Source organism: Saccopteryx bilineata, chromosome 1, assembly GCF_036850765.1.
Source record: "Saccopteryx bilineata isolate mSacBil1 chromosome 1, mSacBil1_pri_phased_curated, whole genome shotgun sequence".
Taxonomy (NCBI): Eukaryota; Metazoa; Chordata; class Mammalia; order Chiroptera; family Emballonuridae; genus Saccopteryx; species Saccopteryx bilineata.
The window spans coordinates 142030679-142101423 of NC_089490.1; the positions used below are offsets into that span (position 1 = coordinate 142030679).

Genomic DNA, 70745 nt, shown 5'->3' on the forward strand with positions numbered 1-70745 from the left:
TGACCAGGCGGTGGCGCAGTGGATAGAGCATCGGACTGGGAAGCAGAAGGATCCAGGTTCAAGACCCGGAGGTCACCAGCTTGAGCACAGGCTCAGCTGGCTTGAGCAAGAGGTTACTCGGCCTGCTGAAGGTCCATGGTCAAGGCACATATGAGAAAGCAATCAATGAACAACTAAGGTGTCGCAACGAAAAACTGATGATTGATGCTTCTCATCTCTTTCTGTTCCTGTTTGTCTGTCTCTATCTATCCCTCTCTCTGACTCTCTCTCTCTCTATCCCTGTAAAAACAAAACAAAACAAAAACTATTATGTTAAGTGAAATAAGCCAAGCAGAAAAAGAAAAATATCATATGACCTAACTCATTTGAGGAATCCAATGAACAATGTGAACTGAGGAATGGAATTGAGACAGAGGAGAGATCAAAGGGACCAGAGGAAAAGAGGACAGAGGGAAAGGGAATGATAGGATGGGATAAACCTGAAAGGAAGTGGGGAGGGCGCTATGAGGAGGGGGCAAGGGAGATGTTAAGGGGAATATGGGGGAGGGAGGATGCATTTGGGGCAACACTAGAATCTATGTAAACACAATAAATTAAAATCAATAAAAAAAATTTGAGGCCCCAAAATTAAGGTGCGTCTTATACATGGGGAAATACAGTATATCCCAAAACAATATATTGTTAGGTTTGTATGTTTGGGGCTTTTCTATAAAGGAGAACCACAATGTAGGTATTCTAATGCAGCTCACTTTTTACACTTAAGGTGGTTGAAGATTTGCTCATGCTATCGTGTATTCATTTTCAATGCTGTATGGTATCTTATTGTATGACTATAGAGCAATTTGTTCATCCTCCTGTCAAAGGGCATCATTATTTCTAAAATTTTTTTTTAGAACATTCTGGAGAGATTTGAAGCCAAAGTTGGAGATGGTCAGACTGATGGATTAGAAAAGAGATCCCTCCCCCAGCTATTTGTTAGGTAGTCCTTAGTTATAATGAGAAGCAGTGGATTGTGGCTTAGATAGGAGCACAGATGGGGAAGCTGAGGCTGAGAGTGGTGAAACCAACAGCTACACAATGTTCCTGCGTGAGGAAGGCAGCCTCTAAGATGGCCCGTGGTGATCTCCACCTCCTATTTCCCAAATATTCACACCTCCCATGCTCTGGCCTCCATTTGGAGTACTCTCCAAGACATCTAATCCTCTCTGCTTATTTCAAGTCCCCAACAAATCTCTCTCCTCCAGGAAGCCCTCCTTGACCCTCCACAACTCCTCTGAGTCCTGTGGCACTTCCTTCCCTCTCTCAGGGCACTCCTTGTGAGCAAGGGATAGGACTGTGCATCTCTGTCTCCCTAGAGCATAGCCCAAGAATAGATACAGCAAGCCTAGCAAGTGTTTGTTGAATGAATTCATGTTTACTCTGATGTTATAGACTCAATAATTGTGTTCCCTCAAATTCACATGTTAAAATTCTAACTCCCAATACTCTAGTATTTGGAGGTGGGCCTTTGGGAAGTGTTTGGTGTTAGATTAGATCATGACAGTGAGGCCCTCATTATGGGAGCACTTATAAAATGAGGAGATGATAAAGGATATCTCTCTGCCCTCTGCCATGTGAGGTTACAAGTGTTAGGTTTGGGTTCAGGGCTCCTATAAATCCAAAGCCTCTTTAAACTCAAATTCCCCACACCCAATCTCCCACTAGGGCAACTTCTTCATTAAGCATCTCCCTGGCCCAACCTCCCCCTCCCATTAGGCAACTCCCCCCACTCTGGAAAGGTTCTGGGAAATGTCCTTTGGACAAGACCATTGGGAGGGACCTGAGGGGTTGGGAAAGGGAGACAGTCTGTGATCAAAGGCAACAAACCAAGATATGCTAATGTGCAGGTGCACCCAACCCTATGTGCAGGTGCAGGTGCACCCAACCCTATGCCTGCAAATGCCTGCAGCAACCTCTATATCAGACACCCCCTTCATTCAGCTCTCCACTGATATCACTAGAGTCTCAGCCCGTCTGTCTTACAGATGCATAAATAAACTTCTTATAAAACTCAGCAGGTCTGTGTGTCCCTCCTTCGGCCAACCTAACAACAAAGACAAGACCGTCATCCACTCACCAGGAAGAAAACCCTCACCTGATAATGAATTCTCTGGTGCCTTTTGTAATTCCCAGCCTCCAGAACTATGAGAAATGTCTGGTGTTTAAGCCACCCAATCTATGGTAATAGCCTAGCAACATGAAAGGACTTAGACACCTGACTGATGATGGTCTGTTTTTGTAGAGGAAACATGGACAGTTGAGGGATGTTGAGATGCCTGTTTGTAATGTCACAGAATTGGATACAGCTCTCTTGGCTTTACTTAGTTATTTGGGCTGTTCATTTCTTCTATGAATTATGTATATAGAGTTGGAAAGAGTCCAGGGGTTGGCAAACTTTTTCTACAAAAGCCACAGTCAATAATTTCAGATGTGCAGGCCAGTCTCCAGTTCCATGATTCAGCTCTGCTGCTGTAGGTTGAGAGACCACAGACAATATGTAAACAAATGTGTGGCAGTGTGCCAATAAAACTTTATTTACAAACACAGACAGTGGGCCAGATTTGGCCCTGGGGCCATAGTTTACCTATCATTGACCTAGTCCAGCATTTTCATTGAACAAGCAGGGGCTCACCCAGAGTCACTTGGCAAGTTAGGAGCAGACCCAGAACTCACTCTCAGGCCTGTCAACATCCTGCCTTTCTGCCTTCACTTTGATCTCTCAGTTGGCTTCTAAGGGTTCAACTAGGTGTTAATTTCCTCCACTAATTGAGCTGGGACTTTTTCTAGATGCCTCCAGGCAAGTACCAACCAGAAAGTGCAAGGTAAACACAGTTATAACCACCCACGTCTGATCTGCAGTAACTGTTGGATGATGGCTTTACCTTTGCTGAGCACCTGCTCAGCATCAGAGACTCTGCTAATCTCTTCCCAAATATGTGTCTTATGCTCCCCTAAAGAGACTCAGAGAAGTGAAGTGTAAGGGAAAAAGCACGGGCTTTGGAGTAAGATAGGCCTGGATCTTAATTCCATTCCACTGCACCATGAGCTCTCCAAGTTGCTTTGCCACTGAGCCTAATTATTTTCCCCATAAAATAACCCATCTCAAAGACATATTGTTTGTAAAATACCTTCTTATGTGCTTGACATGTTTCAGGTGCTTAATAGAAATTTCTAGGTTCAGTCATTGTCTGGATTTGCTAATGAGGCATGGTGGGTACCTTCTAAGATAGTCCCCATGAAACCTCACCCTTGGTACCACGCCTCTGTAATCCCTACCTGTGAATGTAGGGGACCTGGGATTTGGTTTTTGTTGTTGTTGTTTTTTAATTTTTTTTATTTATTCATTTTAGAGAGGAGAGGGAGAGGGAGAGAGGGAGAGAGAGAGGAGAGACAGAGAGAGAGAAGGGGGAGGAGCTAGAAGCATCAACTCCCATATGTGCCTTGACCAGGCAAGCCCAGGGTTTTGAACCGGTGACCTCAGCATTTCCAGGTCGACGCTTTATCCACTGCGCCACCACAGGTCAGGCCTGGGATTTGTTTTTAAGGAATAGAATACAAAAGTGATGGGATGTGGGTCCTCAAAAAATTAAAGAATTTCCATATGATCCAGAAGTTTCACTTCTTGGTTTATATCCAACAGAACTGTAAGCAGTCTCAAATACTTGCACACCTGTGCACACAGCAGCACTATTCATAACATCTGGAAGGTGGAAGGAACCCAAATGTCCATTGACAGGCAAATGAAAAAACAAACTGTGTGCATCCAAACAACAGAATATTATTCAGCCTTAAAAAGGAAGGAAATTCTGACACATACCAGGACACAAATGAACGTTGAGGATGTTATGCTGTGTGAAGTCAATCATAAAAAGACAACTACTGCCTGACCAGGCGGTGGCGCAGTGGATAGAGCGTCGGACTGGGACATGGAGGACCGAGGTTCAAGACCCTGAGGTTGCCAGCTTGAGCACGGGCTCATCTGGTTTGAGTAAAAGCTCACCAGCTTGGACCCAAGGTCGCTGGCTCGAGCAAGGGGTTACTCGGTCTGCTGAAGGCCCGCGGACAAGGCACATATGAGAAAGCAATCAATGAACTAAGGTGTTGCAACGAAAAACTGATGATTGATGCTTCTCATCTTTCTCCATTTCTGTCTGTCTGCCCCTATCTATCCCTCTTGCTGATTCTCTCTCTGTATTTGTAAAAAAAAAATTTTAAAAAGACGACTACTGTATAATTCCATTTATATGAGGTCCCTAGAGGAGTCAGGTTCAGAGACAGTAAGTGCAAGGGTAGGTGTCAGGGGCTAGGGGAGGTGGAGGGTGTGTTAGTGTTTAATGTATGGAGTTTCCGTTTTGCAAGAAGAGAGTTCTTGGGCTGGACAGTAGAGAACAATGAGAGTGTACTTACCACCACTGAACTGTGTATACTTGGAAAGGGTTAAGATGATTTTTTTTTTAGGATATCCTCCAGCTATAGTTTCTTATTGTATATGTGTCCACAGATGGTGAATTTTATGTCTAGTTTACAATAATAACAAAAGAATCTTTCTCTCAGCTCCTGACCAAAGAAGCTACTACTGAGCATGACTCCTGCAGCTAAAATTAGGCTGGACTTGAGAGTGGCCTTAGAGTCCTCACACCTGTAAGGGACCGCAGGGTCAGCCTGCCCCACTAACCCTCCCCGAACAGCCTGCCAATGGCCTGCCCACCCTCTTCCCAAAAATAGCCTTGGAGGCTATTTTAGTACAGTCTGTCCTCTCATAAAATGATCTCAGAACATTTGTGCTGGAAAGCAGGGAGCCAGCTTATCATCAACACCCACCAGATGCTAGATGAGCCCAAGCAGAAGTGTTCTAGGTACTCACAGAGTTGGCTATTGTAATCCAATCCAGTCCTCCCTCCTGGGCCAAGGGCTTCCTAGCCACTCCCGCTAATCATCTTAAGACACTGAGGCTTGGAGAAGGGAGTTACCTGCCCAATGCCACACACCTCACAGCTGAAAAGCCCGGAGGATGTGAACAGGTCTGAAAAACTTCAGTGCCTATTCAGTTTTATCCTTATTTTAAAGTAGAATTCTCAGCATACAGTTCTGTGAGTTTTGACAAAGACATAGTTACAGATTCCCCACCACAATCAAGATAGAGAACAGAGGCCCTGGCCGGTTGGCTCAGTAATAGAGCGTTGGCCTGGCGTACAGGAGTCCCGGGTTCGATTCCTGACCAGGGCACACAGGAGAAGCGCCCATCTGCTTCTCCACCCCTCCCCCTCTCCTTCCTCTCTGTCTCTCTCTTCCCCTCCCGCAGCCAAGGCTCCATTGGAGCAAAGTTGGCCCGGGTGCTGAGGATGGCTCTGTGGCCTCTGCCTCAGGCGCTAGAATGGCTCTGGTTGCAACAGAGCGACGCCCCAGATGGGCAGAGCATCGCCCCCTGATGGGCGTGACGGGTGGATCCCAGTCGGGCGCATGCGGGAGTCTGTCTGACTGCCTCCCCGTTTCCAACTTCAGAAAAAATATAAAAAAATAAAATAAAATAAAAGATAGAGAACAGTACCATCCCCCTTCCCAAATTCCCCTGGCCCTTTTCAGACCATCTCTCCTCCCATCCCTAGCTCCTGGCACCCACTGACCTGTTTTCTTTGCCTATATATATTTTTTTTTCTTCTTTTCCAAGAGGAAGGGAGAAAGAAAAACAGACTCCCACATGCGCCCCAACCAGGATCCCCGACCCAGCAACCCCTATCTGAGGCCAATTCTTTGCCCATCTTGGGCCATGCTCGCAACTGGGCTATTTTTAGCACCTGAGGCAGAGGCTCCACAGAGTCATCCTTAATGCCTGGGGACGGATGTACTTGAACCAATAGAGCCACAGTTGCAGGAGGGGAAGAAGGGGGGAGAGGGAGAGAGGGCAGGGGAGGGGTGGGGCAGATGATCACTTCTCCTGTGTGCTCTGACCGGGAATTGAACCTAGGACATCCATACACTGGGCCGACACTCTACCACTGAGCCAACCAGCCAGGGCTAATTTTGCCTTTCCTACAACATCCTATAATTGGAGCCCATGAGATGTAGTGAATCTGGCTTCTTTCACTTAACAAATGAATTTGAGATTCATCCACTTGGCTGTGTGTATCAGAAGTTTGTTCTTTTTAATCACTGAGCATGATGGGATAATTGTGTGATGTCCATCCACCCACCAGCTGATGGACATCTGGGATGCTTCCATTCAGCTTTTGGCAATTACCATAACCAGCTTGCTTTAAACATTTCTTGTGTGAACATGAGTTTGTGTTTCACTTAGAATGGGATTGCTGTGTTATATGGTAAGTAATGTTTAATTTCATAAGAAACTGCCCACCTGTTTTCTTTTGTGTGTGTGTGTGTGTGTGTGTGTGTGTGGCAGAGACAGGGAGAGTCAGAAAGAGGGACAGATAGGGACAGACAGACAGGAAGGGAGAGAGATGAGAAACATCAATTCTTCGTTGTGGTTCCTTAGTTGTTCATTGATTGCTTTCTAATATGTGCCTTGACCAAGGGGCTACAGCAGACCAAGTGACCACTCCTTGCTCGAGCCAGTGACCTTGGGCTCTAGCTGGTGAGCCTGCCCAAACCAGATGAGCCTGCGCTCAAGCTGACGACCTCAGGGTCTCTGGGTCCTCCACATCCCAGTCCAACACTCTATCCACTGCACCACCGCCTGGTCACGCTGCCCACCTGTTTTCTATCAGCACTATGTGAGCGTTCCATTTGCTCCAAATCCTTAGCAGCACCTAGCATTGTTAGTTACTGCATTTTTCTTTTATCCATTCTGAGCAGTATTGTATTAGTTTGCTGAGGATGCCATAACAAAACACTGGGTGGCTTAAACAACAGAAATATATTTTCTTACTGTTCTGGCAGCTACAAGTCTGAGATCTAGGTGTTGACAGGGTTGGTTTCTTCTGCGACCTCTCTCCGTTGCCTGTAGACAACCATCTTCTCCCAGTATTCTTCCCTGGTCTTCCCTCTGCATTTGTGTCCTGATCTCCTCTTCTTATAAGGACACTAATCATATTGAATTAGGGGCCACCCTAAAGACCTCATTTTAAACTAACCACTTCTTTAAAGACTCTTCAAATATGGTTACATTCTGAGGGACTAGCGCTTAGGACTTCAACACATAAATTATGACAGTAACATAATTCACTCATGACAGATATGCAGTGGCATTTCACTGTGGTTTTAATGTGTATTTCCTGTGATTACTTGCCATTCATATATTTTCCTTGATGAATCATCTGTTCAAATCTTTTGCCTGATTTTTTTTTTCTTAGTGAAGATGTTTTTTACAGCTTGATTGAGGTACCATAAACTGTTTATGTTAATAAGTATATAATTTGATAAGTTGTGACATATATAGATCTGTGAAGCCATAACCACAGACAGGATGAAGACATTCATTGCCCAGTTCTCTTGTGCTTTTTTGCCATCCACCCCACTCACCCCTCCTCCTCTCCCCAAACACTCATTAATCAGCTGTTACTAGAGATGTTCTGCTTTCTATTTTTAGAATGTTATATAAAGGGACTCGAACAGTATGTTTTATTTTTGGATGGCTTTTTTTTTTCACCCATCACAATGCCCTTGAGGCTCATTCATGCTGTTGCATTTGGCTCCTTTCCACTGCTGAGCAGTATTCCATTGGATGGGACAGTTACTCATCCACTCACCTTTTTTGGGCATTTGTCCAGTTTGGGGTTATCATAAACAAAACTGCTATGAACTTTTGCATGAATGTCTTTGTGTGGACACATACTTTCATTTCTCTTGGGCAAATACCCAAGAGTGGAATGCTGGGTCATATGGTAAATGCACATTCAATTTTTAAAGAAACTGCTAAACTGTCTTCCAATGTGGCTGCACTGTCTGCAGTATATGCGTCCAGTTGCTCCACATCCATGTCAGCACTTAGTATAGTCAGTCATTTTTATTATTTTTAAGATTCTTATTTATTCATTTTAGTGAAGGGGGTATTGAGAGGGGGGGGGGCAGGAAGCATCAACTCCCATATGTGCCTTGACCAGGCAAGCCCAGGGTTTCAAACCAGCGACCTCAGTGTTCCAGGTCGACACTTTATCCACTGCACCACCACAGGTGAGGCAATATAGCCAGTCTTTAATTTTAGCCATCCTTGTGGATGTGAAGTGTACCTTCCCATCAATTTCCCTGATGGCCAAGGATGTTGAGCATATCTTTGTGTGCTTATTTCTATGCTATCTATATATTCTCTATGGCAAACTGTTCATTCAAATCCTTTGTTCATTTTAGAATTGGGAGGTTTGTTTTCTTATATTTTTTGAGTTTTGAGACTTCTTTATAATTCTGGATACAATTTGTTCTCAGATATGTGATTTTCTCCCAGTCTGTGGCTTGTCTTTTTCTATTAGCAGAATCTTGCAGACTCTTAGCTACAAATCACAACCACCTCATTAATCACCCCATCTTTGAAGGACAGTGATAATCATCACCCCCCCCCTTTGCCAAGAATCAAACAGGCTTGGAAAAGGGGAGGCCCCATGACCTGTCGGTGGCAGAACAAGTATTTGAACCCAGGTCTTCCTAACCCTAAATCCCACAGCCACCATCTCCCACTGGCTAGAGGGGCTGCCATGAGCCTCATTCCCCTGGGAACTCTGAGCATCTCTAAGAAAAAAGCAGGAAGAAATCAGAGAAGCCAACAGAGTTCTCTCACAACAGGTTAATTTGTTGAACCTTCATGCTGAGTCTTGATGGACATGCAGGAGGATGAATTCAGGGCCATACAGCCTCAGGACCCGCCTAGTTCCCAGGTAACACCAGATTTAGACAGTTTTCCAACAGCTGGGCAACACCTGGGACCCCAAGCCAATCTGAAGCAGCTGCACACTAATGCCCTGAGCATACCCTGAGCCCCATGTGCAGAGAGCAGCCTCAAGCTGGCCTGGTCTGGGCCCAAACCCCACCTGAGCCTAGCTAGTCTCAACCCACCCACCCTCTTAGACATCCTGGTGACCTAGGGAGAGATGAAGGTAGCTGGTAAGGGCCTTCAGTTTTCATTAGCCTTGTTCATCCAGAAGCAAGTTCCCAGCCAGCCCAGCAGCAGCACAAGGCTTGGCAGAGCTGGCGGCAGAATGTTTGCTGAGTGACTAAATGAGTGGCAATGAAGGATGCCATTATGAAGGCCTGATGCTTCCAGGGCCCAACAGCAAGCACTTGGAGCCCCTGGACAGAGCTGGACCTTGGACCTTCTGCCCAGCCAGCTGCATTTCTTTGGTTTAGGGGTAGCCCAAAGCCAAGGATCAGAACAAGCCTTTTCCACCTTCCAAGCTCTAAGTCTGGCCTAGATGTGTCTACTGAAGGCCTCCTTCATGCCAGGTAACTTGTGGGGGTCTCTAATCTACAAACACACATGATTCAAAAGGCAAAGCTGTTCTTGAGCACAGTGAACACCATCATAGGTTCTCCTCCTGACTACACAGTGCTTCTGAGCTTATAATGCTGGTTCACATCCAGCAGCACATCAGCCCTGAGTGCCAGAGGACCCCATTATACAGATGAGGAATGCAAGGCTCAGAGAAGAAGGCACCTTGCCCAGGACGCCCAGGAGGAGTCAGCAAGGAGATGGAAATCATAGCAGCTGCCTCACTGGAGGTACTTAGGAATCATCTGTCAAATGAATGAGTCTCAATGCTGCTTAAAATTCGGAGTCAAACATAATTTTAGAGAGGAAATAACAGAACCAAGAATATAACTGCCAGTGTTTTTGGCTGGAGCCACTATTAGGATTTGTGTCCCCCTAAAATCTGTGACTCTACAGGGATCTCACAGAGAGGGGATCTCCATTCCTACAAATGCCCTTCACCCTTCTATCTCATCTAACCCCTCACATTAGCCCTGGAGGGTGGGCTAGTGACCCCAGTTTGCAGACAGTTGACGCCTTGAGAGAGGACGTTGAGCCCAGGGAACTTCCCCCACCCCTGACTCTGAGGGCTCTGGATCCGGTCTTTTCCCCAGCATCTCGCAGGCCCTCTGGACCACCACCTAATCTGCTTTCTTGGTCTTCTTCTTCCTGGAGCCCTCATTCAGCTCCTCCTTGGACTTGGTGGCCATGGCTGAGTGTGGGGAGCCAGGCCCACTGCCACCGTGGGACCCTCCATGGAACCCACCATGGTTGTTGTGGTGGTGTTCACCCCCCACGGCCATCCCAAATAGCACGGGACAGAGGTAGCCCTCCAGAACATCAAAAGGGGAGCTGTGGGAGTGAGTGGCGGTCAGGAACACCTGAGGAAGGGCAGCAGAAGGAGAGGAAGACAGAGGGAGATAGCAAAGGGGGGGGGGGAGAAGGGAGAAAAGGTCAGCCAGGTCAAGGTCAGAAGTAGTCCAGACCCAGCCTTCTGGCTGCACATACCCCTCCCCACCCCTAGGAGGGTGACCAGTCCTGGGACGAGGGACTTTTGATACTAAAACCAAGACAGTGCTGGGCTCATCAGTACACATGGGCTCAGGGAGGAGCTGTGCTTGGCCTGGAGTTGCTCATTCCCATTGGTAGGCCCAAGGACCCCTCCCAGGGAGCCAGCAGCCAAGCTCCCCAGCTCCACAGGAAGAGAGGAGAATGCAGCCCTTCAAGACCACTCCTGCAGGGTAGAGTGACCCCAACTTAAAGCCTGATGATCATATCAGCACCATTCTTGATCTAGCCCAAGTCCCCAGCATTGAGAGGGTGTCTTTCTTGCATCTGTCCCTCTACTTTCCACACCCAAAGCACACAGCCCCAAAGAGAACCTGTACACTCCTGCCCCTCTTGGCCTTTGCCTAGGCTGGGCCTTCTGCTGGAAAGGACTTGGTCCCTCACTCCCATCCCCACCTGCTGGACACTGCTCTTCTCAGACCCTCCTCCATGCATGGACCTCCATCCTCACTCAGGACTCTCCTTTCTTGCACACCAGAGGCTGTGAGTCTAAGCCCCCAGCTCAGGAGGTACAGGTGGGCATGGGTCAGGACTGGAAGGCTTACCTTACAGGACACCATGAACATGGTGAAGATAAAAATGAGACTGGCTTTAGACACAGGGAGCCAACGGGTCTGCTGGAGGGTGAAGAGTATAGCTCCATACAGGCTGGCTTTGGTGGGGCTGGAGGAGATAGCCATGGTTACTGGAAGCATGACACAACTCAGGCCTTTGTACCTCTGTCCCAGACCCCCTCCTCTGCCTGCCCCCAGCCAGCCCCAGCTCCCACTGGCTTCTGAGTATGAAATGGAAAGAGGCTCACATGGCGTAGGAGAGGTGGTGTCTCTGTGCAGTAAATGGTTAACTTGACTCAAACAGAGATCTGGCCTTTGTCTTGAGCCTGGGCGGTGGATTGTAAACCCTGGGAATGTCCTGTATGTTAGGTGTCTTTGTTTACTTGGGGACTTTGGGTCATACCAGACAGTAACAGTATGATTTAGGATGAGGGTGTTGGGCCATGTGGTATCAGCTCAATCTCTGAAGGAGCTGGAAGCTGAAGTCAGTCATACAGATAGTCAGCCATGTCTGTGTCACTGAGCTCCAATAAAAACCCTGGACACCACAGCTTGGAGAAGTTTGCTGGTTGGCCATATTCACTGAACAGTCACACACAGATGCGGGGAGAAACAGGCCCCGTCCACCCAGCTCCACTGAGAGAGGACAACCAGAAGCTCATGTCTGGTCTCCCCTGGAAGCCGTTCCATGCGTGTCTCACCTTTGCTCATTGTAATCTGAATCCGCTCCCTGTAATAAACTGTAACCCTGAGTAAAAGGGCTTTGCTGAGTTCTGAAAGTCCTAGAGAATTATCAAATGTGAGGATGGTCTTAGGGACCCCCAAACAGCATGTTCCCCAGGAGGTGGGATTACAACACACAAGCTTGTTAACTTTCCTTTTCTTCCTTGCAGACTAGGTTTCTAAGATTTTAACTTGTTGCAAGAAACAGACCCATGATTTCTGTTCCTTATGTCTGTCACTCATTGCATGTATTTAACAATGATAATTCTAACTGATATTTTCAAAGCACTCACCAGGTACCAGGGCAGGGGGGTTATGTCTGTGATTTCATGGGACTCTCGCCCTCAGCTGATGAGGCAGAAATAGAATCTGAGAGAAGAAGCCACATGCCTGCTTAGTAGCAGGCGATGCAGCCATCTGGGCCCCATTTCTCTGTCAGTAAATGGAGGGTGGGAACAGATTTCTTGTGGAGGTGCAACAAGATAAAGCCACATTTTCCAAAGTGTAAAACAGCTGGTAATTTTCATTGATCCATGGGTAAGCCTTTTAATTTTGTCATATTTTAATGTCTACAGTTTTACTTATTGTAGATTGGGAGAAAATTTAATTAGCCAGAACCTGTAAGGTCTTTTAAAAATGTATGAGGCTAAATGCAGCATGGGGTCTGGGTTGGATCCTGGATGCTGCAGTCTGGCCCTGCCCACCATTCTCCAGTTAGCTCCAGCCACATTCCCCACCCACACTCCATGCCCCATGCTCCCCAACCACCTTGGTACTTGTATCCTGCAGAACCAGGCAAAATCATTGTTTTTTCCTAACTTGATAGTTGGCAGAAAACTTCTCTGCCAGAAAACTCCTATTCACTCTTCAAAACCCAAATCAGCCTGACCAGGCGGTGGCGCAGTAGATAGAGCGTCGGACTGGAATGTGGAAGGACCCAGGTTCGAGACTCCAAGGTCACCAGCTTGAGCGTGGGCTCATCTGGCTTGAGCAAAAAGCTCACCAGCTTGGACCCAAGGTCGCTGGCTCAAGCAAGGGGTTACTCAGTCTGCTGAAGGCCAGCAGTCAAGGCACATATGAGAAAGCAATCAATGAACAACTAAGGTATTGCAACATGCAACGAAAAACTAAAGGTTAATGTTTCTCATCTCTCCATTCCTGTCTGTCTGTCCCTGTCTATCCCTCTCTCTGACTCTCTCTGTCTCTGTTTAAAAAAAACACAAAAAACAAATCAAGTGTCTGATCTCCCTGCATCTCTGCCTGCCCCTGCCCCATAGGCAGAGCTGTGGTTCCCTCTTGGGGTTCCCCAGACATGTCCTCTGGAAGCATCTGGAAGGCAGAATCAGAAGCTGAGACCTCCAAGTTACCAGAAATATCCAACCCAGGGTCAGGCCCAGGGTGCAGAGGAGAACAGACGGGGATGACGGGGTACTCACAAGGACATGTGCAAGATCTCGTTGGTCTCTGGCTTCCAGACCCCTCGGAGCAGCTGCTCAAAGTTGGACATGAGGGCAACACCAGAGCCTACAAAACAGGGTGCTTCTGAACAAGCCCGCCACCCACAGTTCCTGTCTTGGCTGAATCCCCATAGAAGCAGACTCTGCTCTGGAGTCTTCTCCGGAGGGACAGTGAGCCTGCGGTGGATGATGATGAGTTGCAGGTGAGGAAACATGCTCAGAGCAGGCAGTCTTGCCGAAGGTCACACACAGTACATTTGGAGCAAAACAAGCATGAAGGAATCAAGCTAATATCCCACCTGAAAGACTTGGACAAAGCTGGGCTGTTTGCCCTGAGGCTCCCAATCCAGGACCCCGAGCTATGCATGAGGCTTCCAGAGTGCCCCCCACCCATGGCCTCTCTACTTAGGGCTCTGAGCTTTCAAGCTTTCTCAAGCCACTTGGCCCCTGGACGCATGCTAAACAGGTTTCCTGGAGAGAGAATAAGGAGACCCACGTGGAGACATAATGGTTAAATTTCAAGGAAGAATCTTCCCATTTATCTCAAGTGCACTGGCTGAAGAGGCTTGGCTGCCCTCTCCAGGAACAGCGCTGTGCTTGGGGTGCCTGATATGCACCACCGAGCCAGGGCTTCGCAACTAAGGCAGCTGCACCTCCCAAGGAGGCATTTGGTAACATCTGAAGACTTTTTTTAATTGTCACTACTAGGGAGGGGGGTGAGCTGCTGGTGGGTGGAGGCCAGGGGTGCTGCTCAACACTTGATCATTCATAGAATGGCCCCCACCACAAAGAATGACCTAGTCCCAAATGTCTGTAGTGCCACAGTTGAGAAACCCTGCTTGAGTTATCAGCTGTCATTGTTTCATTGCTGTCCTATTTACCTTTGACAGTTATACTTCTGGAAGAATCTTCTCATTTGCTCCAAAGGTGTCAGCTAATGGGGAGTCTGGACTCCTGTAGCAGTCCTGAAACCTCTTAGCCTGGAGCAATGGCTGCACCAGCTGGGGTGCCCAGTATGTACCACTGAACAGGGGTTCTTAACTGGGGTGATTTTCCAGTGTCATCATCATGGTCCTGTTTACCTTTGACCCAGCCAGTGGCGATCATGACAAACCACCCATGGTGGTAGTGGTGATGTGCGTGGTGGATGCCCACAGCGATCTTGCGAACTCTCACCACCTCCTTCATGGCCACAAAGATGAGTTTCACAGGCAGGAAGCAGACACACTTGTAAAAGAGGTCCAGGGGGCAGAAGAAAATAAGGTACCTTCAGGGAGAGAATGCCAAGCATCAGCTGAGAGACAGATTCTGGGGGCCACCCCTCCTCATGTGCCTAGCTCAGGAAGAGCTGGGCAACAGAGAGTGGTGCCTTCAGGGCCCCCATGGAGGATGTGCTGCTGGATCCCAGTCCCTCCAACCTCCCGCCTCCCTCATGGATGGGTCATACCTGCCCCCAGCTCTGCTTTCACACACCCTGCCAGCTTGACAATGCTTACCAGACAGCTGAGGCCAGCAGGACACTGGAGTTGTTGCTGAAGTAGTCGATTAGGGGCTCCCCGAGGAGCAGATCAGCCAGGATGTAACTCCCGAAGCAGTGCAGCATGGCACACAGCCAGGATGCCACGGGGTGGCGCCGGGACAGCTCCACTGCTCCTGGTTGGGGGAGGGGCGTAAAATCATAAAATACTTGTCTTTTAGTGACAGGCTTATTTCATGTCCTCAAGGTTCATCCATGTTGTAGCAGGTGTCAGAATTTCCTTCTTTTTTAAAGCTGAGTAATATTCTAGACAGAGACAGGGAAAATGTTGAGACTTGAACTGAGGCCTTCCAGAAGATAGATATACTAACGTCCTAACTCCTGTTCCTGTGACTGTGACCCCGTTTGGAAATAGGGTCTTTGTAGATGTAATTCAGTTAAGATGAGGTCAGTAGGGGACTCTAATCCAATGCCTCATGCCCCTGTAAACAGAGGAGCTGAGATACAGGGAAGGCACTGTGACATGGAGGCAGAGACAAGCGTGATGCAGCTATAAGCCATGAAACACCAGGGACGCTAGCCACCTCCAGAAACTAGAAAGAGGCATGGAAAGATTCCTTCTAGAACCACTGGAGAGAGCATGGCCCCACTGACACCTTGATTTGGGACTTCTGGTCTCTAGAATTGTTAGACAATAAATTTGTTGTTTTAAACCAGTCAGTTTGTGGTCCTTTGTTACAGGAACCACAAGAAATTCACATAGAAGGCCATGTGAAGATGGAGGCAGAGATGGAAGCGATGTGTCTACAAGCCAACGATTGCCAGCAACACCCGAAGTCAGAGGCAAGTGGCCTGGAAGGATCCTCCCCTACAGCTTCCAGCAGGAACTAATCTGCTGACCTTGACTTTGGATGTCTGGCCTCCAGAACTGCAAGAGAATAAATTCCTATTTGGCCACAGATAACGGAAATAACAGAAAAGAAAACCTTGAATGGGGGTGTTGGGGCCTACTGCAGTTCACAGTTATATGTACAGTGAGGAAAGAATAAATACAGGGACAGGAACAATATAGGCTGATTTCAGGGTGATGGTCACATCTAGTGAAGGAGGGAGGGAAAGGGGCAGGGTTGGCTGTGTCTGTTACTGTATTTCTTTTAAAAAAAACTGTTTCTGAAGCAAATCTATGTTCACATCTGTTAAGTCTGAGTGAAGGGGACAGAGATAACTGTGACAATTATTCTGTGTTTGAATTATTTAGTCATCTAGAAAAACAAGAGCCCCCCCCCCGCCCGGAAAGCTGGTAAGCAGGAAGGACATGGATTGCTCTTCTGCCTCGTTGCACGAGGCTCCACAGTCTGTGCTGAGCTCCCTGCTGGGGTCCTTACTGCTTGCCCCATTTCTGATGGCTGTGGATGGGGGTCCAGGAACAGAAGAGCTCATTGCCTCAGGTGGGATGGGGTGTTCCATGTTGTTCTATTCACAAGAACCCAACAACAGGTTCCAGAAGACTCTTTAAAAAATTTTTTTATTGATTGATTTTAGTGAGAGTTGAATGGAGAGAGAGAGAGAGAGAGACAAGAACATCGATGTGTTCCTGTATGTGCCCTATCCTGGGATCAAACCTGCAACCTCTATGCTTTGGGACAATGCTCTAACCAACTGAGCCATCCAGCCAGAGCTGGAAAGACTCTTCAAGGTCCATGTTCACAGTTCACAGCAGTACTATTCACAACCACCAAAAGGTGGAAATAACCCCACTGTCCATCATATGATAAATAGGTACAAAATGTGAGAACATATTATAGAACATATAATAGAACATATTCAGTCTTAAAAAGGAATGAAGTCCTTATTGGGGTGATCACTCTGTAAGGTATATAAATGTCTAATCACTACACTGTACAGCTGAAACTATATAATATAATGTTGTATGTTAATGGTAATTGGGAAATAAATTAATTTTAAAAAAAGGAATGAAGTCTTGATAGATAGTATAACATGAATGAATCTTTAAAATATGCTAAGTGAAAGAAGCCAGACACAAAAAGCCATATTCTGTATGACTGCATGTACATGAAATGTCCAGAACAGGCAAATCCATAGAGACAGAAAGCAGGTTGGTGATTGCCAGGGGCTGGGGGAGGGGGAAAGGGGAGTAACTGTTCATAGTCACGGGTTTTCCTTTTGGGGTGATGAAAATGTCCTAAAACTTATATATCACATGTAGGTGGAATTATATAACATGCCTTTTGCATTTGTCTCTGTCACTGAGCACAATATTTTTAAGAGTAATATTCATTTTTACTGTTGTATAGCATTTCATCATAGAAATAGATCATAAGTTATTTACCCATTGTCTTGCATATATATTTTATAATCAGAATGCATGCTGAATAAAAATTGTTTCAGAGTAAGTTATCAATACACTCCCATTTCTTTTCTTCTTATTTTTTTATTAAGTGAGAGGAGGGGAGGCAGAGACAGACTCCCACTAGCACCCAACTGGGACCCAGCAAGCCCCCTACAGGGTGATGCTTTGCTCATCTGGGGTGTTGCTCTGTTGCTCAGCAACGAAGCTATTCTTAGCACCTGAGGAGATCAGGGAGCCATCCTCAGCACCCTGGGTCAACTCTCTCCAATGGAGCCATGGCTGCAGGAGGGGAAGAGAGAGAGAGAGAGAGAGAGAGAGAGAGAAAGAGATAGAGTGAGGAAGAAAGAGAGAGAGAGAGAGAAGTGAAAGGGGGAAGGGTGGAGAAGCAGATGGTTGCTTCTCCTGTGTGCCCTGACCAGGAATGGAATCCAGGACATCCACATGCTGGGCAATGCTCTACCACTGAGCCAACTGGCCAGGGCTCAATCCCCTTTCTCTTCACCACCCCTACCCGCTAACCATGTGATCTTGGACAAACTATTTTTCTCTCTGCATCCCTTTCCTTCTGTGAGGTACAAACCCTTAATCGCTTATTTGCCCAACTCCTAACCATGGTTGGAACTGATTTTTCCCTCCTCAATCTCACTATGGAGTTACAAGCACCATGTGCATCTTCTCCCTGCCCTTGGGTTGTCCTAAAGTCTCAGCATTACCAAGGTCTTACAGGATTTAAGAAAGCAGAATGCTCTCTTCTCTGGAGTGTCTATTTAAAATGCTGCCAGCTGAGCGTTAATCCTTCAGAGCAGCTGATGGGTCCTACAGGGACCAGGTCAGGTGAGGCTCCCATGTTTTGCAGAAACTGATACCTCTGCATTTATAAATAACCCCCAGGGGTTGAATTCTTTCCAGGGTCTTTCTTGTGCCCTCTGGGGCTATCCCAGGGACTGAGACTGGGGAGTTGGGTGGGGGCCTGGGTTTTGCAGGAGTAAAGCGGACTGTGTTTGCACCATGAGTGAGTCCTGATTAAAAAAAAAAGTTACATGCCTGGGTTTTTGGCTCTGCTGGTCACTCAGGTGTGGCCTTGGGCAAATGACTGCTCCCTTCCCAACCTCAGTTTCCTGTGCTGTCAAAAGAAAATGAGAGTATCCTCTTCACTGAGTTTTATTGATGACTCAATACAGTGTGAATTATATAATCATTACGCTTCTTATCATTATCAATACCCTCCTGTCCAGTTCGAAACCCTGGGCTTGCCTGGTCAAGGCACATATGGGAGTTGATGCTTCCAGCTCCTCCCCCCTTCTCTCTCTCTGTCTCTCTCTATCCCTCTCTCTCTCCTCCTTAAAAAAATGAATAAATAAAAAATAAATAATACCCTCCTGGTGATCCTGGAAGGGCAGATAGATTCTCCCCATTGCCACAGATGGGAAGACTGAGGCTGAAGGAGACAACCTGCCCTGAGGAACCAGAGCAAGGCAGTGGCTGAGAAACTGTCTCCTGGTTCCTTCCTTTTGCCACATTCCTTAGTTTGGGTGCAGCACCCAGAAGAAGTAGAATACAGGTTTTAACTCCAAGTTTGCCACCAAAGCTCTCTTCTCTCCCAGCTTCAATATGCTCATGTGATAACAGCTGTGCCATCTCTAGAGTGACCAGTCATCCCAGTTTGCCTGGGACCTAGAAGTTTCTGAGACATGGGAACTTTTGAGTTCTTGTTTTGGGCAAATGTGGGTGAGTTAGTTCCCCCAGTGCGCCTGTGAAGATGAAAAGAAATTGCTTAGTGCCTAGCAATCATGTCCAAGTTATTCCTGGAACAGAACTGAAATGGAAAGTACTTGTGGGTGGAAATTCTAGTGGATGAATTTATAAAAATCAGCTCTGCCTTAGGAAGGAGGAGGAAACCCCAATCAGGTCCTCAGTTCTAGCCTTGATGGGCTCCATGATATTCCTTCTCCAGGGATCAGTGTGCTCTTTGTAGATGGCAGGGAAGTGCTAGAAGGTTGCTCAGGGCACTTCCAGCATTGCCCCTCATTCAGTGCCACTTAACTTGAGGTCTACACATATGAGGTGCACTGATAGAGTCAGTGACTCTAAATTCACCTTTCCTGAGCCTTCCAGTACAGCTCTCTGCATCAGTTTCCTTCCCTGTAGAAAAAGTTGGTAGTCTCTGACTTGCAAGGTTGTAGGATTAGCAGCCTCTGCCCTCAACAAGCTTGCAGTTCAAACCAGAGATCAAGCAAGTGTTCTCTTAGCCCACACAGAATTTTTTAAATGTTTAAACTGCAGCCAAGATGTCCTTCAATAGTTTAATAACTAAACTGTGGTATATCCATACCATGAAATATTATTTAACACTAAAAAGAAATGAGCTATCAAGCTAAAAAAAATACACGGAAGAGCCTTAAGTCCATGTTACTGAGTGAAAGAAACCAATCTGAAAAGGATATGGACTGTGTGAGTCCAATTCTATGGCATTCTGGAAAGGGTAGAACTGTGGAAACAGTAACAAGATCAGAGGTGGTGGGGGTTCAGGGTGAGGGGAGAGGTACAAACAGGTGGAGCACAGGGGATTTTTAGGGCAGATAAACTATTCTGTATGCTACTGTAATGATGAATACATGTCATTAAACATTTGTCAAAATTTTTCATTAATGTACAACACTAAAGATTCCTAATGTAAATTATAGACTAGTTGATAATGATGTTGACAATTTATGATAATAATGAGTACCTGCTAACAATGTTGATAATAATATTCATTCATTGATCATAACAAACGTACACTCTGGTGGAGAATGTTGTTGGTGGGGAAGGCTATGTGTGTGGTGGGGGTGATTAGGATCAAAAATGACTCTAAAAAATAAATCTATTAAGTTAAAAAAAAAAAGAAAAGAAAAAAAGTTCCAAATCACCGTTCCAGCTTCCCTTGAAAAAACAGTTCTGGTGGTTCTGGCCCCAACCAGGTGGAGATGGGCTTGACTAGATGTCACATGGCCACAGTCCCCACCTCACTGGTTTATTGCTTCCCACATGTCACCCACCTGGCCCTTGGAAGCAACGAACTTTTGAGATTCATTCTTGGTCAATGGTTCTCAATTGGAAGCAAATATATGGGGCATTGGCAATGTATGGGGACATTTTTGGTTGTTACAATGGGCATGCTACCGGCATCCAGTGGGTGGAGGTCAGGGATACTGCAAAACATCCTGAAACGCACAGCCTGCCCCCACCACAAAGAATGATCTAGCCCTGGCCCTGGCCGGTTGGCTCAGCGGTAGAGCGTCGGCCTGGCGTGCGGGGGACCTGGGTTCGATCCCCGGCCAGGGCACATAGGAGTGGCGCCCATTTGCTTCTCCACCACCACCCCCTCTTTCCTCTCTGTCTCTCTCTTCCCCTCCAGCAGCCAAGGCTCCATTGGAGCGAAGATGGCCCGGGCGCTGGGGATGGCTCCTTGGCCTCTGCCCCAGGTGCTGGAGTGGCTCTGGTCGCAGCAGAGCGATGCCCTCGAGGGGCGGAGCATCGCCCCCTGGTGGGCAGAGCATAGCCCCTGGTGGGCATGCCAGGTGGATCCCGGTCGGGCGCATGCGGGAGTCTGTCTGACTGTCTCTCCCCATTTCCAGCTTCAGAAAAATACAAAAAGAAGAAGAAGAAAAAAAAAAGAATGATCTAGCCCTAACTATCACCAGTGCTGAGACTGGAAAACCCTGGTGCAGAGTCGGGTCTCATCTGGGGAAATTTAAAACACCAAAACTAATACAATATTGTATGTCAACTATAATTGAAAAAATCCATTTTAGAAAATGTTTAAATGGTGTGATAAAATTAAAGCATTTTATAAAACATATTGTATTGGCAAAAGTATAGTAAATAAACATATTTAAATTTTCCCAGTCCCAAAAAATAAATTACTGATGTTGGTAGTGATTCTAATTTAAATGATGAAGGGGTGCTGCTTGGGCAAGAGGATTTTTAAAAGCTCCCAGGTAGGTCTAATTTGAAGACCACTGATCTGAAAAGTTCTTTGGATGGATCAGGCTTAAGGTAACCAAGATTATAATTCATTCATTCCTTTAATCATGCAATCAGCACCCACGGCTTCCTCCTGTGTTCTTGCATAGACCTAGGGATCCTGGAGGCAATCCAGACCCAAGCCCCCTGCCCCATAAAACAGGGAGGTTTAATAAGGAGTTCCAGGCTCTTACAGTTCATCACTTCTCAGACATTAGTGTGCTTATAGGGATCTTATTCAAATGCAGGTCTGGCTACCCATGGGCCTGGCATTCGGCATTTCTTAACTAGCCTTCAGGGATACAGATGCTGTTTACTTGAAGACCATACTCCAAGCTTCATCCTCATTTTTAGGGAAGCCTGACCAAGAAAATGCCTGTATCCTAGGAAACACATTCTCTACTGCCTTAAAAATAATTGTAAGTACTTCTCCCAAGTGTCTTAGATCCAATCATTGACAAAGTTCTCAAAAGATCTTCATAACAACTAGGAAAGGGAGTCCAGGGTTATTTTACCAATGAGCCCATTTCACAGATGAGCAAACTGAAGCTCATGGAGACTCAGTAACCAGCCTGTGCTAGAGCCAGAACCACCCCCAATTTGGAGATTTTTCCTTAAAAGCAACTTGGCTCTCATCTTCAAGAGTATCACTGGCACAGTTGTCCAGGACCCAGTGCTCAAAAGGCCGCACATTCAGTCTGATGTGCTGCCATCACTGTCTGGAAATTCTTAATTTCTGAATAAGGGACTGCAAATTCTGAAGTTGCTCCTGCAACTAGCACAAGGATTTTTCTTTTTTAACTTTTATGTATTGATTTTAGGGAGAGAGGAGGAGAGAGAAAGAAAGAGAAACATTGATCTATTCCTGTATGTGCCCTAATACAGGGTTGAAGCCCCAACCTTTGTGTCTCAGGAAGACACTCTAACCAACCAAGCTATCCGGCCAGGGCAGCACATGGATTCTGAGAAGAAACCTTTACAGAGATTCAGCAGGACCACCAAACTGGGCGTAGGGGGAGCAGCTAACAGCTAAGTCCAACAGCTCCCTTTTCTAAGGGGAAGCAAGTAACTTGGAATCCCACAACCAGCATCTACCAGTCTCATTGCGTATATATACTGTTCACAAAAATTAAGGGATATTTCAAAATGAATATGAAGTGATAAAAAAAGAAGCATTTGATTTTTTTTTATTAAAGAACATCAGAAAAGCAAACAATGAGTCAAAGAAAGTTGTTCAATTATGCAAAGAAGATGCAAAACCAACTTTTATTTCATTGGAGAAAATGCACCATACAAAAGGCTGAAAGTACTGGAGTATCTGCATGTTCTCTGATCCCCTAATTTTTGTGAGCAGTATATGTTAGCTTAGCCTTTTTTTACATTTCCCCAGTTACAAAAGGAAGGGATTGAATTTGGCAGGGGATTCTCAACCTTGACAGCAGACAGCAATCAATGGGGGAGAGAACTTCAAACATGAAGATGCCAGAGCCCCACCCCTGATAGTTGAATCAAATGGAGGATTTAAGAGCCCCCTCACCCACTCCCAGGAGGCTAACATGCAGTTAGGGTTGTAAACTGCTGAATCTTCTCAATCTTCAGGACCCCTCAGACTCCTGTACTTCTAGTTCAGATGATTTATTCTGTCACTCCAGTAGGAAGATCCTGACCATCCTGCATACTCCCAACCCCTGGAGACCCATTTCCTTCAGACACTATGGAGGTTCCTGCTCTACAGTTTGAGATTTCCCTAAGTGTGCTGGGTACTGTACTTGCCTTGGGACTGTCCTGGGCCACCAGGAATTCATCCTCAGACAGGAAATACAGACCCGTGGTCACACTACAATACAGAGCTTATTTTGCTTTGCAAAGTAACTACTTTACAGAAAAGCTTCTCAAAATATAGGCTTGGTATTATGCTAAGTGAAATAAGCCAGGCAGAGAAAGACAAGTACCATATGATCTCACTTATATGTGGAATCTAATGAACAAAATGAACTGAGGAACGGAATAGAGGCAGAGGCAGAGTCACAGGCAGCAGAGGGACAGCTGTCAGAGGGAAGGGGGAAGAGGGGATGGAATCAGAGAAGGTGAAGGGATTAGTGAAATTATATATACATAACACATAGGTACAGATAACAGGACAGCAAATCCCAGAGGAAAGCGGAGAGGGAGTTAGAAGGGGGGCAAAAGGGGTGTAATGGGGGACACAGGAGTGGGGGTGAGGGTGTTATATTGAATGGGACACTTGAATCCATGTTAACACAGTAAATTACAATTAATAAAAAAATGAAAAATAAAAGGCTCTGCCTGTGGACTGGCAAAAATAAAACAGAACAAAAATACTTGGCAAGCTGAGTAAGATCTTATTTGCATAAGATCATGGATTTACATTCATAATTCTGGGAGTATGAATGCAAAGAAGAGAGGTCTGGAAGAGTGGCTACCACATCAACTGTAATTCTCTCCTTTTTCAAGCTTTGTGCTTTTCGGTTTGACATTTTTTTGGGGGGGAGGCTTGATTTTAAAATATACAGAAACAACTATTCTCATCATCTCAAAAAAAATCTATTTCCATTTGAGAAGATAATATAGGGGTGATACACATTTAAGTAGGAGAAAGGGTAACACAGTTTTGAATAATCTTTTTTCTAAAGCTAAATTCTACTGTCCATTTAGTATACTATAATAATTAAGACACTAGGAGAACAAGAACTATTTGGTGAACCTTGTATAAAAATAGAATGCATTCTGTGGAGGCCATTTAACCTCATTTTTAAAATGTGTGTTTGTGTGTGTGTAAATCCTAGAAGCTGAGTCTTCCCTTCTGCGATTTTCCATGGCGCTCTGGAACTGGTGAGAGAAGGCTGATCCCAAATTACCCTGCCCTAGGGCCTATTCTGCTCAGTAAGTGGAAAGGATGGGGGACGGGGTTGGAAGGATTTCGGCAGGGAGCAGAGATCCAGCACAGCCTCGCTGAGGGGAAGAGGAGAAGGTAGCCCCACGGCTGCAGCGGGGAGGGGGCACCGGTGTCACTTTCTTTGAACCTGAACCCAGCAAGACCGGCCCTTATATAGACACTCAGCTGCCGCTCCTGCTCCCGAGCCAAGGGCAAGAAGGGAGGTCACTGCTGCGAGCAGCCAAGACATCTGGCCGAGCCGGCAGCGCCGACCCCCGCCTGCACCCTCACTACGACCTATGTCTCTTGCCCAACTTCATGCGATCCTCCTCTACTAGGACCCCTGATCTTCTCTCCCTGTTCCCTCCCCAACACCTGTTCCCAGCTCTCTGAACTATCACGTTCCTTTCCTGTCCAGTTCCCTTCTGCTTCCCCCTCCCCAGCACTAACATCTCGGGGGGTGGGGGGGTTCCTCTCCTAACCTCCCTCACGTCTACTCCCCTGCACATCCCGGTATGAAGACCCCAATAACTGTCTGCTCTCCCGAACCCGTCCCTGGGACGGTCCCCTCCATGATCCAGGGTTTCCCCCTCCTCGCTCTCTGCCCACAATGCCAGCCCTCTCCAACACCCCACCCTAGCTCACCTGGCTCATACTTGAGGTAGAGGATGGAAACGATGAAGTAGCTGAGGTCGAAGACGGGGAAAAGTGGCACCCGAGAGAAGCTGAGCGCCAGCTCACCTAGGCTCAGCGCGGACAGCAGCTCCATGGCGCGCGCCGGGTCCCACCCCAGCCCCCAACCGGGTGCGTCCCGCCGCCCGTAGCCCAGCGACTGCGCCCCCGCAGCTGGGCCCGCCCCCGCCTGCCAGGCACCGCCCCCAACCCGGCCTCTGCGCTAGAGGAGGGGCGGCAGCTGTCGTGGGGCCATCCTGTCCCATGGAGCCCGGCCGGTCAGGTGTCCCCTACTTTGTCCCCCCTCTGGGGTATCACAACCCCATTCAGCTCAGCGAGGCGGGGTGCTGACCCCTCTGGAGTGAGTTGAGCAAAGCAGCTCTCCATTGGTGGAGAGGGGATCCCTCACGCACGGAGCCCACCCAGGTGGGACGGATCAGTCAGGACCGCATCTAGGTGAGGCTTGATAAGGACCTACGTTTTCTGGGGAGTCCTCGGATCGGGACCTCAATACCCCGTGAGGTTTAATCAGTGGAGAACCTCATCCTCCCGTACCCCACTGGGTCCCTTCTGTCAGGACCTCGTCCCCCATGCAGATGTCATGACCCCAATCTTCTGTGTGGCTCCGAAAGTCATGACCTCCTTCCCCCACGGAGACCTCTGTGCTCCAAAGGGACCGTCGGTAGGGATCCTCCACCACAGATAGTGGAGATCCCCGCCTCTCATGGGGCCCAGAAGAACCCTCCCCAATCAGTCGGGGCGTCCATGCTGCTCAGTGGTTAAAGGCCCCGTTCCTCCGAAAGCCCCATCTGAGACTCCAGTCCTGAAGAAAAAGCTGCTCTGCTAATTCGCCTGCAAGCGGGCACCTGCTAGCCTCACGCCTGCGCAGCACGCCTCCAAGGAGTGACCTAATCCTGCCTTGAGATGGCCCTGCCCATAGGTGACGTCACACGCTGGCCAACTCCTGCTCCACTACATTCTTGGCCTCTTCAGCGAATAAGCGCGCTTCTTTTGCCCTAAAGGGGTCAAGTTGGCAAAGGGTGAGACCCCCCCCACCTTGGCCTTCGATTGGCTCAGCCCTCGCCAGTGCTGCTTCGCGATTGGCCGGTTTGTGTTCCTCTCCCCTCCCTTCTCATCAGGGCTTCCGCTTCCGGCTCTGTCGGACGTTTCGGCCGTAAAGATGATCGGAGACCTCCTGCTCTTCGGGTAATTAAAGGAATTAGATGCTGGGCAATAGAGCTCGACCCAGTTGAGAGCGGCCTAGGTAACCTTATTCTCTTTCCTCAGGACGCTGCTGATGAACGCCGGAGCGGTGCTTAACTTTAGGCTGTGAGTAGGCCGCGAAGTACCGTGGCTCCACCCGGGGACCCGTAGCCCCGCCCCCGCGACCGTGAGCCAGTCCACTGCGCAGGCCCGACTCCTTAAATCCCAGCCCGCCCTCTGGCCTTGCTTGCAGCCTTTGGTTCTTCCCCGTGGGACTTTATGCTGCCGCGACCTGAAATCCTGACTCTCCGTTCCCTGGGTATCCCTCTGTTCGTACCCCGAAGAGCCTCAATACCCCTCCCCCAAGAAACTCTTAGACCTAACTTGTACACACGGACTATCTTTTCCACTTTGTTGGTGGCTGTAATTGGTGTGACAGGTGGGCGCCCAAAGAGGGCCATCGAACCCCCGGAGGTCACACAGCAAGACAGCGGTAGGACTGAGTGTCCGTGGTCTTTTGATTCCGAGGAACTGAGTGGTCCCTGTGTCCTATCGAAAGTGGACACTGATTGCTTCTCTTTGTAGAAAGAAGAAGGACACGCAAGGCTTTGGGGAGGAGTCCAGGGAGCCTGGCACAGGTAAAACCTCCTTTTTTGGACTCTGGAATTGGTACATTTCAGAGAAAGCAGTTCTTTCTCAATTCCTACCCCAGTTTTTTTATTTCTGTGTGTGTGTGTGAGAGAGAGAGAGAGAGAGAGAGAGAGAAAGAGATGGGCATGAAGATGTAATGTTCCTTCTTCCCCCTCTGTCACCTACTTCTTTATCCTGCCAGACCACACATAGGTTAGCACTCTTACCACTTCCTACAGTTATAATTTCTCTTTACGTATGCTACCTGGTTAATGTCTACCCCTCACATTTGACCTTAAGCTCCAAAGGAGTTCATTCCTGCTGTGTGATTGCTTGTTTAGTGTTTGTCCCTACTGTGAGTTCCATAGGGCAGGCATCCCTGTCTCATTTTTCCTTGTGTCCCCCACACTTGGCTCCTTCCTGAAACGATTGACCTTAATGTTGATGGCAGGAGAACTGGCTTAGAGAAGAGCCTTACTGAGCAGTGCCTCTTGTACATCCTGGGAACAAACCCATCTCTGACATTTGAAATACATGTTGGGCCAACACTTACAAAGGCTTTGCCACACACAGTAACTCCATCAGGTGGATAATACTAGACTCATCTAAACCGTGTTCAGCAAGACCATGTGCTAATCACACACTGGCATGGTGCAACAGTACCAGGAGGCTGTCATGTTTGTTGCTGTGAAAATTTTTGAGCTCCTGCCCTGTGTTTTGTACTTACTGGACAGCTGTAGTCTCTTGATGACACTTTGGGTAGCACCCTTATAAGTCACCTAACATGGACTAGTTCATTTCATTCTGGAGGCCTGGGAAAGGGATGTGTGTAGATCAACTCAAAACCCCAGATAAAGTTTCTGGAACACAGGTCTCTGGAGTCTTAATGTACCACATTGCCTCCATTGGTAGCAGAGGGGACCAGAATAAGTCGTCACCAAAGCAGAATTCCTGTTTTACTTGCCCAAACTATTATGCTTTTAGTTGTAAACACCAAAATCACAGCTCAAAGTGTTTGAAGCAAATTGATATATCCAAGGGTAGAATTTGACTCCAGGCACACCTGGATTCAGGGCTCAAAGCAGCCCTCCAGTAAGTGACTATTTCCAGCTCTCTTTTTTTCTTCTAGGTTGGTTTTACTATCAGGCTGGCTTGTATTGGCCCTAGAGCAGGACTTAGCACATTTTTCTGTAAAGGGCCAGATTATATTTTTGACTTTGCAGACCATGCTGTCTCTGGTGCAACAATTCAAGTTTGCTATTGTAACTAGAAAGCAGCCATGACAATATGTAAATAAATGGTCATGGCTGTATTCCAACAAAACTTTATTTGTGGAAATTGAAATTTGAATTTCATGTAAGTTTTGTATCTCATCAAATACTCTTGAGTTTCTAACCATTAAGAAATATGAAAAACATTTTTAGCTCTCAGGCCACATGGAAACAAGTGTTAGGGCTGGTATTGTTTCCTGAACTGTACTTTGCTAACCCCTACCCTAGAGGACTCTGTTTATATCTTTCCAGCCCAGCCCAGGAAGCCTGGCAGAAAACAGTAGTTGGGGCAGAAGTCCTAGGGCTGACTCTCATTGGGCATATTTGGGTCATATGCTCCTCCCTGAGCCAGTCACAGGCTGGGGGCTTGGTGCTCTCACTACCAAGATTGGTGATTGGTAGCCACAGATTGAGTGTTGAGGATGAGGGTACAGAAGAGAGCCAAAGGAAAAACCAGGCTGCCACTGGAAAATGGGGGCAGTGGTTTTGGGGTGGCTAGACACTGCATACACAGCAGAAATGTTAGTAGTGTTTGTAAACATACTTTCTGACTTTCCAGGTGACAACATACGGGAGTTCTTACTGAGCCTCAGGTACTTCCGAATCTTCATCGCCCTGTGGAACATCTTCATGATGTTCTGCATGATCGTGTAAGTCAGTCCTGCCCATCTCCTTCATTGTCATCCTTGGTGTCATTCTCCAGAATGACCCACCTGATGGTCATTCTTTCTTTTGTTTTTAAATTGAATTTATTAGGGTGACCTTGTTTAACAAAATTATATAGGTTTTAGTTGCCCAAATCTATAACATATCTCCGTACACCATGTGATGGTTCTCTGTTTTCTCAGTCTGTACTTTGGTGTCACGCTTTCTGCTTTCAAAATAAGAACTTTCAGGGGCAGGGGAGGGGCACAAAGAAAACCAGATAGAAGGTAACGGAAGACAATTTGACTTTGGGTGATGAGTATACAACATAATCAAATGTCAAAATAACCTGGAGATGTTTTCTCTGAACATATGTACCTTGATTTATCAATGTCACCCCATTAAAATTAATAATACATTTATTTTTATTGAATTAAAAATAAGAACTCTCCAAGCTTGAGAGGAAATGAGTTTGCAGTGCTTAGCTATGCCACCGCAGTCCAGGCTAGAGCTTGGATTGGAACGTGGCATTCTCCAAGCCCTGACTGAGCCTGTGGCCCAGTCATCTCTTGCCAGTTCTGCTATACTTAGTGTATCCTTGGCGTCTGTCAAGGTGAAAAATTGTTGGATGGCCACTGTGCTGCTGGGTCCTCCTCCTACCCTGCTAGAATCCAGCAAAAGTGTATTCAGACCTTATTTCTGTTTTTATGCCCTTTAAAATTTTTTTTTTGTTTTTATGCCATTTTTTATTTTCTCACTAGGCTAAAAAAGTCCAATCAGATTGGTTTTGCCTCCATAATGCCAGTACTGCTGTTAATGAATCGTAAGACTCAGAGCTAACAGACTCAAAGGAAGGGTCTGCAGTTCTGTGCCGTGCTGAGTCCATCTCGTATGCTTCCCCCAAAAAGGAAAAGAATGAGTAGTTGAGGTGCTGAATTTGGAGTTGTTGGGTGGTCCAGCTGGCAGTTTGAGGAGATGTTTCCAGGACATAGAAGTAAAAGAAGAGTAGAGGAAGTGTAACTAGGACTCACAGGAAGGGAGCTCACTGAGAGGCAGCTTCTCTGGCCTTTGTCTCTAGGTTCCTAACTATCCATTCATTCATTTATTCATCTACAACTATCCATGGTGGGCTGTGCTCTAGAATTACAGCTAAGACCAAGACAGCCATAGTCCCTGCCTTAATGAATGTACAGTTTAACTGGTGGAACACGGACAGAAAACAAATAGGAAAAATCGGTTGTGAGGTGCCAAAAGGGAGGGAGTCTCCCAGTTTAGGAGGCAGCAAGAAAGAGGCTCTCTGATGACATGCCATTTAAATTGAGGCTGACCAGAAGCCCAATCTGCAGACCTGGGGAGAGGCAAGGTCGCACAGGAAGCAGCAAGTGCAAAGGACCTGGGAGCAGGAAAGAACTTGGTTTGTCTTTATCATTCTATTCTTTTATATTCGTTGGCTTTTGTCCTTTTGCCTGACTAGCTTCCTTCAGTGCCGATCTTCTGGCTTGTAACCAGGATGGTAGCCTCTGGCTCTGTGATCTCTCAGCTGAGTCCTAGGCAAACTAGTCAGTAGCCCAGTGTTCTGATTTCATTTCCTGGGACTAAAGTGTGATTGACCCAGTTAGGTGTCATCCAGTTCTAGTTGGATTGAGAGTTCCTCATTCCAGACTAACCACTGAGGTCAGGGTTCAGCAAGCCAAAGCCCAAGGACCATATCTACTCCCTGTCTGTTTTCATGAATGAATTTTTATCGTGTCACACAGCCATACCCACAACTGTGACTGTTTTTGTGCTAAAACAGTTGGGGCATTGTGACATAAATGCCTGGGCCCACAAAGCCTTAACTCTTTAACTGTGGCCTTTTTTTTTTTTTGATTTATATATGTATACTGGGATGATATAACAACACACTCCTATAGAGACTTTAAGACAAGTAGGACAGGGCATTTCTTTTTTTTTTTTTTTTTTTGTATTTTTCTGAAGCTGGAAACGAGGAGGCAGTCAGACAGACTCCCGCATGCGCCTGACCAGGATCCACCCGGCACACCCACCAGAGGGCGATGCTCTGCCCATCTGGGGCGTCACTCTGTTGCGACCAGAGCCATTCTAGCACCTGAGGCAAAGGCCATGGAGTCATCCCCAGCGCCTGGGCCATCTTTGCTCCAATGGAGCCTCGGCTGCGGGAGGGGAAGAGAGAGACAGAGAGGAAGTAGAGGGGGAAGGGTGGCGAAGCAGATGGGCGCTTCTGTGTGCCCTGTTCAGGAATCGAATCCAGGACTTCCGCACGCCAGGCCGACGCTGTACCACTGAGCCAACCGGCCAGGGCCTAGCTGTGGCCTTTTATAGTGTGCTAACCCCTGACCTATGCCAGTTCTTCCTGCAGGGGTCATGACTGAGGGAATATTTTCACCAGAAATAGCTGTCAGGGAGGCAGTGATTGGTTTTTCCAGGATATTAAAACATTGGAAATCACCTAAATGTCCAAGAACAGGGGAAGAATCAGGGAACTTAATTATTATTTACTTATTCATTTTAGAGAGGAGAGACAGAGAGAGAAGGGGGAGAGGAGCAGGAAGCATCAACTCCCACATGTACCTTGACCATGGAAGCCCAGGGTTTTGAACCGGCGACCTCAGTGTTCCTGGTGGATGCTTTATCCACTGTGCCACCACAGGTCAAGCCAGAATCAGGGAACTTAAAGGGCACTCATATAGCCAACTGTCCATGATGCCAACAGTGATGATGTGCCAGAAGGTTATGTCTATACTGAGGAATGTTCTGAGAGTAAAGAACCTGTATGCATACCCTGGCTTTAGTTGTGATTTGAACATAGTAAATGTTAAGTAAATTCTGAGTGAGTGCTGAAGTCTGTAATGGAAATAGTTCTAGCATAGGAGTTTGAAGGGTATACTCCAGACTGTTCGTGGAGGTTACTGTATCAGGACCTGAAGGTTGTTTTGCTATTTCCTGCATCCAGGATCTTCTGTATTGTTTGAGCTGGGCTACTTTGGAAATTTTAAAGTCATGAAAAACTGGCTTGACTAGTGGTGACTAGGTGGATAGTACATTGACCTGGGATGCTGAGGTTTCATGTTTGAAACCCAAGGTTGCTGGCTAGAGTGCAGGCTCCCCAGCTTGAGCATGGGGTCACTAGGTTGAGCTTGAGATCATCAACATGAGCCCATGATCTCAGGCTTGAGCCCAAAGGTTGCTGGTTTGAGCAAGGGGTCACTGGCTCATCTGTAGGCCACCGTCAAGGCACGTATGAGAAGCAGTCAATGAACAAGTAAAGTGATGCAACTACAAGTTGATGCTTCTCATCTCTCTTCCTTCCACTGTCTCTAAAAAAACATAAAGTCATGAAAAACTTTAAATTGCAGAAACATGTCTGAATGTTTAGGAACTGAGAGTACTGGTATCTATAAGTTACTTTGAAACACATCAGAAATGAGGTAGACAGAAGCTAGTCAGGCAAGAGGACAATAAGTCAATGGACATAGAAGAACAATGGTAAAAACAAACCAAGCTCTTTCCTTTGCACATCCTGCTTCTGATGCTGCCTTACCTATCCCCTGCTCTGCAAATTGCTTCCTGTCATTCTTGATTTAAATGGATAGATGTGTAGTAAAGCAAAGTGCTAACTGTGGAATATAGGTGCTGTGTTAGTGCATATTTACTGAACTGTTCTCTTACTCTTCTGTTTGTTGAAATCTTTATAACAGAATATTGAAAAGAAGCTAGGAAGAAAATGAGGGTGTCAAACCACAGAGAAGTATAAATAAGTAAAAAGTGGAAGTTGATTTTACAATTCAAGATTTTATAGTATATTCACAGGGTTGTACATTCATCACTGCAAGCTAATTCTAGAGCATATTTGTCACCCCAAAGGGAAACCCTGTACTCATCAAGCAGTCCCTCCCGTTTCTTCCTGTCTCCAGCCTCTGGTAGCCACTTGTCTACTTTTTGTCACTATGGATTTGTGTGTTCTGGTCATTTCATATGAGTGGAATCATGTAATATATGGCCTGTTATGTCTGGCTTCTTTTACTAGCTTGTCTTTTAATTTCTTCAGTGTTGCAGCATGAATCGGGACTTCATTCCTTTCTGTGGCTGAATAATTGTCCATGGTATGGATATGCCACAGTTTATTCATCCACTCGTCAGTTGATGGTTTTTTGGGATGTTTCCCCTTTTTTGGCTGTTATGAATGATACCAATATGAACATTTGTGTGCAAGTTTTGCAGGTTTAAATTTTCAGTTCTCTCTGGTATATACCCAGGAGTGAAATTGCTGGTCATACAGTAACTCTATATTCATCCTTTTGAGGAAGTGCCAGGCTACTTTATAAAGTAGTTGCAACAATTTACGTTTGCATCAGTAGTGTGTGATGGTTCTATTTTCCCCACATTCTTGTCAGCACTTGTTGTGGTCATTCTTTTTTTTTTTTAAGTGAGAGGAGAGATAGACAGATTCCCACATGCACCCTGACCTGGATCCACCCAGCAACCCCTGTATGGGGCTCATACTCGAATCAACTGATCTATCCTTAAAGCCTTAGGCCAACGCTTGGACCAACCAAGCTATCCTGAGCACCTGGGGCTGACACTTGAACCAATTGAGCCACTGGCTGCAAGAGAGGAAGAGAGAGAGAAGGGGGAGAGAGAGGGGAAGAGAAGCAAATGGTCACTTTTCATGTGTGCCCTGACCGGGATTGAACCCGGGACGTCTGCACACAAGGCCAATGCTCTATCTGCTAAACCAACCAGCCAGGGCCAGTCAGCCTTTTTTATAGCCATCCTAGTAGATGTGAAGGTTGATTTGCATTTCTCTGATAGTTAATGATGTTGAGCATCTTTCCATGTGCTTATTGGCCATATGTATATCTTCAGAGAAATGTCTGTTTTGATCCTTTGCCCTTGTTTTTATTTTTCCTTAGCACCCCAGTTTTCCCAAGGAGTTTATTTGGGCAGACCAGGGGATAGGGAAGCCCTGCATTTAAAAGAAGGTGTTGGGCCTAACCAGGCAGTGGCGCAGTGGATAGAGCATCAGACTGGGATGCAGAGGACCCAGGTTCGAGACCCTGAGGTCGCCAGCTTGAGCGCGGGCTCATCTGGTTTGAGCAAAAAAAAGCCCACCAGCTTGAACCCAAGGTTGCTGGCTCCAGCAAGGGGTTACTCGGTCTGCTGAAGGCCCGCGGTCAAGGCACATATGAGAAAGCAATCAATGAACAACTAAGGTGTTTCAACGTGCAATGAAAAACTAATGATTGATGCTTCTCATCTCTCCATTCCTGTCTGTCTATCCCTCTATCATTCACTCTGTCTCTGTAAAAAAAAAAAAAAAAAAAAAAAAAAGAAGGTGTTGGACCTCTTGGTGGTGACATGTAGCTTGTGCTGGTGAGCAAGGACCTAGTGGGGCAGAGGAGCTTGTTCTTGGAGTCGTGAAACTTCTTGACTGCTGGTAGGCAGCTCTTGCTGGCCAAGATCTCCACTTTATGAACTGGATTGAATGGGCACCAGCATGGTGCCAGGACCCCATATCTCGGTAGCACAAAGTGACAGTGCCCATAGTGATCAGATTCTGTACATTTTGTGGGATGCCACTGCAGGAGTCATAGTGCAACCTGATGCCACAGTTCTTCTCCCAAAGGGGGGATTTTTCAGACACCTGCCTACAGTAGACAATTTCCCTTGTAGATTTCTTCGTTTTCTTCAGTTGAGACACAGTACCAGAAGCGCAATTTGGCAATGACATGGTTAGGTGCAAAGATACGCATGTGGTAGAGGGGCTATGTGTGACACTTGGGGGGTGGGCAACCAGCGCCCACCACCTTGTACTCTCATAGTGTGCCCAAGGACTTTATAATGTTCTCTGTGTTTGCTACCACCCACAAAAGCCCTTTGCCCATTTTTTTTATAAATAAATTTTTATTTTAATGGGGTGACATCAATAAATCAGGGTACATATATTCAAAGAAAACATGTCCAGGTTATCTTGTCATTCCATTCTGTTGCATACCCATCACCCAAAGTCAGATTGTCCTCCGTCACCTTCTATCTAGTTTTCTTTGTGCCCCTCCCCCTCTCCCTTCTTCCCTCCCCCGCCCCCCCTGTAACTACCATACTCTTGTCCATGTCTCTTAGTCTCGTTTTTATGTCCCACCAATGTATGGAATCCTGCAGTTCTTGTTTTTTTCTGATTTACTTATTTCACTCCGTATAATGTTATCAAGATCCCACTATTTTGTTGTAAGTGTTCCTATGTCATCATTTCTTATGGCTGAATAGTATACCATGGTGTATATGTGCCACATCTTCTTTATCCAGTCTTCTATTTTTTTTTTTTTACAGTGATTAAAGCCTTTAAGCAAACTCTTGGCCAATATAGCAAGAATCCATAGAAGAGTACCTTTGCCCATTTTTTAATTGGTTTATTATTGAGGTGTAAGAGTTCTTTTCATACTCTGGATACCAGTCCCGTACCAGATACATGACCTACAAGTATTTTCTTCCAATCTGTGGGATGCTTTCACTTTTTGTTTCTCTGCGAAGGGGAGAGATGAGAAGCATCAACTTATACTTGTGGCACTTTAGTTGTTCATTGATTGCTTTCTCATATGAAGCCAGCGACAGTGGGATGGTCATGTCTATGATCCCATGCTCAAGCTGGTGACCCCTGCACTCAAACCAGATGAGCCCGCACTCAAGCCAGGGACCTCTTCGTTTTGAACCTGGGTCCTCAGTGTCCCAGGTTGATGCTCTATTGACTGCGCCACCACCTGGTCAGGCTGTCTTCACGTTTCTTGATAGCACAAAATTTTTAATTTTGATGAAGTCCAGTCTTTTTGTTGTTGTCATTAAGAATTTTATAGTTTTAATTTTAATAATTAGGTCTGTGGTCCATTTTGAGTTAACTTCTGTATATGGTGTGAGGTAGAGATCCAACTTCATTCTTTGGCATGTGGTGATCCAGTTGTTCCTGCACTGTTATTTTTCTTTAACCTTTTTATTTTGGAAGAGTTTAGATTTATAGAAAAGTTGCAAAGATAATACAGAGAATTCCTTTATATGTCTTTTTAACAGCTTTGTGGTATTCTCAATAGGCTTCTGTCATAACCTTTGTACCCATTCCCAGATTTAAGGAGTATCTATTAGTTTTCAAGCCTTTTCTTCTCCAGAGTGTCTGTAGTAAATAGAGTTCACTGTAATCGTTTGTTTACTCAAGGTCTTTTGGATATGAAAGTTCCCACTGACTTACAGTAATAGAGAAAAGGCAAAAATAAAATGTTACAGATTTGTATGAAATGGATAATTCTTTAAAGAGTTACATTTTTCATTTAAGTGTATAATTGGGTAGTAGTAAGTATAGTCACAGTGCTGTATAACAGAAGAGTTCCTTATAAAATTAGAAAGTGATCTAAAATAATCTTAATAAAAGCAACATAAAATATATTCTAAACGTGTTTTCAGAGTGACAGCTCCCCATTCTCACTGACATTTCTGCCTTCTGATTTTTCCAGGCTGTTCGGCTCCTGAGCTCCAGATATGGAACCAAGAACACACCTTCCTAGATGTCAAGTCTTCCCCTCCCCCCCCCTGTTTCTGACAAATTCAAGAATGTTTTTGACTGGAAAACTGGTGACCTTCCCAGAAAGCCCAAGCTCGTGGTGGGTGGGAAAAAATGGTCTCCAAGATGTGCATGGCTTCCGGACCACATCACTGTTTTCTTTTTAAAGATATTTTCACATTGGTCTCTGCATTGAAACATTGTCTACTTAAGGAGTTTCAGGAGGGTTTATGTAAGGGACTGTGATAACATTGAATAGAATAGAGAGTATTTCTAGATAGTTCTTTCAGATTGGAATCCCTCTTCCACCAAGCTTTCACTAGAAACACGTTTCTATTTCTTGGTTTATTTATTTCTTTTTATTTTTATTTTTTTAAATCTATATTTTCTGGTTTTGCTCATTTTTTTTTTTTTACAGAGACAGAGAGAATCAGAGAGAGGGATAGACAGGGACAGACAGACAGGAACTGAGAGAGATGAGAAACATCAATCATTAGTTTTTTGTTGCGACACCTTAGTTGTTCATCGATTGCTTTCTCATATGTGCCTTGATAGGGGGGCTACAGCAGACGGAGTAACCCCACCAGATGAGCCCGTGCTCAAGCTGGCAACCTCGGGGTCTCGAACCTGGGTCCTCCACATCCCAGTCTGACGCTCTATCCACCGTGCCACCGCCTGGTCAGGCTTCTTGGTTTATTTTTAAAACCATCCTTTTGGTTAGAATTACACAGATTTTTACGAATAATTTATTTCAAAGGATCTGAAACAGAAAGGTTGGCTTTTACGTTTGATGCAGTCTCTTTATTGGACTCTGTGAATAACAAAGTTCATTGTTGCTGGGTCTGCACCCAGGTTCCTTCTCTGTCGCAGTAGGGTCTGCGTGACCACTCAATGTAACTAACTGTCATCTCCAGGACTTTACGAGGGAAGTATTATTACTTATTTTCACAGAAGAAAGGTGCAGAGCAGTAGGCAGGGGCAGACAGGTGACTTATAAGAATATTTGCCTTGCCTTGAAAGCCCTCTGTTGAAGGGGCCATTAATTATATGATTTTTAGAGTGAGAGTGATTTATGTGATCATATTGGGGCCTAGTTCTGAAAGCTTGAGGCTTTTGGATTTGTTTTTCAAGTGAGTGATCCAAGGTTGAAAAACAATGAGCCTTATTTGAACATTTTGCACAGAAGCTTCTTTGAAAGAGTCCTGGTTTAATTGCCAAAATGAAATGCTGGTCAGGACCTGGATCCCATAGGCGTTTGATTTGCCTGTTGTGGTTTTGGAAATCCTGACTTGTAGGTAAACCTGATGGGAGGAACAAGCAAACATGCAGGCTTTTAAAACTAAATGCATTGAAATTGAAACTCATTTCCCAAAAAGACCTTTTGTTACACATTTTTTAACCAAGAAGTTGATATCCAACTTGAGTCATTTTGAATTAGACTTTGTGAAACTCTTTGGATTAATTTTGGAGGCTGTCAAAAGGAAATTATTTTCCCTTTGGTTTTTGCTCAGTAAATGTTGGACAGGGATTGGGCAAATATGATTTTGACCTAGCTGTTCCTAGAAGAATTAAAAGAGCCAGTGATAATGGTGGGGTTTTGTTAGACCAGGGTCAAGTCCTCTTGTACTGCTGCTCAGCTAATGTCATCCTACTTCATTTCTTCTATAGTTTATTCCCTTGTCATATCCAGCCAAACATCTCCCCTTGGTTTATAAGTTGCAGAGAATGTGGTTTCTGAATTGAGTTTCGCCCAGGCTTGTGTTCTTGCAGCAAGAATGAACATGCTAGGATCTTGGCTGGTCATTCTTCAGGTGTGTGAATGGTGCAGGGAAACCTCTGCATTCAGACCTGCAGAGATGTTTCAATGGAACAAGGCATTTGTGTATCATGGGGATAAATCTTTCTCAGAAAAGAGAATGGTGTCATTGAGATTTTGTTTCAATAATTGTATTTTTCTCCAGAGAACTATTATCTCATTATTAAGTTCTTATAAGCAGCATGGTTTTGGGGGGTGTATATTGTCGTCTTCTCTACATTTTAAAAATCGCATCTCATGGATCTTTAGGAAACTTCAAGAACCCCCACTGGCAACAAAGCTTATCAGAGTTTGAATTTTGGGTGTATAGAATCCCACAACATTGAACTGCTCATGTTCAGGGTCACTTAGATATGGGTTCAAATGGCATCTCTGTTCCTTGTTGGGGCGACTTAGGCTGATTTCTTCCCCTCTGTAAGACTCATTTTCCATATCGAAAATGGGCTTGCAGGTCACACCTACCTAGGTTTGTTGTAAGGTTTGGTGAACTTGAATTTGGGCTGGGTGCTTGACCCGACGCCTGGTAACCAGTAAGTACTCGATACCTGTGGGTGTCTTCACTGCCATGTTTTCTTTCTTGCCTAGATTCATTCAGTCAGTCCACACCTGCACCATGAGAATGTGATCACAACAATTTTAAAAAGTGGGAACAATTTCCAGCATGGAAATTTTTTCCCATCTTCTCATTGTCTTTCCAGTGTTTCCCTTGTATCTTTTGGTATATACCATATAGCAAGGCAGTTCCGGTTCTGCTGTTTTCTTTTTTTGTGTGTGACAGAGAAGGAGAGAGGGACAGATAGGGACAGACAGGAAGGGAGGGAGATGAGAAGCATCAATTTTTCATTGCTGCTCCTTAGTTGTTCATTGACTGTTTTCTCATATGTGCCTTGACCGGGGGCTATATAACAGAGCTAGTGATCCCTTGCTCAGGCCAGCTACTTTGGGGTCATCATGTCTGTGATCCCACACTCAAGCTGGATGAGCCTGCACTGAAGTCAGCAACCTCAGGGTTTTGAACCTGGGTGCTCTGTGTCCCAGTCTGATGCTTTATTTACTGCGCTACCGCCTGGTCAGGCTCTGCTATTTTAATTTTTACGTCACTTCCTTCATATTTTCTGGGCTGCCAGGAAGACTTCATGGTTCTCATTTTGAATGACTGTACAGAGTCAATAAATCTCTCTTAGGCCCTCTCATTTGACTCGATTTGTACCTTGTCTGCTGTTATAAATGTTACTGCTGTCACCAGTTGTTACACCTGTGCTGGCTTCCCTCACTGGTACTTCCAGAAGCACTCAGGAAGGCTACATCATTATGTATCACCATTATGGCTTTAGTGGCTTCCATTTATTTTGTTTTCGTTTCTTACTACCAATGCATGTTTATTGGACAGCAATCATAAAACAGACCTTGTTTCTATATTTTTTTTATATAGTATCGTTCTTAATAACTGTAAACTAGCTATTGTAAGGATGTGGTTATTAATTTAATACAACTGATGGAGACTTGAGCTGTCTCCATTTTTGGTCTATTACAGATGACACTGAGTGGACAGCTCAGTGTATCATTCCTAATAGCTTTGAGGTTACTTTTAAAAAGAGATCTACCTTGATAATTTTAGGCTAAAAACCCCAGAGAAAAGTGTGTCTTGGACAGCTTGCATCCTTTTCTTATTTATTGTTTGTTCATTTTTATGTCCTACCTAGTTTACACATACATCCATACCAAAGAACTTGGTTCCAAGTCCTATCTGCTCTGGCCAGGGTGGGTATTGGGCTACTTCATTTTGTTTAAGCTGTGAGTAAGAAGGTTTTTGACTCCAGTCAGATAACTGATTCTTTGTGCAAGAGACAGCAGTTGATGTCACACCAGCTGGCTTTCCACCTTGGCCCAGAAGGAGCCTAACCACCATTGAAGTAGTAAGTCCCTCTACTACTCACCCCGGGGCATGTTACATGGGGTTGCTGCCGAGGTGAGAAGCTGTATGTGCACGGAGAACAGAGAGAAGACCTCAGTTTGCAGCACCTGCCCTGACCGCAAACTTTAGGGTTCCAACTGGAACAGCCCCATCAGGGGTTCGTATCGGAAACCTTTTGCTTCCTCCACCCTCATCATCTTGTGAATGGAACACGTCCCTCCTTTGCATGGGTTTCTCACTGCACCTCAGTTCCAGCTGCTTTAGAGTAGAAACTTGGGAACCACCAAGTCCTCCAATCTGTTTTGTAAAGAAAGTTTTATTGGTACCTAGCCATGCCCTTTTGAGAATGTGTTGTCGTGGCTACCTTGGCTGCTTTTCTGCCACAATGGGAGAGTTTCCGACAGATCGTCCAGCACACAGAGCTGAAAATATTGCCCATCTGGCCCATTTAAAGGATAACTTTTCCAGCACCTGAGCCAGGGGATGATGGATAATCTCAAGATGCTCCTTTCCCACAAAGCCACTCAGGTGGAATCATTTGTGTGCCTTGTCTTGATTTTAATGAAGACCTTTGCAAATATGTTTCAAACTTGCTGAAAATCGAGCCAGATATCTTCAGGTGATGTGGTTAATAGACCAAAACCCGATTTTATGTCTTTCAATAGTTAGGGGTGAGGTTCCTCCTGGACTCCCTGGGATTCTTCTGAGCAGCAGCTCACTGTGACAGTGGGACTAGCTCTCTGAAATGCTCAGAGCTGCAAAGCCAGCGAGACTCGTTAGTGAAGCATTTTCTTTTCAACTTCCATTATTTCCTTCTTAACCAAATTTAAGTTTATGAAATATTGACAGGGCTCCTGATGTTTTCCTGTGTTGATGAAAGACATAAACTGCACATAAAGCAAAAGGCATGCTATTTTTAAAAAATATATAAATTTGGTTTGGGGGTGTGTTTTAACCATTCCCTTAATTTTCATTATTATGCATAGGAAAGCACGTGAATGGCTTCAAGCCCCCTCTGGCACTTGAGTATTCCTGGAAGTAAAAGTTTGGTGTTAGTCAGTGTTCCTGGAAGAGAAATCGCGCAAAAGGGTCTGTAGCAATTCAGAAATTCCAAGTCCACTTTTTTCGACAAGAAATGGCAAGAATTCATCATGTGGCCCATGGCTTTTTGTTTTGACTTACACCAGGGTTCAGCAAACTGCTGCCCACGTCTGGTCTGCCACCTACCTTATCACAGGCCACAAGAGTGAATGGTTTTTACCTTTGTAAATGGTTGGAAAAGAAATGAAGAAAAGGAAAGAAAATTCAAGTTTCTTTGTTTATAAAGTTTTATTGGAACACTGCCATGCCCAATTGTTTATGTATCATTGGGGCTGCTCTCTAGCTGCAAAGACAGAATTGAGTCCTTGCAGTTCTTGATGTAAATGTCCAAGCCTGTAAGAATATTTTATGAGTTTATTTGAGCCAAACTGATGACAATTGCTGGGAAACAAAATCTCAATGGATTGAGAAAATGCTCCAGGAAATGGCAGTTTTGCACCTTCTTTTATACATTAGATTCATATCCATTGGTGATAGATTAGACAGGTGGGAGAAAGCAGAGTGGGGAATTCTCTGGGATGGATAAAGCAAAGGGGATAGATACTTTTACATATGTAGATAAAAGATAGTTAACAAGATAATAACAATGAGGGGCTCTGTGGTATCCTACTCTGGTGGAAGGTTGTGCCCTGAAGGCTCTGGAAAAAAGAAATTACCCTGATATCCCAAAGCTGTGTTGTCAAGGTAAGAAACACCCAAACCTGTAAAAAAAAATTACGAGTTTATTTGAGCCAAAATGTCAACAATTGCCAGGAAGCAAAATCTCAATGGATTGAGAAAATGATCTGGAAAATGACAGTCTCACCGCTTATTTTATACATCAGAATCAAAGGGGAAGATGTAAGAGGGTCCCATGAAATCCATTGGTGATAGATTAGGGAAGTGGGAGGAAGCAAAGCGTGCAAATCCCTGTGATTGGTTAAAAGGTAAAAGGAATAGATACATCCGTAGGCTGGGCATAAGATAAGTTAGTTAACATGATAACAGTGAGGGAATTTGTGGTTTCTACTCTGGTGGGTGGTTGTGCTCTGAGGGGTCTAGAAAAGACTACCTTTACATTTTAAAGATATTTATTTAAAGGTAAATTATTGTAGTCTGACCAGGTGGTGGCGCAATGGATAGAGTGTTAGATTGAGATGTGGAGGACCCAGGTTCTAGGGTTCATTTGTTTTGAGCAAGGCTCACCAGCTTGAGCCCAAGGTCGCCGGCTTAATGAGTCACTCAGTCTGCTGTAGCCCCCCCCCGCCCATTAAGGCACATAGGAGAAAATAATGAACAATTAAGGTGTTACAATGAAGAATTGATGTTTCTCATATTTCTCCCTGCCTGTCTGTATCTGTTCCTGTCACCCCCCCCCAAAAAAAAGTAAATTATTGTAGATACAAAAAGAAACAACACAGGCTCAATTAAGGTAAGCATTGACTTTTGTTGGAGAAAAATACCGCCCTAGAACACGACTACCCACCATGAACTCTTTTAGCTGGAAAGTTTTAATTTCAGACATCCTACATGGTTACTTTAGCTCTCTGCATTTGCAAGGCAATCGTGCAGACCTCCCCGTAGCTTATCAGGTTTAGTATGTGGCCCTTTTTCATCCATAGGACAGACCATCCAGCCTGCAAAACTGAACATATTTATTGTCTGACTTTTTACAGAAAGGTTTGCCGACTGGACCAGAGTTTAAAAGAAAGACATGGTGACCTGACCAGGTGGTGGCGCAATGGATAGAGCATCGGATTGGGATGTGGAGGACCCAGGTTCGAGACCCTAAGATCGCCAGCTTGAGCGCAGGCTCATCTAGTTTGAGCAAGGCTCACCAGCTTGAGCCCAAGGTCGCTGGCTCGAGCAAGGGGTCACTCCATCTGCTGTAGCCCCCCGGTCAAGGCACATATGAGAAATCAATCAACAAACTACTAAGGACCTGCATGAATGGATGTTTCTCATCTCTCTCCCTTCCTGTCTGTCTGTCCCTATCTGTCCCTCTCTCTGACTCTCCCTGTCTCTGCCACAAAAAAACAAAGACATGGTGGATACTGTTCATCTGTGTTTTGTTTGCATCATTGTCATGGCTATTAGTGGTAAACGTGGGCCACCAGAGTATAGACTGCCGAGGGAGTTGTGGAAGGTATTTCAGGGGGGATAAAATCATTGCATTAGAGTTTATTGTGTGAATTGAGGAAAAGAGGGTTGTGGCAGAAAAGAAGATGGAGGTCTGGCCTAAATCTGGCTCTGTTGCTTAGAGTACAATGCAGGGCAGCATCTTGGCCTCTCTGTGCCTTGTCCTCATCTGAAATGGGACAGTGAAGGAGAAAGCTTTGAAATGCCCTTGTCATGGAGCAGGCACTCTATAAATGATGTTATTTTCATTATTTTCATCAGTATCATTACTTTTATTAAAAGATACCCTTGAGCCTGACCAGGTGGTGGCGCAATGGATAGAGCATCGGATTGGGATGCGGAAGACCCAGGTTTAAGACCCGGAGGTCACCAGCTTGAGCGCGGGCTCAAGCAAGGGGTTACTCGGTCTGCTGAAGGCCCATGGTCAAGGCACATGAGAAAGCAATGAATGAACAACTAAGGTGTCGCAACAAAAAACTGATTGATGCTTCTCATCTTTCTCCCTTCCTGTCTGTCTCTGACTCTCTCTCTATGTAAACAGAAAATAATAATAAAAATAAGTAAATTCAAAAATATTTTTTAAAAAAGATATGAGGCTCAGATGAAATTGTATCTTAGGCAGCTCAGGTGGTCTTAATGAAATGTCACAGATTAGGTAGCTTAAATAACAGACGTTTTACTTTTCTGAGGCTGAAAGTCCAAGATCAAGTTGCCCACAAGGTTAAGGTGAGGCTTCTCTCCTGGGCATGTAGACAGCCACCTTTCCACTGTGTCCTTACGTGGCCGTTCTTGATGCTTCTCTTACGAGGATACCAGTGATACTGGATCAGGGGCCCACCCTTATGACCTCATTTAATTTTGGTTACCTCTTTAAAGGCTCTTCCTCCAAATATAGTCACATTGAGGATTAGAACTACAACTTAAGAATTTTGAGAGGACACATTCAGCCTGTAACAGATGGTCAAGGGTCCGATCTATTCAGCAGCTGTTGGTACATCTCCTTGGCTAAGAGTATGCTTTGAGGAATTAAACTTTTAACAAAAAAACTCAATGTGGTCTAGGAAAGCTGACCCTGAGAACTGCTACAAAGGGATTTGTCTCCTGATGTTCCATAGGAAAGTATTTGTGTGGAAGTGGATGGTGGCTTCCACCCCGGTGTCTCAGACTTTGATGACACCATGAATTCCCTGGGGGTCTTGGTGAAGTATGGATTTGATTTGGCAGGCTGGAGGCACAGGCTATGACTCTGCATGTCTAACCAGCTCCCAGGAATTGCCTACGCTGTTGGTTCCTGAACCATACTTTGAGTAGTGATGGCCTGGGCTGTTCATTAAATAAGCGCTAGCCATGTGTGACTATTTCTGTTTCCATCTCAATTAACTCAAACTCAAACCTCAATCCCTCAGTCACAGTAGCTATATTTCAAGTGCATTTTATTGCAGAAAGCTCTAACTGGGTAGTGCTGCATGTAAAGGAGGGATGTAAGCCATTTTTAGTCAAGGTTCTGTAATAAATGGTTAACTTCATAACTTAAAACAGCATGAATTGATTATCTTACAGATTTGGAGGGCAGAAATCTAAAATGCGTATCACTGAGCTACAGTCAAGGTGTTAGAAGGGTTGGTTTCTTCTGGACACTAGGGGAGAATTAGTTTTCTTGCCTTTTCTAGCTATTGAAGACTATCTGCATTCTTGGTTTACGGCCCCTTCCTTTCAGGTCGAGGCCAGGTGTTGTGAGCCCGGCACACAGTAGGTCCTTGCTGCTTTGGTCTATCCCAGGGGTAGTCAACCTTTTTATACCTACTGCCCACTTTTTTTTTTTTTTTTTTTTGTATTTTTCTGAAGTTGGAAATGGGGAGGCAGTCAGACAGACTCCCGCATGCGCCCAACCGGGATCCACCCGGCATGCCCACCAGGGGGCGATGCTCTGCCCATCTGGGGCGTTGCTCTGTTGCAACCAGAGCCATTCTAGCACCTGAGGCAGAGGCCATGGAGCCATCCTCAGTGCCCGGGCAAACGCTGCTCCAGTGGAGCCTTGGCTGTGGGAGGGGAAGAGAGAGACAGAGAGGAAGGAGAGGGGGAAGGAGAGGGGGAGGGGTGGAGAAGCAGATGGGTGCTTCTCCTGTGTGCCCTGGCTGGGAATCGAACCCAGGACTTCCGCATGCCAGGCCGATGCTCTACCACTGAGCCAACCAGCCAGGGCTACCTACCGCCCACTTTTGTATCTCTATTAGTAGTAAAATTTTCTAACCACCCACTGGTTCCACAGTAATGGTGATTTATAAAGTAGGGAAGTAACTTGATAAAATTTATAAAGCAGAGTTACAGCAAGTTAAAGCATATAATAATAATTACTTACCAAGTATTTTATGTCGGATTTTTGCTAAGTTTGGCAGAATAAATCTTTATAAAACAACTATCTATAGTTAAATCTATCTTTATACTTTGATTGCTCTGCTGCCGCCCACCATGAAAGCTGGAACGCCCACTAGTGGGTGATAGGGACCAGGTTGACTACCACCGGTCTATCCCAAAGCCTGAGCATGAGAGCCAGTTCCAAATTCAGAACTCCTCCCACTTTCCAGCCATAAGTCCTGGGTATGTGATAGGACAGCCCAAGGAATATCTGGGATACTCATCAGAGTATATATGTATTGCAGAACATCCAACATTCAAAAAAGTTGGGCAAACAAAAACTGTAAATGGCCTAAGAGACAAGCTTTGTCACCCAATAGATTTGCTGCAAACTTAAGGGAAGATGTAAATTTCAGAGTTTTGGGGTTCTGAGCTGAATGGTGAGGTGGGATCATGGGCCTGTGCTGTCTTTGTCTTTTCTCTCATTAGAGAATCACCCCTCCTCTTTGGGCATCAGTTTCTCTGTGACAGAGATGGCTTGAGACCAGGTATTACCCAGGATTTGACTTTCCCTCTTCTCTGTAGCCTACTGTGTATTTGTAGGAAATACTTTCTGGACCATGTTCCTTATCATATTGCTTTCTGTTTTGGGGTTCAGTTCCATGCCTGTGTTCTGAGAAGTTCCATTATTGGTTTGGGGTCTTTTAATGTGGCTCCTGTCTGCTTCTGTCTTCCGCCCTCTTTACAGTCACCCTGTTGATTTTTTGACATCTGCCCCTTAGCCTTTGTCTGTTCCTCAGGGAAATGGCTTGTCCCTGATTTGGTTCATGTGTTTTCCTGCAAATCTGGGAACCCTGAGCTCTGGGCCAGAGTTATCACCTGTCAGAAATCCAGCCACATGAATTTGGCAAGGTCACTCTGAGGAGGAAAGACCATGTCACTTAGTGGGATAGTTAGGTGACCAGTGTGATAAGAGTGGAGTAAACTTACGGTATTTTCCCATGTATAAAACCATCTATTTTTGAAAAATTTGAGGTCTAAAAACTGGGTGCGTCTTATACATTGATTGTTGTTGTTTTTTACTTGCATTTCCTGCTTTTTGCTTTTTTTTTTTTTGTGGCAGAGACAGAGAGTCAGAGAGAGGGACAGACAGACAGGAAGGGAGAGAGAGATAAGAAACATCAATTCTTCGTTGCAGCTCCTTAGTTGTTCATTGATTGATTTCTTATATGTGTCTTGACCGGGGGGCTACAGCAGACGGAGTGACCCCTTGCTTGAGCCATCGACCTTGGGCTCAAGCTGGTGAGCCTTGCTCAAACCAGATGAGCTTGCACTCAAGCTGGCAACCTCGAGGTCTCGAACCTGGGTCCTCTGTGTCCCAGTCCGAGGCTCTATCCACTGCACAACCGCCTGGTCAGGCCTTTTTGCACTTATTGTTGAAGACAGTGATTCATCATCAGACATAGATGAGGACAAGCTAATGGATGGGAGATTTGACATTGATGAGGAGTTGTGTGAATTTTATGATGAATAAAACTTGAGTTCAGTAACTTTATATATAATACATTTTTTTTCCAATTTCAGGCCCCAAAATTATGGTGTGTCTTATATGTGGGAACGTCTTATACATGGGGAAATACGGTACTTAGGGAATGGTGAGAAATAAGGCTGGCCAGGAACATGGGCCACACACATGTATGGCATGTATCAAAGTATGAAATATATGTGATGTGTGTGTGTGAAAAGACCTTGAAAGTCCAAGGGTTTAAGAGATAAAGTGAGAGACTACTGAGTTTTAGAGCAGGCACAAGATTCAAACCATGTATCAGAAAGAGCTGCCTGCAGCAGAAAAAACCAATCCTGGATAAAAGCCACACAAATGTATAGTTTATTCCTTTACTGAGGGAATAAAAACAGTGATCTTATTTTATTTCTGTAAACATTTAAAATGTTTATCAAAATCATTTACTAGAGTACTAAAAAATTTACTGATTTTGTTTGTTTGCTTCGTGAGAATTGAGAGAATATAAAATTGCACTAAGCAAGATAGTAGCCTCTAACGAGCAGACCATCACAGCGAAATAATCTAACCACCCAACAGCCCATCAGATAATCCAGTTACCCAAACACTATAATTATTTGATTAAATTATTTGAGCAGTTCAAATATTTTGTGCAATATTTTAGCAAGTTTTTTGAGGTCTTTATAAAAAGAAAGAAAAATAATTTTGTGACCACAAACCAAAACCAGACAAATCAATTTTATAATTTCCAAAATATATTACTTGGTTTGTCCTATGAAGAATTAACATTAAGTTAAAAGGAGGCAGGTACAAGTGTTCCTGTAGCTCCTAGAAAAAGCAAGGACAGCAGTGGAAAAGTGGAATCAAAAGGGAGATTGATTCCTTATTTCCTTTGCTTTGTGTGTATGTGTTCTGTGTTTTTATATATGATGGTCAGTGTAATAGAAATAATTAAAGTCAAAAATAAAAATGAGTTGCCTGGATACATGTTTGCAGCAGATTGGAGGAGAGAACAGTCGGCAGGCAAGAGGATTGGGGCTGGGCATGGGTTCAAGAGAGCACAGGAACACAGGAGACACATGCCCAAAGACAAACATGAGGCAGGAGCGGCACAGAAGTTAAGCAACCCTGAAGGCAGAACAGTTCAGAATCAGATGCCACCTGGAGTCCCAGCTGCACCTTTGTAGGCTAAGTGGCTGTGGATGAGTCTTTTCTTCAACCTCAGGCTCCTCCTTGTGTGTCATTTATGGATTGAATAGCAACTATGTCTTAGCTAGTGTTGTGTAACAAATGACCCGAATACTAAGTGGCTTAAAACATCTATTATTTTTTTTTAATTTTATTTATTTATTTATTCATTTTTAGAGAGGAGAGAGAGAGAGATAGGAAGAGAAGAGAGACAGAGAGAGAGAGAAGGGGGGATGAACTGGAAGCATCAACTCCCATATGTCCCTTGACCAGGCAAGCCCAGGGTTTCGAACCAGCGACCTCAGCATTTCCAGGTCGACGTTTTATCCACTGTGCCACCACAGGTCAGGCAGCATCTATTATTTAGTTATAGTTTTGTGGGTAGAAATTAGAGAAGGCACATGCCTGGCACCTCAGCCAGGATGGCCCAACTGTTGGGTTAGGCAAGTGAGGCTCAGCATTCTGTTTTCTGATTTCTCGTTTTCTTCCATGGAGGACCCAGACCTCTCCCTCTTGCCATGTGGCCTTCCAGCATGGTCACCAAATTCTGATAAGGAAGCTCAGTGCTTCCAGGACTGAACAGAGCACAGACACATGCTGCCAGGCTATCACCTCCATTTCCCCCCCAAATTATAAGAGTTCATTTAGAACGTTACAGTTAATGGAAGTGAGTTGGCTGGGCTGTGTAGGCTTGGGAAACAAGTTACAGAGGCAGAGGAAGAGCAGTTGGAGCTTAGCAGAGAGCGGCTACGGTCATGTGCCTGGTGGGACCAGACCCCGTCTCAGTGGTATCACCTAGGAACCTTTGTGTGACTGGGTGATTCTGTGTCCAGAAAGCAGGTTTACCTTCCATCTCAGTGTTGACAGTGTTCTTCTATGAATGTTACCACCTCTTTTTTTTTTTAACAGCTTTATTGAGAAATAATTCACATACAGTTTACCTATTTAAATTATATGATTCAGTGGTTTTTAGTATATTTACAGTTATGCAACCATCACCACAATCTAACTCCAGAACTTTTTTTTTTTTTTTTTTGTATTTTTCTGAAGCTGGAAACGGGGAGAGACAGTCAGACAGACTCCCGCATGCGCCCGACCGGGATCCACCTGGCACGCCCACCAGGGGCGATGCTCTGCCCACCAGGGGGCGATGCTCTGCCCCTCCGGGGCGTCACTTTGCCACAACCAGAGCCACTCTAGCGCCTGGGGCAGAGGCCAAGAAGCCATCCCCAGCGCCCGGGCCATCTTTGCTCCAATGGAGCCTTGGCTGCAGGAGGGGAAGAGAGAGACAGAGAGGAAGGAGGGGGGGTGGAGAAGCAAATGGGCGCTTCTCCTATGTGCCCTGGCCGGGAATCGAACCTGGGTCTCCCGCACGCCAGGCCGACGCTCTACCGCTGAGCCAACCAGCCAGGGCCTCCAGAACATTTTTATGACCCCAAAGGAAACCCTGTACCCATGAGCGGCCAATTTGAATTCTCCTCTCCCACCCACCCCTGGCAACCACCTCTATAGATTTGCCTGTTCTTTTTTTTTTTTTTTTTTTTACAGAAACAGAGAGAGAGTCAGAGGGATAGACGAGGACAGACAGGAACGGAGAGAGATGAGAAGCATCAATCATCAGTTTTTCGTTGTGAGACCTTAGTTGTTAGTTGATTGCTTTCTCATATGTGCCTTGTCCGCGGGCCTTCAGCAGACTGAGTAACCCCTTGCTCGAGCCAGCGACCTTGGGTCCAAGCTGGTGAGCTTTTGCTAAAACCAGATGAGCCCGCGCTCAAGCTGGCGACCTTGGGGTCTCAAACCTGGGTCCTCCGCATCCCAGTCCAACGTTCTATCTACTGCGCCACCGCCAGGTCAGGTTTGCTTGTTCTTGGTATTTTATATAAATGGCATCACACACGTGGCTGTTTGTGTCTGGCATCTCTTACTCAGCATCATGTTTTCATCCATATGGTAATGTGTGCCAGTGCTTCATTTCTTTTTATGGCTAAGTAATATTTTATTGTATAGCCATATGCTTCCTTTATCCACTCATTAGTTGATAGGCATTTGATGTTGGTACCTTGCATCTATTTTGAGTAGTGCTGCTGTGGACAGTTACCTGGATAAGCCTGTTTCTCAGTTTTCTTGTGGGTATTCTCAGGAGTGGAATTCTGGGAGGCGTGGTAACTGCCAGGCCTTCTTAAAGCTTAGTCTGGACCTGGTAGAACGTGGCTTCCCCTGCCTTTTCTGGGCTAAAGTGAATTGCAGGCCCCGCCCAGAGTCAAGAGTCTGATTGTCCAGGGGATTCATCAGCATCCTCATGTGAAGCCCTCAGTGGGGAACCTGACACATAGTAGGTATTCAATACATGTTACTCTGTAGTTATTTTATTACTAAGAATAATACAAAACTGGGGTAGTAGGGAAAACACAAACTGTTGGGACTTAGATCAACATTCATCAGTCAGCCTGATAGCAAATCCACCTTTAAGATTTGGAAGATTATGGGCACTTTTAAGATTAGCATTTCCTGAGACAGAAGGTGAGAACTAAAGGCTACTAGAGGTCAGAATAATCCTGGCACTGGACAAGATGGCCAGGAGGCACCACATGTTTGTTCTAGAAAATGTGGAACTGCAGGCAAAGTGTCAGAAGAAAAATCACCTGTTCTGTCAGAGACAATTACTATAAATATTTTAGTTTCTTCTTGTATTTTCTCTATGCAACATTTACATACATACATATATTAAATAAAACCAAAATTAAGATAATGTTTATATGTTGTATTTTATCACTTAATATTACATTGTAATATATATATATACACACACACACACACACACACACACACACACATTTATTTATTTATTTGAGAGAAACACAGAAACATCAACCTGTTTCTGATGTCCCTGAACCAGGGTTGAACCCACAACCATTGTCCTGTTGCATATCAGGACAACACTCCAACCAACTTTGCTATCCAGCCCGAGCAGCATTTTCTATATTTTCAGTACTGGTTTCTAATGGCTAGATTATCTAGCTGCTATCCTATTTATTTATTTTCAAAGTTTATAGTAATATACAGCTTGGTGAATTTCTACATGTGCATATACCCGTAAGACAAGACCACTACCCAAGTTGGAGTTATAGAATCCTGTGTTCTCTCCCAGTCTTCTTTCCTATTTTCACGAATTGACCCTCAGTTTATTTACATACTCCCAAAACTTAGATTGCTTCCACTCTCCTATAAATGATGCTGCTGTGAACTCCCTTGTACATACACATATGTCTGTCATCTGATTGCTTCCTTTGGATTCATTTCTGAAAGTTGTGAAACGCTGGGTCAGACAGAGGCTATGAACATAGGAAATGCTCTCATTTGAAATGCCTCCTTGTCAAATGTCGTTCCTGGTCCTTCTGTCCAGAATGGCTTTCTCCCACCTTGGGGCTCCTGCTGCCCTTTTCTTGAACAGTACAATTAGAGTACTGTATTAATTAGCCCCCAACCCAATTCCAGTGCTTGGCTTCAAAACTAGTTCTTCAGGAGCGGGCTTTATTCATCTTTGTATCCCCGTACTTGGAAGTATGATAAAAATGGAGTTCTCCTGTCTACTTTTGAAGCCCTTCCTAAAAGCAGTGACACATCAGGACTTTTCAAAACCAGTTGAAATTGGTTTCACTTTGAGAGGAAAAGGACTTGCAAAGCCAAGTATAACTCTGAAACTCATCTCTAGGTACTTCTGAGATATATTTGAATGAGTTAATATATGAGAAAGTGTTTTTAACAAATTTCCACCAGATTATTAAAGTCAGAACTAACAAATGGGTCAAAATGGGTGGCGGATTTGCTCACATTTGTTTTTCCTATTAATCACTAGAGGGCTTACATATGATACATTATTGGAGTAAATCCAGTGATTTCTTCTCCTTTAAATTGCCTGTCTCCCAGAGGTTTGTCTAAAAGGGCACAGCAGCTTCTGCTTCAGGAAAGACGGCCCAGTGCGTTCAGGCTGTTGCTCCTTGCCCCACCACGTGGTGTTGCTGTTGAAGACTAACTACTACTGTGCAGTTGTGACCTGCTTGTGGCTCCTGTAATGCCCTTGCTGGTCTGGCAAGGAAGGAGGAGTCCACTTCCTCACTGCTGTGATTTCCTGGGCATGCTCTGTACCCAGGCTCCTGAAACTACCTTCCCTGACACTTCCATAACAAGAGCAAATCATGGACTCAGAGCCATTTTCTCTCCCCAATCTTTGGGGGCCACCTAAACTAAAACATGAGGCAGCCTTTCCAAGAACTTTACAAGCACAGAAAATCTTGTCATCTCAGGATGGTGAAGCTAGTGTTCTCTGTATCTAAATATAGTAATTTAAGGGACATATCACTGGGAATATTACAGCAAGAGGATTTATCTTGAGCCCCACCTTTGCATAACATTTCCAGTATCTCTTCAAAGCAGAAAGTTGGAGCCAAAAACATACAATGGAGAAAAGAAAGCCTCTTCAATACAAGGTGCTGGGAAAATTGGAAGGGAATGACTGCTGTTTGTACCCATGCACAAAAATTGATTCCAGGCCCTGGTCATTTGGCTCAGTGGTAGAGCATCAGCCTGCCATGCAGGAGTCCCAGGTTTGATTCCCAGCCAGGGCACACAGGAGAAGCACCCATCTGCTTCTCCACCACTCCCTCTCTCCTTCCTCTCTGTCTCTCTCTTTCCCTCCCGCAGCCAAGGCTCCATTGGAGCAAAGTTGGTCTGGGCGCTGAGGATGGCTCTATGGCCTCTGCCTCAGGCGCTAGAATGGCCCTGGTTGCAACAGAGCAATGCCCCAGATGGGCAGAGCATCGCCCCCTGGTGGGCATGCTGGGTGGATCCCAGTCGGGCGCATGCGGGAGTCTGTCTGACTGCCTTCCCGTTTCCAACTTCAGAAAAAAAAATACAAAAAAAATTGATTCCAAATGAATTAAATACCTAAATATAAGATCTGAAACAGCCTGACCAGGCAGAGGCGCAGTGGATAGAGCGTCAGACTGGGATGTGGAGGACGCACTTTTGAGAACCCGAGGTCGCCAGCTTGAGCACGGGCTCATCTGGTTTGAGCAAAGCTCACCAGCTTGGACCCAAGGTCGCTGGCTCCAGCAAGGGGTCACTCGGTCTGCTGTAGCCCCTCCCCCCCGGCCAAGGCACATATGAGAAATCAATCAATGAACAACTAAGGAGCCACAACAAAGAATTGATGTTTCTTATCTCTCTCCCTTCCTGTCTGTCTGTTCCTATCTGTCCCTCTCTCTGACTTTCTCTGTCTCTGCCACACACACACACAAAAAGATCTGAAACAATAAATTACATAGAAGAAAACATGTACCAAACTTATGGACCTTGTCCATAGAGAACATTTTATGAATTGGACCCGAAAGGCAAGGGAAGTAAAAGAAGAAATAAGTGAATGGGACTATATTAAACTAAAAAGCTTCAGCACAACAAAAGAAACCAACAAAACAAAAAGCCAACCAAATGGGAAATGATATTCTCAACAGCTCCCAAGAGGGGTAAATATCCAAAATGTATGAAGAATTCATAAAGTTCAACGAAAAACAATTCAATTAAAAAATGGGAGAGGACCCTGGGCTTGCCTGGTCAAGGCACATATGGGAGTTGATGCTTCCAGCTCCTCCCTCCCTTCTCTCTCTGTTTCTCCTTTCTCTCTTTCTGTCTCTCCCTTTCCTCTCTAAAAAAAAATTTTTTTTAAATGGGGAGGACTTGAACAGACACTTTTCTCATAAAAACATACAAACATATATATGAAAAGATGCTCACCTGCACTAGTAGAGCACTACTAGAGAAATGCAAATCAGAACTACTATGAGATACCACCACACACCTGTTAGATTGGCTGTTATCAACAAGACAGGTAATAACAAATGTTGGAGAGGTTGTGGAGAAAAAGAAACTCTCATTTACTGCCGGTTGGAATGTAAACTGGTATAGCACTATGGAAGACAGTATGGTGGGACTCAAAAGTTTAGGAATATGACCCAGCAATCCCTCTACTACAGGGGTAGTCAACCTTTTTATACCTACCTCCCACTTTTGTATCTCTGTTAGTAGTAAAATTTTCTAACCGCTCACTGGTTCCACAGTAAAGGTGATTATAAAGTAGGGAAGTAACTTTATACAATTTATAAAGCAGAGTAACAGCAAGTTAAAACATATAATAGTAATTACTTACCAAGTACTTTATGTTGGATTTTCGCTAAGTTTGGCAGAATAAATCTTTATAAAACAACTATAGTTAAATCTATCTTCTTATTTATACTTTGGTTGCTCCGCTACCGCCCACCATGAAAGCTGGAACGCCCACTAGTGGGCGGTAGGGACCAGGTTGACTACCACTGCTCTACTGGTTATCTACCAAGAAAACTCGAAAACACTTATATGCAAAGACAGATGTACTCCCATGTTCATTGCAGCATTATTCACAGTGGTCAAGACATAGAAATAAGCACAGTGTCCCTTGATAGAAGGTTGGATAAAGAAGGTGTGGTATATATATACAATGGAATATTATTCAGCCATAAGAAATTATGAAATATTGCCATTTGTGACAACATGGATGAACCTTGAGAATATCATGCTACATGAATGTAATAAGTAAATCAAAAAAACTATGATTTCATACAAAAGTGAGATATAAAAGTTAAGATTCATGGACACAGAAGTGAAGTGGTTACAAGAACAGGTGAGGAGTAAAGGAGCCCAAATACATAGTGACAGAAAGTGTTTTGACTATGGTTGATGGGCACACAGATAATGAATAGTTCACATGTTGTGGAGATGGACACCTGAAACCTATGTGTTCCTTGTGGACCAATGTCAACCTCATTAAATTTAAGTTTGAAATAAAATAATTAAGAAAGATCAGGAGGGCCCTGGCCGGTTGGCTCAGTGGTAGAGTGTCGGCCTGGTGTGCAGGAGTCCCGGGTTTGATTCCTGGCCAGGGCACACAGGAGAAGTGCCCATCTGCTTCTCCACCCCACCCCCTCTCCTTCCTCTCTGTCTCTCTCTTCCCCTCCTGCAGCCAAGGCTCCATTGGAGCAAAGTTGGCCCAGGCGCTGAGGATGGCTCTATGGCCTCTGCCTCAGGCGCTAGAATGGCTCTGGTTGCAACAGAGCAATGCCCGGATGGGCAGAGCATCGCCCCCTGGTGGGCATGACGGGTGGATCCCGGTCCGGCGCATGCGGGGGTCTGATTGCCTCCCAGTTTCCAACTTCAGAAAAATACAATACCAAAAAAAAAAAAAGAAAGATCAGGAAACAAACTGAAACACAAAGACATTAGGTGAAACTGTCAAAGAAAAAAGAAAAGTTGGATAGGTGAACAGTAGCCGTTGTGGATCTAAGAGAAGCTGCTAACATTTTCAAGACTCCATTCAGTGGCGATCTTTACCATGACAAGCATACTTTGTACATCAGTTAAGTCCTCACTTAATGCTGATAGGATCTGCAACTTTAAAGGAAATGGTGTTATAATAAAATCAATCTTACCATAGGGTAATTGATATAAACAAGAGTTACAGTCCTATGGCATCTCATCATTGTAACAAAAACATGTTCACTTTAACATTTTAGGACCTGCTGTATCTTAAATATGGAATAAAACTGTATGTCTGTATGTCTATGTGCATCCTCATATTTATAAGGTGACCAACATTTTTACAATGAACAGGACAAAAATAAATTGAAAACAATATCATAAATAAAAGAAACATTTTAGTCATTGCAACAATAATACATTATATGATAAATGCATAATAAAACATTTGTAATATTTTATATTATAATTATGCTTACATGCCTATTAATTTTTAAAAATGTAAGAAAAAAGTACTCGTTGAGATACAAATACGTGACATCACACGCAATGGATCAACTCTGCGTGGATCGAATACAGACATTTACAGATTAGTCTTCCAATATCAAAAAGGAGGACATGTAGGAGGACATTTTTCTAGGGCGGAACTTACAAAAGGACTATCCTCCCTTAAGGAGGACGATTGATCACCTTAATACTTAATATTTTTTCATTCATTAAATATTGAGCCTCCACTGTGGGAGGTCTGTGGAAATGAACTGCATAACTATGTCTGGTTGTGTGTGTACAGCTGCAGCTGCTGTGTATCTGATGAGATGTTCATTCACTTATTTCACAAATTTTAATATTTCATTTTACAATGTAAGAGGAGAGAGGGGTGGGGGAGAGAGAAGTACCAACTCATAGCTGCTTCACTTTAGTTCATTGATTGTTATGTACCTTGACTGGACGAGCCCAGGGCTTTGAACCAGCGACCTCAGCATTCTGGGTTGACATTTTATCCACTGCTCCACCACAGGCCGGGCCTCACAAGATTTTAATAGCACTTTTCTAGGTACTGGAGACATAGAGTTGATTCAGTGCTCTTGAGGAGCTCATAGTCATCTTTTTTAAATGTTTTTTCTTAGCTCCCAGTTTTCTTAAATAATCTGACCCGTGCAAAACAATGCTTATGTTGGTATAATACTTGATTTTAAAATAAGGTTCTGTACATCTAGTTAGAAATTAAAAGGAGAGGCAAGACTAGATTATACTTCGGGGAGCTTGTTTATTTTACTTATCTGAAGTGAGATAAAAGAGAATCTCCAGGTGGGCAGGATTCCAACTTGGACTATGTACACAAAGCACCTCATTCTAAGGAGAGTAAATGAAAGCAAAGTATTTTGCCCATGTTTATTTTCTTCTACAAGTGTGATGTAAAACTTTTCACAAATGCAGAAACAGCCACCACCACGTGCTGAAAGCCGTTTTTGCAAATAAAAATGCTTCCCAGAAGCATGACTAATGCAAGACTAGCAGGTGTAGTGCAGATCCAGGGCGCACATGTGGTTCTAATCAGTTGCCTCTCTCGTTTTAAATCTAGGTCTTTCTGCAAAAACCATAAAAGTTTTTTTCTACTGAGGCTGTAGCTAATAATCCACTCAGCCTGCCTTTCCACCCCTTTTCTCATAACCGTATTTCTAACAGAGAGCTTCCATAGAGGAAGACAGCAATGAAAGAAGGCATTCAGGGTGGCGGGGCGCCGCAGGGTGGGGAGCCCTTAGACTTAACATTAGCAGTTCAGGGTTTGATCTGTAACTCTGGGTGATCTTGGGCCTCAGTTACCTCCTTTGGAAAATGTCTGGTTCAGAAAATGAGGGTTTTAGTTTCCCAGTCTCTATGCCAAGAAGGGTGGAAGGGTCGTTGAAACCAGTGGTTCTGAACAGGGCACGATTCTGCTGGCCAGGTGACGTCTTGCAATGACCGGAGACATTTTTGGTTGTCTCCCTGGAGAGGGTGCTACTAGAATCTGCTGGGTAGAGACCAGGGATGCTGCTCAACACTACAATGAACACGACGGCCCTGCAAAAGAGTGAACCAGTTCCAGATATCACAGGGGCACATGATTGCAACCGTGGGGTCGGCTCAAGATGCAGGCTTTGAAGCTTTCCCAGCTGAGTTCGCAGCTCTTCGGAGAGACGCTTCTCTGTCTCATGTTTTCGGAACTCCAGCAACGAGATGCTGCAGACCCCGTCCGTCTGAAATGACCAGGACGCGAGAGAAGGCGTTCCTCGGAACCCCGTCGTAGACGTTTTTTGCGCGAATCACAACGTGAACGTCAGTCTCCCTCGTCCAAGAAACGCCGACCGAGGGGGTAGGAAGGACACCTTAGGCTCGGAGAACTTGGCAACTTCTCTCGCTCGCAACCCCCGTCATCTCTGTCAGCGTACAGAAGGTTTTCCTCCCGGAGGAGGGGTCCTGTCGCTGCACTCCCTACACCGCGGCATTGAAGCGTCCGCAGCCCTAGGTTCAAGGACTCCGCGCGCACCTCGCATTTCAGTCCGGAACCTCCGCCTACAAGATGAGTGGAGGCGGGGCCTGCAGGCGGTGGCCGTTGCCCTGCCCAACTGCCTCCCAACTGCTCCCCGGGCCAGGACGGAAGGGGGAGGTGCGGTGGAGTGGCGGCGAGTGCGCATGCGTGCGCATGCGGTCAGGCGCGGGGCGCGGCCTGCTCATGGCCCCGCCCAGGCTCCGTATCCCCTCCCGCCCCATCTCCCAACCTCCTCAGCGTGGCGCCGACGCTGCGTGCGGCGCGGGTTACCCAGAGTGCTTCGCGCGGGGGCAGCTCACTGGAGTTTGGTTCTCGAGGCGGCGGCAGCGGTGGCGGCGGCTCCGGCGGCTCCTCCTCCGGTGGTGGCGGCGCCCCGGGCCCGAGCCCCGGCTCTGGCTCCCCTTCCCGTCACCCGCGCGCCCCCTCCTCCCCCGGCGCGGCGGGGAACATGAGGCTCCGCTCTCGGAGTCCGGCGAGTGAGTGACCCCCGTCCCCCACCTCAGCCCGCCCGCCCGCTGGCCCGGCCGCTCCCCCCCCGTTTCGCCCAGGCAATGACAGCGGCTCCGGCGTCTCCGCAGCAGATCAGGGACCGGCTGCTGCAGGCCATCGACCCCCAAAGCAACGTAAGTACTCGTCGCGCGGGCCGGGACCGAGGCCTCGTGGGCCCGGGACCCTCCCCCTCCTCATATTTCTCACTCTCTGGGCTCCCGGGGATCCGTCTGAGACCCACCTCCCCCCGAAGGCCGCTGCCATCCCAGCATCTTGCCCCCCGGGTCCGGGCCGGGGGCGCTTGGTACGTGAGGCCGAGGCTTCCGTGCGGCCTGGGCGGAGGGGGCAGACGGGATCTGAGACCAGAGTTTTGCCTCCCATCCCTTTCCAGCTTTAAGGCCCTTGCTGTTACTAACGGAGCTTACCCGCCTCGCCCTTCCCCAGAGACCCGAGCACCCCGGGAAGCCCTCCCGGCGTGGGGGAAGGGAGGATGATAGGCTGTGGAGCAACTGGTGTCCGGGGTATAATTCGGGGATCCCGTGCCACCCTGTCTCGGCATTCTGGATGGTCAGGAAAGTCCTTCTTACTTCTTTTCCCGTCTGGAAGCACCTTGGCTTCGGAGGGGACCCCCCGACCTGTTTTGCCACTAGCCGGTGGCCCAGGACGCCTGGAGAGGCCCCTTGGTTCTGCGAGTGGTCATGCCTTTGCCGAATCCCTCTTGGGGTCGCTGTCTACGGAAGATGATCGTGGGGAAGATGGGAATCCTTCATGTTGCTTCTCTGGGCCTATAGTCCATTGCGTCTCAGACCAAACCGCAGCTCCTATTTTGGGTAGGAAATTAGAGATGATTCTTTTCTTTTTCCCCCACGATCCCCGTTTTGCTACCCCTTACTGGGGGTCCCAGCATGGTGGTTTGTGACCTAGGTCAGGGTTTAACTCCGTAGTGTACCTTTCTCAGACGTCCCTCCACTGAGGCCACTGTTTGCTGAGGGATTTCCCTTGCCCCTCTCCGTGTGTGTAGGAGAAGACTCATCCTATTCTCACATATTCTCCAAGGAGTTGTTGGCGTCAAGGGTCATTTCTCCCTGTGGCAGGAGCAGGTTGAGCAATGGGAAGATGGTATCCAGGTATGAAGTGAGCCAGTGGGAGATCAGAAACTGGCCATTGAGATCACTTTTTAAATGCTGGGGATGGAAGAAAAAAATCATCTTAGGCTTGGCCAGGTAACTCGGGTTTTTCTCACTGTTGGAGTTTTTGCTTCTCCTTTATGTGAGCTTGGTTAATTGCTCTTAGTATGTTTTAGCCTTTTATTTTTTAAAATAATGTTGGATTGTGCAATTTTGGTAGAAATTGAGGGGTTTTGATCTGCTCTTGTTTCTTATTATGGAATAAGTAACTACTTAATGGTAATTCTCTTGCTTTTGGTCTTCAGTCCCCATTAAAATTGACTTGGTGGAAATTGCCTTTAACAAATGTTTGTTAGGATTTTGGGGGTGGAGTAGGCACAAGCTATATGAAACCTTCCAGATTTTTTGCAGTAACTGGTGCCACCACAATTCTCAAGGCTGAAGTATTAGAGGCTAAAGCAAGTGACCTGAAAAATGTAAGCTTTGATCACTTTCGCATCTTTTGTGGAGTCTGAGTGCAATTTTTTGAATTCCATGTGCTTGTTTGCCTTCTGGAGAATATGAGAGTGGCTGAGTTGTTGACACTGAACCTTAATGCCACCTAGGAGAGCTTTGGGATCAGAAGGTACTTTGACAGGTGGTCATGATTTTGTAGACTAGGTGGGGCAGTGACCTCAGGGGTTTCCATGTGTGTGAGGCTCTAATTTTGAGGTTCCCTAGGTGTAGGGTAGGCAGAGGGACTGGCCAGAAGTTGGAGAAGGGAACAAATCTCAGCTTCATGTATCCTGATCCATATAAACCAATGGTTAAGTTACGGGTCATAGAATTCACTTTTCATGTGGCTTGCTCTTGGGGACTCTAGTGATAGGTGGTTCGTAGAGTCCTAAATGTGATGATTAGAATTGGGAAATTTTCTCTTTGAATATGAGTGATGAAGAAATTGCCTCCTTTAAGTGCTTACCATGGTTAGTGTCTGTGAGAGGAGTGTGGCTTGGAACAAACCATATATAGAGAGACTCAACCATGGTGGAATAGGTTGTTAGTGGAGAATATGCAACAGTATGGCCAGGCTGTAATTGTTCTCTATTGACCAGGGCCCAGGTGAGAGAGGTGGATCCAACAAGGCATCACTGCCATACAGCTGTTCTTCTCTGCCTTGCCCAATGATGAACTCCACTTCTGGATAGTTAACACATATTTAAGATGCTCATGGAAAAAAATGGGGACAGAGTTGAAGAGCCAATACTAAAATTAAACCTCTTCTGAGAGAAGCACACAGAATTGTATCATGTAGTCATGTAATGCTTACCTTTATAGGCAGGCAGTTATGATTATCAAACAGCTTTTGCTTGAAAAACAATGTCAGGCAGCTGACCTAATATCCACAAGTATCTGAAAAGTTAGGAAAGTAACAAAGTAACGTTTACTGACCATTTCCTTGACAAAGGAGTTCTTAGGAGGAAAGTTGCTTCTTTGCTCTAAATCTGGCCTCTGGAGTATTTGAACTTCTATGGCAGCAGGCTCTGAGTTAATTTCTGCGAACTCAGGACTGAAGTAAATCCTCTACATTTTTTCAGAAAGCAACTAAATTTTTCAGGACAGTCGAAGCCTTACTCTTCTGATGATGTGTCAGCCCAAAGTGTTGACAGTCTCTGAAGTGGAGGGTGTGCATTTGTTCAAGCTTAATCTTGATTCATTATGGGTAAAGTTGAGGACAGTGTTTTCTCCCACCCAGAAGTCAGTCAGTCAGTCAGTCTACCCCAGCACATTCTCCTCATTAGGTGATTAGGTTCACGTTTTTATGGGACACTTATTGTTTCACAGAAGGTTAGGCTTTGTCTTCTTGAACAGAATACAGGCTTCATGAGCATGGTTAGTTTCTTTTCTCTCTAGAGCAGAAGCATTAGGTGTACCTTCTAAGTGCTCGTTAAACTGACCTCTAGAATCCTTCTTGGACCTATGACTGAGCTACATTTGAGCCCTCTTTTCCACATAAGTCCTTGTGGCTGCTGTAAGCCTAGGTGTTCAGTCATGGACTATTCTAATGCAGAACTCTGTAGAACCATAAGGAACATGGATGTTCATCTGGCATCTGAGAGAAAGTCTCTGAGATGATGAAGCTGATACTGCAGGCCCATGACAAGTTGAGTAACAACACAAGGCAGGCCTTGTTCAAGGCAGGTGAGTGTCCCTACATTCAGAGCAGAGAGAGACCACAGAAGGAACTGTAAGGAAGAGGGACTTGAACTTGTCCTGGATGCTACAGTGAATGCCTCCCAGCAGTTAGGCATTCCAGCAGGAAACTTCAACCATAACTTTCTTACAGTTCTGCTGACATCAGGTGCCAAAGGGAGTTTTACCAAGGGGCCTCAGCAGAGAGACACATGCAAGAAGGATAATTTTCCCACCTAGGAATGTGAAGGTTAAGGTGCTGCTTAGATTCCCTGGGCTGAAGGTTCATCACCTGCAAAGGAACTGGGGACTGGAGTACATGCCCCATAAAACTTCTTCCAATTCTGGGGTTCACATTATAGAAGGGGCAGCTGAGGCTAATGTGAATTGTTTTAGAAGTTTTTTCCTTTAATGCAACGTGCATTGTGTGAACTTTCTAAAATAAAATTCTACACAGATATACACATTTCACATAACTTTGTACAGCACTTTAATAGCATCTCCTTCTTCCCCTCATCAGCCTTGTAAGGGTGGTGGACTGAGCAATTGATCTCCTCTTTCTGCATGGTGACTGTGTCCTGGTGACTGCTTAGTGAGTGTGTCCTGTATCCAGGGGAGGATAAGATGGTTTTGTTTCTTACTTCATGTGAGATGACTGCCCCAACATTAGGGCCTTACCCAAAGTAAGTCCCTAATGATGTACTTACTCAATGATGTACTTCCAACTCCAATACCACTGCACTACTCTCAAAGATGGAGAGATGGCTTTAAAAAGGTTCAGCAGAATAGTTCTGCCCTTGAGCTTATCAGAAAGGATGGAGCCCCTTCTCTCTCAAACAAGTTTATATGTGACTCCCAGTTGGCCTAGGTTTACCAGTGACAGATCTAACAGGTTGGCGATATTAGGCAGCCTGTTCCAGAAACATCTTAAGGTTTCTATTAGGGACAGAATCCTGGGCCAGACCACAGCGTAGTGTGGCAACTGCCGGCTGACACAGAATTTTCATGAGTCTTGTTCTAGTTTTGTTTTCTGCTTCCGGATTACAGCAGTATTGATGTTAATTTAAAATGCCTTTGATTGGGCCGGGAGGCTCTTAAAAATTGGAAAATGGAAAACTTTATTCTGATTCTCACCAGTGTGTTAAAAGATATGAAATCAAAACATGTCTCTGCCTGGTCACGCTATTGCTCAAATTCAGTGACATTGCCATTTTTGCTCTTTATACTGTAGCCAGGATCGATGAAGGAGAACAGTGTGGTGCTTCATGGCTGTGGAAAATAGGCAGGTAACAAGTGTCTTATATGAAGCAGGTGTGTATCCTTGTTGTGACGCTCTCCTCAGAAGAAGGTGGACTTCACATCTTAATGGAGGTCTCTGGGCACTCCTCAGAGGTAACTTTAATTGGTGCAGGTTGTCCTGAGTGGAGGTTGCAGGGGCCTAGAGGACTGTCCAGGACTGTCCTTTGGGAAAGGGTTTTTGTCCTGATTCAGTTTTAAAAAGGTACCATGGTCATCTGGTCTCCTGGGCTCAAGACGCAGCTGTGTGTGGCAAGACACATATCTCAAGGGTTTCAAACTTGGGGTTAGGTGTAGGAGGGGAACCATGCTCGCCTATGCCTTAATTTTGGTGTCTCTGTGGTCATCTTTTGAGATGGAGTTCCAGTTTAACCAGAACCAAACTCCAGCCTGATCTCTGGTGACTGCAGTTCAGTGGGTGGGTCTTGACCAAACCCCCACTGTAAATTGTCTTCTAGAAGCTGGGGGCTTTGTCTCTGTCAGTAAAAGTTGTGCTTTTTCTTTTTGTTCCTGGTTGTGGGCTGTCCTGAGTGCACATGGGCCTTTTGGGACCCACTAGTTAGTTGTCAAAAAGGGTGACTGAGATTGTGATTCAGCAGGTGGCAGTGTAGGCAGTGCATTTTCAGCCTGGCTTCTAAAGTGCTCAAGCTCAGAACCCCCTTCTGAAACAGCTCCTTTTCACTCTCGAGGCACAGGTGTAGAATGAAGCAAGAATTGACACAGGGATCCCATGAACTGGGCAATGTTTCCTACATAAGGAAGGCCCAGCAGTATTCTGCAAGTTTAATTAATTAATTAATTAATTTTTACAGAGACAGAGAGAGAGAGAGGGACAGACAGGAATGGAGAGAGATGAGAAGCATCAATCATTAGTTTTTCTTGCGACACCTTAGTTGTTTATTGATTGCTTTCTCATATGTGCCTTGACCGGGGGCCTTCAGCAGACCGAGTAAGCCCTTGCTCGAGCCAGTGACCTTGGGTCCAAGCTGGTGAGCTTTGCTCAAACCAGATGAGCCCGCGCTCAAGCTGGCGACCTCAGGGTTTCGAACCTGGGTCCTCCGCATCCCAGTCTAATGTTCTATCCACTGCACCACTGCCTGGTCAGGCTGCATGCTGAATTTAAAAGTACTTGCTGAGCTTGACTAAGTGGTGGCACAGTGGATAGAGCGCCGGACTGGGATGCGGAGGATCCAGGTTCGAAACCCCAAGGTTGCCAGCTTGAGCGTGTGCTCATCTGGCTGAGCGTGGGATCATAGACATGATTCCATGATCGCTGGCTTGAAGTCCAAGGTTACTGGCTTGAGCAAGGGGTCACTCGCTCTGCTGAAGCCCCCCAGTCAAGGCACATATGAGAAAGTAATCAATGAACAGCTAAGGTGCTGCAACAAAGAACTGATGCTTCTCATCTCTCTCCACTCCTGTCTGTCCCTATCTGTCCCTCTCTCTGACTCTGTCTCTGTCCCCCCCCCCCCCAAAAAAAAAGGTACTCTGAACAAATTCCAGGTCTTGGAATTTACCTCTCAGTCACCAACTAATGCATGCTCTATAGAGAAATATGGTAAAACTGAAAGCGGTGGCTCAGCAGTCGAAGAAACATATCTAGCAAGTGTGCTTATGTGTTGGGTACCAAGGGTGCAGACCTGAACATGTCTGGCCCTTACCTTCCAGGGACCTGGAGCCTTGTGGGGAGGTAGGCAGGCATAGAGTATGCACATGGACTATTTGAGGTGGGGGTAGGGATCTGGGGTTGAGAAAGCCTTACAGGGCTATAGCTCCTAGGTCCAAATGAAACAGTTCTTCATACATCTTATTCAAAGATTGTTTAGAATTAAGGGTATAAGAAATGGCTTTCTAGAATACTTATCATCGGAATCTTTAAAGATTTTATCTATTGATTTGAGACACACACAGAGACATCAACTTTGTTGTACCACTTATTTATGTAATCATTGGTTGATTATTGTCTGTGCCCTGACTGGGGATTGAACCCACAACCTTGAGGTATCAGGGTGCTGCTCCAACCAACTGAGCTATGCAGTCAGTTTTCAGAATGAAAGTTTTGCAGTCAGGTGCAGGAAGTTGGTTCTTGGTTCATCTCTGATCCCAGGGGAACAGAGAGTTTGGAGGAATAGCTGGCAGTCTTGAACAGTTAGTCCCCTTAGCAGTGGTATGGGAATGGGGTAGGTGTCAGATTTTGTGAAGGGCCTGGGACCTCATTTTTTTAAAAATTAATTAATTTATTTATTGATTCATTTTAGAGAAGAGAGACAGAGAGAGAAGGGGGGAGGAGCAGGAAGCATCAACTCCCATATGTGCCTTGACCGGGCAAGCCCAGGGTTTTGAACCAGCGACCTCAGTATTCCAGGTTGATGCTTGATCCACTGCGCCACCACAGGTCAGGCTGGGACCTCATTTTAAGTATTTGAAATTCTGTTTTACCTGGGTGTTCGGTTTGTTCTGTGTGGCTTTCCAGGAGGGGGTAGCAGGAATTCCTGAGAGGGAGGCCGTACTGCACTTTGCGGAGCTCTTGATTATTGCCAGAGTTGGCTGGAAACTGGGATTGCCGTGCCAGGTTGGGGTGCATACACACACCCAGACCCTTTGTCTGCACCCCTAGACTCCTGATCTGTGAGTTCCTTGAGGTTTTGTGACTGCATATGGAGCCTACTAAAAAGGAGGTGCCACTGCGAGGCAGATGGGGTTCAAAGCCTTGTAATGTTCCTAGGACTGCAATGATGTTTCCTACCTTCATCCAGTGGTGGCTGTGATGAGCACTTGCTGTGGGCCAGGTATAGTGTGGGGCACTTCACATCCTGGTTGCTTCTCTGAACTTCATTTTAGGGGAGATCTGTCCGTTGTTGCAGAGGAGGCTTTTGGAAGCTCTTTTGGGCTAAAACCCAGTGCGTTGGCTCACATGCCAGTGGGCTTAACAACAACTCTCTCCTATGGCCCACACAAGCAGTGTCCAGGGTGAAAGTTAGATTCCAGTGCATCTTCTGTGGTATAACTTCACAAACACAAAGTGTTTTTAAATGTTAAGTTTTATATTTCCATTTTCTGCCCAGTTCCTGCAACATTTCCCCCCCTTAAAATCTTCTAGCTGTCTGACCAGGTGGTGGCGCAGTGGATAGAGCGTCGGACTGGGATGCGGAAGACCCAGGTTCGAGACCCCGAGGTCCCCAGCTTGAGCGTGGGCTCATCTGGTTTGAGCAAAAGCCCACCAGCTTGGACCCAAGGTCACTGGCCCCAGCAAGGGGTTACTTGGTCTGCTGAAGGCCCGTGGTCAAGGCATATATGAGAAAGCAATCAATGAACAACTAAGGTGTTGCAACGTGCAACGAAAAACTAATAATTGATGCTTCTCATCTCTCTCCATTCCTGTCTGTCTGTCCCTGTCTATCCCTCTCTCTGACTCACTGTCTCTGTAAAAAATAAATAAATAAATAAATACAATTTAAAAAAATTGTTAAAAAAAAAAAATCTTCTAGCTTAGCTGCTCCTAACCTTTTGTTTGTCAGGATCCATTTTTATGATCAGAAACATTCAGAAATTTCTACATAAAGACAGGTGTACTTTGATTGGTTTTTTTGAGAAAATTCAGGGCCAGAAGCTAATCCAATCATGCTTTGATATGAAGATGTGTCTCATACAAACAGCATCTATTTAAATCTGCAAGCTGACCTTACTTGCTTGTGTTTAACACCTAGGGTTGGAACCTTTGCACTGTCTTTTTGCCACCACCATGCCCCCCACCTCGACTGCTCTCTCTTTTCCAGAAACCTTTCCTGCTTTAATCCAAGATAGTTTCTTTCCTTTAGGCACTGCGCATAACTTAAAACGTACATTCCTGCTGATAACAGGTCTTACTGATCATGTTCTCCTTGGATTGCAAACCTCCTGGGAGTGGACCATGAGTTCTTCCTTATGTATTTGGAATTTCCATAGCAACTGGGTGCTCAAATGCTTGTTGATTTTCCTGTGAAAAGGACTGATCTTGAGAACTGGCTGTGAACTTTGAGCAGGTATTAGATGCTATCCTTTTCATTACTACTACTCATGTGTTCAAAAATCATTTAATCTGTACAGCAACTCAGGGAAGCAGGGACTATGCCAATTGGAAACTGAAGCTCAACATGCACACTTCTAGAAGTGATCACACTGGATTGGAACTCACCTCTCAGTCTTCACCCACCTGCCTTCCGTTTCAACTGTGATAGCACGAAGTGGATACTCCATGCTCCTTGCCTGTATCTGTATCCTTACACAGGATTCCTCTGTGGACATTTTTATTTAGGCTGGGAGGAAATGCTTTCTGCTTGTCTTGAACTGGCTGAGAAAAAGGCATTAGGTGATTCTTCCTTTTTGTTTCTTGGCTGGCATATTTTACTTCTGGCAGAGAAAAGATAGCCTGTGATCTTAGATCCTTGCCTGCCTCAGATACTGTTCAAATGTCACCTTGGGGCCTTTTGGCTTTTTTTGGTCATGTGACAAAACAGACTCTTCCTGGACGTCCCTCTCCGCTGGGTTTTATTCATCAATGTCAGAAAGTAGGTGATGCTTTTTTCAGGACACACCTGTGATGGGTCAGCCTCGTGGCTGCTATGGAGACCCTGGTCACTCATCTGTGTGCATAGAGTAATGTTGTAAGTGGCTGGCCTTGATCCTGTGGTGGAGGATTCTGTGGTGCAGATGTCAGCAGTCAAATGAATTACTGATGGAGGACTCAGGTGTGTGTGACTGTGGCTCACACTGAGGGCCCAGTAGGTGGCCCCACTGCTCTGCTTGTGTCTTTAGCTCCATCCCCTACCCACATCTCTGGTCACACTTGACTCTGGGCAGCAGCCTGACCCACCAAGCTGACTGTAGCTCCGAATGCACACACTGGTGGCTGGGTTCCTCTTATCCCCTCAGTGGCTTATATTGTTATCCCCTCCCCCATCCCAACTTAGCCCTTTTACTCCCCCTTTTTTTAAATTTTTTTTATTTACAGAGACAGAGTCAGAGAGAGGGATAGATAGGGACAGACAGACAGGAACAGAGAGAGATGAGAAGCATCAATCATTAGGTTTTCGTTGCGACACCTTAGTTGTTTATTAATTGCTTTCTCATATGTGCCTTGACTGTGGTGCTACAGCAGAGCAAGTAACACCTTGCTCGAGCCAGCGACCTTGGGTCCAAGTTGGTGAGCTTTGCTCAAACCAGATGAGCCCGCACTCAAACTGGCATCCTCGGGGTCTCGAACATGGGTCTTCCTGATTCCAGTCCGATGCTCTATCTACTGCGCCACTGCCTGGTCAGGCCCTTTTACCCCTTTTGCCATCAGTTCCCTGGCCCAACCCAGGTTGGGCTGGAGGATGGTGGCCATATCCTCTTTCTCCTGGAGATCCCTGATTAGCTAAGTAACTGCCCTCTTCTTAGGTCAGTATCTGAGAAGCCACTTTGCAACTTTATTTACCCCTTGGTTTATCTTGTGTCTGTGCTGGGCATGCCATTGGCAAGCTGGCTTTTTCATGCTGTCTGTGGAGGTGAATGACGCTGGTATGTAGATAGATAAGAACAGTTGACCCTTTCTGCTAATTGTTTCACATTGTTTGCCTCTAGTGTTCGGGTAGATAGTTCCCAGCAGAGCACCTGTCATCTACTTCCTTTACTAATTCTGCTGGCAGGTTTCCCACAGAGGGAGGGTAGCCGGTGTTCATGACAGGAGTTTAAAAGCAAAGGGGCTGATTGGCTTGTGGCACTCAGCCACAGAAATCTTTCTGTTCCACTTTTTGTGTTTTCTTCAGACAGTGTGGTGTTTTCCCCCCAGTCTTTGCTTTGCAGCTTCAGGATTCACCCTCATGGAACATCATCCAAGGGAAGAAAGAGCAGCTGATTGTTTCCCAAAAACCCCAGCAGACATTTCCTTTAGGTTTTGCTGGAATTACCAGGCTATGTTGGTGTTCGCCCAGAATAGAGGGGGGGATGCCTCAAGAGACATCAGGATCCTGTTTGTGGATGAAGGGGGTAGTGGGGTAAGGAGCAAGCTGGCAATGTCCTGAGTATGTGCTGGTTTAATCACCTCTTTGATGTTATAGCACCATCAGATAGTTGCGTGAAATGCTGGGACTGGGAGATTTGGGTTCTGTTGGCAAAATGGGCGTAAGGTCTGGAGTAATCTATGGGGTAGTTTGAAAGTTGTGAGGTTACAGCACTGGGTTCTGAGTAACTCATTTTTTCTGGTTGAACTTGCAGACTCTGACTTGCCTATAGGCACCTTGATGTTACCTTGTATATGTGCAGGTGCACATTACAGCTTCTGACTTCATCACGGGGTCAGGAGCACTGAGGAGTTCTGAAGAGCCTGCCAGAGTGCCACTTGTTTTTCAGTCCCTTCAGCTCTCCTGGTGCTCCTGGACCACGCCTGGCCATAAGAAGTGATACAATCCAGGAGGCCCCAACCACCCAGGCCTCTTACAATCATGAGAAGGTGGTGCCCATGACCCAGGCAAGAGCCATGCTTTGCAGATTTCTGTCCTTTGGGCTCAGAGGCATGGACAGATGCTGGTTGGGGTCTGGTAGGTCTGGTTGAATCTCATTGTTCTGCCCATTTCCTCTTGTCTATCCCCTCTATCTAGTTAACCTGGGTAACTGGAAGCTGGTGCCTGCATATCCCAGCTTAGCAGGGTAAGGTCAGGTGACTTTCATGTCTTTCTCCATTTTTGCCACCCAACGCTCAGCAAATATCTGAAGTTGGTAATGTCTGTTTCCCTTTGCTGGATGCTGGCAGCCTGGCAGTCATAGAAGTAGACCACATGTTAAGTTTTAGGTGCAATTGGGAAAAAGATTTATGAATGAATATTTCACTTTCACGTCTTTTTTTCAAGCATTTAAAACTCTTACTTTGAAAGTTGATGGATAAGCCAGTGGATAAGCCAGTGCTGCCTTTAAGTGCAGGAGCCTAACTTCTCACCAAAGGGCAAAAGCATCACTACCACCACCAAGGTGTTACATGAGTTCATTGTGCCTTTTTTTTTCTTCTTAGATGAGAGGAGGGGGGGATAGTGAGGCAGACTCCCTACTGCGTCCTGATGGGGATCCACCTAGTAACCCTTCTTGGGGCCAATGCTCAAGTACCGGACCTATTCTTATTGCCTGAGGCTGATGTGCTCCAAGGGAGCCATCCTCAGTGCCCCAGGCCACACTCGAACCAGTCGAGCCAATGGCTGTGGGAGGGAAAGAAGAAGAGAAGGGAGGAGATTGAGAGGGGGTGAGGCAGTTGGTCGCTTCTCCTGTGTGCCCTGACTGAGACTCGAACCTGGGATGTCCATACATCGAGCCAACACTCTCTCCATGAGCCACCAGTCAGGGCCTCATTCCGTCTTTGCTTGTAACTTTTCGCCCTCTCTCATAGCTAAGTCGAAGTGCCATTTGGGATTGAAATTGGAGTGGGAGAACTGAGAAAAAAACAGTATTTCTTTTTTTGTCCTTGACATTGTGTGTGTATGTGTGTGTGTGTCTGTCTGTTTGTCTCATGGACAGACTTCTTCCATGTGGTGGGTAATGCAGCAGCTCCTTAGTTTGACTTCTTGAAGGCTAGGCCACTGGAGAAGGGATTCACTTACTTCTAGTTTGAAAACTGAAGAATCATTCTGGATTGGCCTGGGGATGGGGTAAAGGGAGCCTTGTAAGAAAGTGTCAGTGCTTACAGGAAGCCAAGGAGGAGCTGGCAAAAGAAGCAGGGTCTGCTGTGCAGACAAAAGCAATAGATGCTCCTAGCTGCTGTAGCCCTCCCATGCGACATGTCAG

General features: G+C 45.6%; 3 protein-coding genes and 1 pseudogene across 5 annotated transcripts in view; 2 read left to right on the top strand and 2 right to left on the bottom strand.

The window, feature by feature from the left end:
- Positions 1-7612: 7612 nt before the first annotated feature.
- TMEM38A (transmembrane protein 38A) lies at positions 7613-24848 on the bottom strand. The gene is made up of 6 exons (XM_066270718.1): positions 24648-24848; positions 14750-14906; positions 14336-14520; positions 13233-13320; positions 11065-11182; positions 7613-10332 (listed from the first exon to the last, which is right to left on the bottom strand). The coding sequence occupies exons 1-6, from the start codon at positions 24769-24771 to the stop codon at positions 10093-10095; spliced, it is 912 nt and encodes a 303-aa protein (XP_066126815.1). The 5' UTR covers positions 24772-24848; the 3' UTR covers positions 7613-10092.
- An 81-nt stretch (positions 24849-24929) lies between these two features.
- Positions 24930-38993, top strand: SMIM7 (small integral membrane protein 7). Its single transcript, XM_066270730.1, has 6 exons — positions 24930-25130; positions 25814-25880; positions 25962-26003; positions 26463-26515; positions 28338-28428; positions 35938-38993. The coding sequence occupies exons 2-6, from the start codon at positions 25855-25857 to the stop codon at positions 35951-35953; spliced, it is 228 nt and encodes a 75-aa protein (XP_066126827.1). The 5' UTR covers positions 24930-25130; positions 25814-25854; the 3' UTR covers positions 35954-38993.
- Positions 33728-34326, bottom strand: LOC136321010 (large ribosomal subunit protein eL20 pseudogene; annotated as a pseudogene).
- Positions 38994-58165: 19172 nt separating the features above from the next.
- MED26 (mediator complex subunit 26) overlaps positions 58166-70745 on the top strand; it is a 51709-nt gene continuing 39129 nt past the window's right edge. The window contains exon 1 of one of the 3 annotated variants that reach the window (XM_066270745.1): positions 58166-58496. In XM_066270745.1, coding sequence (XP_066126842.1) covers positions 58425-58496 — 72 coding nt within the window. In that variant the 5' untranslated portion in view covers positions 58166-58424. Of the gene's footprint in view, positions 58497-59155; positions 59193-59527; positions 59586-70745 lie in introns of those variants that run through there. The other 2 variants (XM_066270772.1, XM_066270763.1) reach the window with 2 other exon arrangements.

Excerpts from the sequence above, each read along its gene's own strand:
- SMIM7 (XM_066270730.1), top strand. The coding sequence starts at position 25,855 with ATGATCGGAGACCTCCTGCTCTTCGG. Across the intron at positions 25,881-25,961 it reads GGAGACCTCCTGCTCTTCGG|GACGCTGCTGATGAACGCCG; the intron begins GTAATTAAAGGA and ends CTCTTTCCTCAG. Across the intron at positions 26,516-28,337 it reads GTCCAGGGAGCCTGGCACAG|GTGACAACATACGGGAGTTC; the intron begins GTAAAACCTCCT and ends CTGACTTTCCAG.
- TMEM38A (XM_066270718.1), bottom strand. The coding sequence starts at position 24,771 with ATGGAGCTGCTGTCCGCGCTGAGCCTAGGTGAGCTGGCGCTCAGCTTC. Across the intron at positions 14,907-24,647 it reads CTACCTCAAGTATGAGCCAG|GAGCAGTGGAGCTGTCCCGG; the intron begins GTGAGCTAGGGT and ends TCCCCCAACCAG. Across the intron at positions 14,521-14,749 it reads CTGCTGGCCTCAGCTGTCTG|GTACCTTATTTTCTTCTGCC; the intron begins GTAAGCATTGTC and ends CTCTCCCTGAAG.